Source organism: Pinus tabuliformis, chromosome J (assembly GCF_031772625.1).
Source record: "Pinus tabuliformis cultivar Carrire ecotype Pingquan chromosome J, CPIR1, whole genome shotgun sequence".
Lineage (NCBI taxonomy): Eukaryota > Viridiplantae > Streptophyta > Pinopsida > Pinales > Pinaceae > Pinus > Pinus tabuliformis.
This window is the reverse complement of record NC_142295.1, coordinates 888,259,670-888,331,758: the sequence shown is the minus strand read 5'-3', so window position 1 is coordinate 888,331,758 and position 72,089 is coordinate 888,259,670. Positions and strand designations below refer to the sequence as shown.

The window sequence follows — 72,089 nt, the reverse complement described above, 5'->3', positions numbered from 1 at the left end:
GTCTGATTAATTCAGCTAGATTAGGTATGAATATTCTTAGAAAGTTGATTTTCCCTAGGAAAGCTTGAAGTTCTTTGATATTTCTAGGGTGAGGAACTTGCAGAATGGCTTGTATTCTGTTTGGATCTATTCTAATGCCTTCTTTGGAGATGATGTGACCTAACAGTTTACCCTCTTCTAGGAAAAATAATGATTTCTTTCCATTTAGTGATATACCATATTTTCTGCAGATTAAAAACATATGTCTGAGATGATCTAGGTGTTCCTGATTTGTTTTGGAAAAGGCAGTGAGATCATCTAGGTATATGACCAGGAAATCATGAATTTCTTTAGCAAAAGCTATGTCCATGGCCCGTTGAAAATTTGCCCGTACGTTCTTCAGTCCAAATGGCATCTTTACATACTTGAAAGTTTCCCATGGAGTTGTAAAGGTAGTTTTTTCTTGATCATCAGGGTGAACTAAAATCTGGTTGAAGCCTAAAAACCCATCTAGCAGTGAAATTCTAGATGCACCTACTACCCTTTGTAAAATGTGGTCCATCTTGGGTAAGGCATAGTGGTCTTTTAAAGAGACTTTATTCAGATTTTTTAAATCGACACATAGTCTAATTTCTCCTGTTTTCTTCCTACTGGGCACTAGATTGGGTACCCATTCTGAAAATTTGATCGGTGCAATTATCCCAGCTTCATACATTCTTTTGACTTCCTTTTCAATTAGAGGGAGGAGTACAGGGTTGACCCTTCTAAGTTTTTGCTTCAAAGGTTTTTGATTTTCTTTGAGGCGTATTGTATGTTGAATTACAGAAGTATCATAGGACTTGAGATCTTCATAACTCCATGCAAAAACGTCCTGAAATTCTTTGAACAGTTCAACATATTTTAGCTTTTGGTCTAGAGGAAATGCTTTGGATAATTTTATTGTTTTAGGGTTTTGTTCAGTCCCTATGTTGTAGGCCTCAATTTCTGAAGTTAATGGCTACATTTTGGGCTTCCCTGAGATATCATTAGAGTCAAAAATGTCTTCCAGAGGAGTTAATCCTGTGGGTAAAAAATTGTCCTTTAAATAAATAACTTCAGACTCTACTTCAACAGTTTCATCAAAGTCTATTTCTTTAAGCTCTTGTAACTCTTTGTTGGTAAAGTTTGTTGGATGTAGTATTTGAGTTGTTGTTTCAGCTGAAATGTGAGTTTCAATTTTGTCTATTTGATCAGCTTCACCAACAGTGCCTGTGTCTATATTAGTGCTGGAAAATTCTTCTTTTAAAGTCAGGAAATTATTAATCTGAGTGTCATTGTCAAACACTTGCCAGTTTTTAACATTGTCAGGTACAATTGTCCTATGTTTAATTTCAGCTGTAAAATGATGATTATGCTCAAATGACAGTTTACAAGTGCTGGAAAATGTTGCCAAACTGTGAGCATGCAAATTGCGCTTCCTTGGAATTTTGGCAAACTGTGTTTCAAGAAAGGTATTGCGTATTTCCATTGCTGCCCCTCTATAAGATCTTAATCTTAGATCACTTGTGAGGAAGCTTCCTTTGATTTGTTGAATGACTAAATCAGAGTCTCCCAAGATTGATATCCTGACTGCCCCTAGGCCTTTGATCAATTTGAGTCCAAGCAAAAGGGCTTCATATTCAGCCATGTTATTTATGCATCTAAAATTCAACCTGTATGCATGTCCTTCAGCATGATCATTTTCCATATTATGTATCCAAATCCCTGCCCCTGCCCCTAGTTTATTGACTGATCCATCAAACTCTAGATACCATAGGATTTCTTGATTACAGCTAGTATCAGGAGTCTTAGAAATCTGCATACTATGGAGATTTGGACCTTCAATTTCATGGGGTTTCCCTTGTGTTCCTGTTGTATCATTAGCCATAGAAATTTCTTTAATCTGAACACTAGATTTTTCATTTATGACTTTTTCTTGTGCTGATGCTAAAACCTTGTCATTAGTTGGAGGGCAAATTTCAGCATTATATTGGATGAAGGAGTCCATATCAGAATGCATGGAATAGATGCAAAAATTTTGGGGTTTCCCCTGACTGCTGACTACATATTTCATCAAAGTTTCCCGGTACAATCTCTTTTGCTGACCAAATACTGAAATGGTAGCATAGGACATGTCCCACTGTAAATATCCCTAGAGCTTTGCACCCCAAGATCTGGACAGTAACATGCCATATTTTGGTGGGATATCAGCTACCACTACATCCATTAAAATTGTCTTGGCAGGGTTTTGAACTAGTGATACACATAAATCTTTGATCAACCCTAGACATCTGACCTGGCTAGAATCGAAAGAAAACACGTCTTTGTATGGCTTGGTAATATCTAGGTCCAACTTTTCCATCACAGATTTGGGCATTAAATTATGGGAAGCTCCAGAATTAAACATTGCATTGTGAAGTACTTTGTCATGAATATTCAGACATACATAGAAAGGAGGAACTCCTCCATCTACTGATTTTCCATTTACTTCAGTGTTAAAAATTAATTATGGTTTGTCATCAAGGACATTTACTGCATCTCTGCTTTCTAAAATTTGAATTGATCTGCTGGTTTGTTCTCTATAGACATCATGTTTAGCCAATTCGAACAATGGAATGGCTAGCTTTATTTTTCCTATTTCGATTTCAAGGTTAAAAGGTTTTTCTATTTGGATTTTTGCATTTCAGGCAGCAAGATTTTCTTTTCCTATTGTATTTTCTATGTTATTTTCCTTTTCGGGAGTGATGTTATGAGATGAATCTATTTCCAATTCCATTTCTGGAGGCTCTTCCATAGTTCCTTTGAGAGGAATGCAGGTTGAAGGCTATTTTCTAGGTTGTTGATTGTCTAATATATCTTCAACTATTGGATGATTTGGATTATGGATTTTTTTAGGAAAAGTTTATACAAGAGGGCTCTTAGCCTTGGCTTTGGCAGGTTGCTTAGTTTCTTTTTGCTTACTGGTTTCAGGGACATCTATCATTCTACCTTTTAGATTGTACTACTTGTGGACCTCATAGATTGTTGTATCATATCCCTCCCTAAAATCAAATGATTCACCTAATTGGGTTTGGAATTGATTAAAACTATGAGCTTCTTGGTCATCTTCAGTCAAAAAAAATTGTTGTTCACTATTGACACCCATTAAGTTAATTTGAGAGTCTTTTGTTGGCTCACTAGAAGTTGAAGCTTCAGCATAGTTTTCCTGGAACGGAGGCATGATGTTTTCGTTGGGACCAGTCTTTCCAGTATTGGGATTCTGATTTTTCCTGAAGTTTTGATTTCTTCTAGTGTTGCTCGGTTGACCATCCCAAGAGGATTTCCTCTCAATTTTTTCTACTCTATCACCCAGTCTATCCATTCCTTTAACAATTGCATCTAATTTTTGTTCAAATGTAGAAGGTTCTTCTTTGAAAGGTGTCCTCCTTTCAACTCTAACTCGAGCTCGTTTAGAAATCAGATTGGCCTCTACACTGATAGTTATATTCTGCATGTCTTCTAAGCTTGGAGGAGCTCTTTCCCTAAGCTGGTAAGCCATGTCATAATCAAATCCATCAGGGAATTTGATCAAGGCCAAGTCTGGTGGAGGTCTGAGATTCTGAGGGATAGCATTATATACATTATTAAATCTGGCACAATAATCTTAGACACTTTCTTGTGGGCCTCTTTTCAAGTTCTAATATTCTGTTAGGATGTGCAAAGGGTCCTTCTCCTTTTCCCATATGTTCAAAAGAAATTGATAAAGGGCTTCTAGATAAGAAATAGTGTTTGCGGGGAGTGTCCTAAACCAGGTCCTAACATCACCGATTAAGCTTTGGACAAAAATTTTCATTCTGACATCATCATCATCAATCTCATAATTCTCAAAATAGTCTGTCATTTTCTTGGTATGTTTTTGTGCTGTGTAAGTACCAGCACCATCAAAATAGGTAATTGCAAGGGAGAATATCAGTTTGCCATATTTGCAGAGAGAAATGTAACCACTGGAAGAATAGGGATAACAGTGGAAATATATGTTGTGGATAGGGGAGTGGAAAAGATGGCTTGAAGTGTTGATGGAGAGCTTGAAGAGGCTACAATAATGGTAGAGAGGACTGGTGCTTTTCCAGGAGTAAGCTCATATTGGAAAAGGTTCTGCTGAGGTGTGTCAAGGTGTGAACTAGCAGAATGTTCTTGAATTTCTTGGCTTCTAAGGTTCTTAGGGATCAAATTAGGATTTTCAAAGACAGGTGGGGGACTTGGATATGGATTTGATCTAGTGTAATAGATTTTCTTCTTTGGAGCTAGCTTCTGAATATATTTTTTGGTTTTTCTTGAAATATCTTGATGGAAGCTTTTGAAATATGGGATCTTTTGAATTTTCTTGAATATCTATTGGAACAAGGGGCTGATCAAGTAGTTGGGACAGTTGTTCAAAGTATTAACTAGATTGGAGATAGACTGAAGCAACTTTTATTTACTCCTGCAATTGCATAGCAAAAGCTACTTCAAAGGCTAGCTGGCCAACTTCAGGCTCCATCTGCAGCTTTAGTAAATAAACAACAGTAACAAACAATTATTTAGATCCCCAATGGAGTCGCCAATGATGTTATCACTCAGGTTGTTCCCAAAAGTTGTAAGAAAGGGAATATGGCCGAGGTAACCACAGAGCAATCTTTTAGATGCAGGTTCTAGCCAATCTGCATCCAGAGAGGATTCTCTCTTTATAATTTAGCTTTCTTTTAAGGTATATTAGGCTAGTTATGAAATACAAGGGTTTGTTTGATTTTTGGATGGTGATATTCAATAGAACAGGGGTGTAAATCTAAGAAGTTTAGTCCATTGGGCTAATGGAGTCTATGAGGATGAACTGCTAGATATGGTTTCTTTGACAGAGGGTGGCACTACAGAGCAAGCTAATCAATCATGGAACAATTTATAAGCTAGAATCAGATGGGATGGTGTCAGTGGGTGAAGGGAAATTAAGAATCCTTCATCATGTAGACAGAGGGAAAGTGGATGATTATTGCTAGGGAGTAGTTAAGAATTCGTTAGCTAATACTCAAGATTTAAGAACCAGGGGAAACATGAGCAGTTAAGAATTCCTGTTTATGCTAATTCTAAAGAAAACATTAATAATAACAAAGATTGAACACAGAGTGTGAACAAACAAATACCGAGTTATTCTTTTTCTCTATTATTTAGATCATGAAACATATATGATATAGTAAACACAAAAACTGAAAAAACAAGTAAGAGGGATTTATTGATCCATAAGATGATTCAAGAATTATGTAACAGGTCCTCTGTGACGCAGGGTAACCCCTGCAAACCCATAATCTTTAAACTTAATGTGTAGACAAAATTCATTTCACATTTATATTCCAATTTTGTTCTGAATCTGGGCAAACTCGTAATAACAACAAGGAGTTTTTTGTCAATCTCTGTTTATTTCAGACATTCAACTTCATTATCACTTGCGAAAGCTATTTCGAATGCACTGGAGCTGGGTTCAATAAACTTCTGAATCGATTCAAACAGAATCAATTACCTCAATCAAATACGTCTTAACCATATTTCATTTTATCAATCGACCTTCAAATTAATTGCTTCAAAAACAAAGGTTAATGCAGATTAAGATACCAATGATCAGTTGTTGTGATAGTACCTGTGCCCTTCATTTAAAACAGCATTTGCATGCCTTTTCTAGCAAAGTTAATATATATTTCCGCTCCACAGATCTGGTCAATCAAACGCTTAAACCAGTTCCACTAATCGATAGTTACCAATCGACACCAGCGCATATGGATTTATGTATTCTACATCTACCAACCTTCATGGTTTATTCAATATGCAATTTCCTTCTATTCAGAATCGACTTTGATTTAATTACCGTCAGCGCCCCTATGTTGACCAGACTGAATGCCAATACATATTCGATTTTGGCAATTATCAACAAACCAGATATTAAAACTGGCAATTAACTTACCTTCTCCATTATCGAACCTGACTTTGCTCCATGTCAGTGCTGCGCTCGACCTCTGCTTTGAATATCTACATTCAATGAAGATCTAACTCTTCTACCTGCGCGCTTCCATAATCAAACAATTCATAGTTTCCAGCTTCACATAAATATCGCCCTTGAGTTCTGATTCCTCAGATCAATCATTCATCCACGCATTCTGGTCTTGATTTAACTCGCTTCAATGTTGACTTATGCAAATGCCTCTGCGCCCAATCTTTCGCTATGACAACTCATATAAACTCTGATTTTATCCAGAAGCCGAATACCAACAAAATGGAATTCCTCCACTCGGTTTGCAACAACACTTCTCAACAACACTTCTCTGCTCTCATGATCAGATAAATTATGCGGATACAACGATTTCCCGATGCCAAGTGATATGAAACACCTCCGATCCGATCTGATAGATTATCGGACCTGATGTATTATACAAATCAATTGATATGGGTTTCAATCTACTCAAAGGTTCCACTAAGCGGATTCTGTCGATTTCCTGTTTTGATGACTTTACAGTTCACAATTTCGACGATGGAAGGTTTATCTTAACCACAAGAATTCATACAATTTAAATAAGAACACACAAACTACCATCATTTCAAACAATTTTGCAGAAACGAACAATGTCCAAACTTCACAATTCATTGTATAATGATGCATGCAATATTTATTAAAATCACAATAAACAACAGAACAACTCTCGGCCTTTGGCCCAATTACACAGTAAAAATTACCCCTGCCAACAGATACAGTTCACCCACACTCTGAGCTTACGATCCACACAAAACCTATTCTAATCTACCTGATCTATTTTTCCTTTGAAGCTCATTAATCTATAAAAATTGAATTGAACCAACTTGGGTTCAAATCCCTTTAATCACTCAACAAAGTCCTCAAATATCTCAAAAAAATCCTAAAACCACTCTTGAATCCCTAAGGATCCTCTCTCACCCAAAATTAATGAAACTAATCTCTAAATTAATATTTAGAAAAATCTCTCATCCCTTTACATCCTCAACTGACCAAATTCTCTCATATGAAAATATAATTTAATCACTCAAAAGCCTATTAATATTTACATAAATTTAATATTTTCTCAAAAACATGAGACCCCTTAGTTCTAATAAATACAAAGTATTTAATATTTTCTCAAAAACATGAGACCCCTTAGTTTTAATAAATACAAAGTATTTTTCTGAGTCTATGATCCTGCATCAGACTCCCAAGGTAGAAAATGATCATGATCTCCAGATCATGCGTTTTAAATCTTTGTCCGCCTGGATCCCACATTTTGTTTTGCAAGTTATCACCAATTTCCGTTTTCGTATGTTGCTTTTCTCCAGGTCTCCATAGCTTATGCTGTCTTGCTCCACTCGCTACCTTTCACAATCTGTCTCTCTCTTCATTTTGTTGCTGCTGCTTCTTCTCTTTCTTGCTGATGTCTTCCTCTGAGACATTTGCAACATGATTCTTCTGATTAATTCGATTTCTTTGTCAAATAAATCTTCAAACTGCTAATTTTTTGCTACTTGCTGAGCTAAGACAACTTGCTCAGTTCTTACTCCTATGCTTGTTTCCGTTCTTACCACCACCCAATCATCCATGCCCTCTTGTCTTCTACAACGGAAAACTTCTTCTCTGTTTTCTCCTATCAACAACTTACTGGACTGGTACATTGTGTACTCTTTTCTGCTATCTTCATCTCTCTGCATCTGCAATTCCCAATTCTGAAATTGAGATTCTTCCTATACTGAATTCTGATCATTCAGCATCCTTTCCAGCAACATAACGTCCTCATCCCATGGATTTGAAATTTCCACAGAATTTTCTTCTTCCTTCATTTGACTGCTCAGCTGAGTCAAATGTTCCTCAGCACCTGCAACAATACCTGCATTCACAAAACACTTGTTAAAATAAAAATCATAAGGCATCAGTGCCTTACTTCCCTCTTCCAGCACCTCAGTATGTTGTTCTAAATTTTCCATCTCAATCAACACATCAGTATGCTGATCCTCTCTTCCCAAAGAATCCTCTAAAGAATTCTCAAGACTATCAATTAGTCCTCCTCTCACACCATCTGTCTCCATGATGTCTTTCTTCTCTTGTTCACTATACTAAACTCTTTCTTCTGCTGCAATCTCACTGTCATATTCTGAATTTACCAGCAAATATTCCAACAATGCAATTTCTCTGTGGCATTGCTGAAGCATTTCATCATCACTTATAGCCCCTGCATTCACACACAAACTTTCAGTTTGAAAATCACAAAGTTCAATAGTCTCAACTGTTGGTTTATATACCAGCTCTTCACGCTGATCCTCTTCTTCATTCACAAGAACTTCTTCCCGTGCTGTAATAGTTTCAAGTACAAACGCATCGCTGCTTTCTTCTTCCTATTATTTATCTCCTGAAAGAGTCTTTTCCATACTTGTGACAGCTTCACAAGATTGTGCATCCTCCTCAGTAAAACCTGTAATCACATCACAATTGTCAGCTATAAAAACACAAGATTTTACATCATCCAGTTGATCTGGATCTGCCCAATAACTCAAGAAATAATCAAAGATCTCCTCCTCCCTTTCACCAATGGAAACCTCCACTTTCAACTCAGCTGCTCCAAGTTGCGTACACCCCAACTGTACATCCATCATCTGCTCGAGTTTCTTCAGCTCCTCTGTTAGCTGCATGTTTATCTATTGATCTCTTTTCTGTTGTAGTCTCTGCCACTTCACTCCCTTCCTCATATTCCAACCATGACTCAGGTGTTTTGTATTTTCCCGTAACAATTCCATCAACAACTCAAGATGAACCACGATCTCAACTTTCTCTTTCTCATACTCTTCATCAGTCCACTGCTTCAATATGCCATTTGCCTTGGCATCTTTCTCCCTCATTCTACTGTGGCCTCTTTCTGAACCTCTTCTCTCTCCTTTATGACTTTCAGTAGTCATCTCATTCGCCATGAGTTTCTCACCCATGAGTTGCACCAAGCCTCTACAACAGCAAGCTCTCCTGTTGCCACTTACCTCACCAATCCCTTCCTCCGGATCTAGTCTTTTGGTAATCACTCGTCCTCTGCTGGAACCCTTTGAGCATTTCTCCACTACTCCCTCAGGCTTCTCTCATCTGCAACTTCCAAGAACACACTTGTCCTTTTCTTTCAACCTCTGTTGAATCTTTACGTTCTGCCACATTCACCTAGAATCCCTTGTTGGACTCCTTCATCACTGCACTCTAGCTGTGATCTACTTCTTCCCACTGAGATTTCTTCACTATGCCTGTAAATCAAATTATCCAAGAATAACCTTTAAACCAGAGATAAATAATACCTGTCAGCTCACCTTTCAAGATCCTATTGATCTTGCTTCACTTCCTCAACTGCACTGCATCTCGGTGTTGCAATATTCATTAGTTCCAAAATCTAACATTCATTCATCACATGCAATTAACTCAACTTAAAAACTTGAATCTTCAAACAGAGATATTCCAGCTCTGATACCAAAAATGATGCAGGGTAACCCCTGCAAACCCAGAATCTTTAAACTTAATGTGCACACAAAATTCATTTCACATTTATATTCCAATTTTGTTCCCAATCTGGGCAAACTCGTAATAACAACATGGAGTCTTTTGTCAATCTTTGTTTATTTCAGACATTCAACTTCATTATCACTTGTGGAAGCTATTCCGAACGCACTGGAGCTGGGTTCAATAAACTTCTGAATCGATTCAAACAGAATCAATTACCTCAATCAAATACGTCTTAACCAGATTTCATTTTATCAATCGGCCTTCAAATTAATTGCTTCATAAACAAAGGTTAATGCAGATTAAGATACCAATGATCAGTTGCTGTGATAATACCTGCGCCCTTCATTTAAAACAACATTTGCATGCCTTTTCCAGCAAAGTTAATATATATTGCCGCTCCACAGATCTGGTCAATCAAACGCTTAAACCAGTTCCACTAATCGACAGTTACCAATCGACACTAGCGCATATGGATTTATGTATTCTACATCTACCAACCTTCATGGTTTATTCAATATGAAATTTCCTTCTATTCAGAATCGACTTTGATTTAATTACCGTCAGCACCCCTATGTTGACTAGACTGAATGCCAATACATATTCGATTTTGGCATTTATCAACAAACTAGATATTAAAACTTGCAATTAACTTACCTTCTCCATTATCGAACCCAACCTTGCTCCATGTCAGTGTTGTGCTCAACCTCTGCTTTGAATATCTACATTAAATAAAGATCTAACTCTTCTACCTGTGCGCTTCCATAATCAAACAATTCATAGTTTCCAGCTTCACATAAATATCGCCCTTGAGTTCTGATTCCTCAGATCAATCATTCATCCATGCATTCTGGTCTTGATTTAACTCACTTCAATGTTGACTTATGCAAATGCCTCTGCGCCCAGTCTTTCGCTATGACAACTCATATAAACTCTGATTTTATCCAGAAGCCGAATACCAACAAAATGGAATTCCTCCACTCGATTTGCAACAACACTTCTCTGCTCTCATGATGCGATAAATTATGCGGATACAACGATTTTCCGATGCCAAGTGATATGAAACACCTCCGATCCGATCTGATAGATTACCGGACCCGATGTATTATACAAATCAATTGATATGGGTTTCAATCTGCTCAAAGGTTCCACTAAGCAGATTCTGTCGATTTCCTATGTTGATGACTTTACAGTTCACAATTTCGATGATGCCAGGTTTATCTTAACCACAAGAATTCATACAATTTAAATAAGAACACACAGACTACCATCATTTCAAACAATTTCATAGAAAATAACAATGTCCAAACTTCACAATTCGTTGTATAATGATGCATGCAATATTTATTAAAATCACAATAAACAACAGAACAACTCTCGGCCTTTGGCCCAATTACATAGTAAAAATGACCCCTCTCAACCAATACAGTTCACCCGCACTCTGAGCTTACGCTACATGCAAAACCTATTCTAATCTACCTGATCTATTTTTTCCTTTGAAGCTCATTAATCTATACAAATTGAATTGAACCAATTTGGGTTCAAATCCCTTTAATCACTCAACAAAGTCCTCAAATATCTCAACAAAATCCTAAAATCACTCTTGAATCCCTAAGGATCCTCTCTCACCCAAAATTAATGAAACTAATCTCTAAATTAATATTTAGAAAAATCTCTCATCCCTTTACATCCTCAACTGACCAAATTCTCTCATATTAAAATATAATTTAATCACTAAAAAGCCTATTAATATTTACATAAATTTAATATTTTCTCAAAAACATGAGACCCCTTAGTTTTAATAAATACAAAGTATTTTTCTGAGTCTATGCTCGTGCATCACTATGCTATCAATTCCACATCCAGAGAATCTAGCAACAATGGATTCCAGTAGCTTTTGTATTCAGAAGGTTTTCAGAGTTACATTGCAGTCTAAGAAATCTATCACTAACAACCCCAAATACTTCGCTTTGGGAGGTATTTATACAAAAGTGTTTACAAAATATCTCAAAGAGATAATATTTAGTAATAACTCATTCTACCTACTTTACAGGAGAAGTGAATGATCTTGAAAATAGGGAGAAATAAAAGAAGAAGTGAATGCTGTTGTACTGGTTGCTCAGTTGGTGAGATGTGTTGACTGTAAGCTCGATGAGTCAGTTGGTGGTTGTTTTCATTGATATTCCGCACTGTTGCCTCAGCTTTCTTGGGCGTATTTAATTTTGATTTGATAGACTGCTGCCCCACATGACTCTTATCCATTCCTATTCTCCACTTTATGGTATCTGTTGTATCCTAGGTAAAAGAAAAGTTGAAACATGCCTATAGGATTTCCAACATGCTTTGCCACCACTGCTCTTCTGGTAAATTATGTCTTTGTAGCTTTCTCAAAGTCTCATCAGCGTCTATGTACTGAAATAAGTTAAGCTGGACTGTAAAAAGGTGTTTCACTTCATGCTCAATATAAAATAGATTTTCCAAGTTGTTGTAGAGAGTTTGGCCAGATGGAAGGGCCTTCTCCGTTGAAGTACTTGATGATTCATTTACTTGATCAATAGCATGTTTATTCAACTTCTGCCTGTACTCAACTTGTCTCAACATGCGTTCATTTCTTCTCAACAGACTTGACAAGCCCCTTTCATGCAAAACTACAAACCTTTCTATAAAAGAGTCTATCTCCACATGCATATCCTGGCACCTCCTTTCCAAATTCCACATCAGGGTTCTCTTGGTCAGAACTCTTTTGATTGTTAGGATGGTGCCTGTCATGTCTCTAATGTCTAGTGCTGCTATCTCCTCACTGGTCTTAGTGTTCAAAAAATGGATTAGCCTGTTGGCCTGTTCGGGCATATGTCCCAATAGAGTTCTGGCCCTTTGAATTTCCACTTGGGCTACTGCTATCAAGTCAATCTACTCATAAATATTTTGAATAGATCTCCACACATTACTAATGGATTCACTGATGTTAGGCCACAAAATACCTTTGATTTCTCCTAGAGGCTTATCTAAAGGGAGGTCCTTTTCTAATGCTTTTACCTTGTTCTCTAATGTTTTCTCCTCTCTTGTCTTTTCTGCCACAGTCATTTTGGATTTGTCATAACTCACTTCTAATTTTTCCAATTTATATTTGGCTTCTTTCAATTCTGATACTTGGAGTTTTAATTCCTCTATGGCTTTTATTAACTCCTCTGTGGTCATAGTAGTGCTTCTCTTGTTGTTGCTAAAGTACCTATGGTGATTGTTGTTGTTGCTAATGTTGGAGGGGCAGTTGTGACTATTGGAGCTACTTTAGGTGGCTGGGAGGTTGACTCGCCATGCTTCGCTCTTATTTCTTTCTCCAATGCCTGCTATGTCTCACTTAGTCTCTCATTCATTTTGATAAGCAGGTCCATCATGTCCTCCTCTACTTTTTGTTGTACAACCTCTCTAGTTTGTGGATGCATAGTAGTAGGCAACTTCAATTGTTTCCTAAGGGCAGCAATGTCATCTTCCTTTTTCTTCATTAGTGCTTTTATGCCTTTGGCATCATTGGGATCATGTCCCAGTTCAATGATAATATCTTCCAAGGACTTTATTCTGTTGTCTTTGGCTAAAGAAGATGCCTTCTCCAAATCTAGTTGGGCAGATGTGTTGTTCAATGAGTTCTGCAATTTATAAGCCAACATTGCCTTATCTGCCAATGTAGAGTAGACCATCTCTCCAGTTTGCTTATGTAGCTCAATCTGGTCCATAGGATGAATGTCTTTGGCAAGGACCTCCATATTTGTTCTAATGTAGTCAGCTGCTGACTGTGGCTGCTGCACTTTAGGCTTAAAGTGGCTCAAGATCTTTTTTCCTTCTTTAATGTCATAAGCAGACATTAACCTTTGCTCGTTGGCGGGGGTCATCTTGAAAAGCTAAATTATAAAGAGAGAGCCCTCTCTGAATGTAGATTGGCTAGAACCTGCATCTAACAGATTGGTCTGTGGTTACCTCGGCCATATTCCCTTTCTTACAACTTTTTGGAACAACCTGACTGATAACAAGTACTAAGAAGCAATTCTGCATATAGTAATGTGAGTGAAGAGAAATGAATAACCTCATCAATACAATCACTGCCATATTCATGCAATGTCCTACGAAAGATATCCATATAGACAAGGATTGATTTATTTCATCGATGAATCATGCATATATTATAACAACGACGGGAAGGAAAAGGTTATTCACTGCCTTGTCACCTTTCCGTTGGTGGAAACCATTATACAAAACTATATTTTCGAATGTGATTATGAAATTATCATACTTAAAATGGTCAGAATGTTTTCTTCACATTCTCAAACCTTTTAAATATTATTATAAATTATTCGATATTCTTATCATTGTAAACAATCTCATCTTCTTCATCCAAAGAAAAATAAGGTTGAGTTTTAACCCGTTTCTTTTATTTAAAAATAAAAATTAAATTAGGCACGATTTATTTTACTGGTTTATGTGAGTTTTGAAATGTTTGGATGACTAACTTGACGTCTGTATTATTTTTATTTTAAATTAATTAAATTAGGTATTGGGTTTTTTTGTTACTAGTTTTTTGAGTTCTGAAATAATTGTATGACCAACCTGTGGCTTGAGAATATACCCCTAGGTTGCATTTCGCCATCAAAATAACCATTTAAGCCTTTAAAATCACCTGAAGATCGCACTCGGCCCAGGCCACACCAACCCTTAGCATGGATGGATTAGAGTGCCTTAAGAGAAAACTTTTTCACTATCTATTCCGCATATTTTCTACACCCCATGAGCTTAGGTATTCATCCTTTTAGTTAATGTTCCTTAATATAATTAGGAATTACACCACATGTTGCAAAGGAAACTTCATAAGACAATAACATAGAAGAAATAAGTAAAATCTTTATGCAATTTTGTTCCTTTACTGGCTATTATCATCACAGTCCTCATAAAAATTGTCGGTACAAACTTCTTGAAAGAGAGAACAAACACTGCAGAAGATTCATTGCATTAGCTTTGTCATATTCTGTTGCCCACAAAATTATTAACTCCCAGGTATGTCAAACCTCTTCTACATCTCAATCCTCCAAAATCCATCGTAACTAAGCCAATAGATGCAAATAATTATCCAAATGATACCAATACCTTTGAGGATGTTCTCATTATCAATATTCACAAGAACCAAGGTGAACCCTATAAGTAGCTTTTAAAAATTGTTAATTTACTATAGAGAGCGAATGGAATTGTACCAATGCTATCATGTTTTTCTTATTGTTTTCACAAGGACAAAATGCTCATGCTCTATCTACTATATATTATTGTGGTGTTATCTACCTCCAATCATATATCTTATTACCATATATTTTGTATTCGCACATTTGCCTGTGGTTCATAAAGAATACTGTATAGACCTTTTCCAATGGAGTATCTAGAACTAGTTCTTCAAGGTAAATTAACATTAAGAAAAATTTTTGGAAATGAAGATGGCTTTTGATAGTCTGCAGTAAAAATTGTATACTTGACATTCTAATGCAGGTTCCTTAGGCAAATTTTTCAAAATATGGGTATCCATTAGAATATATTTTTCATTCTTATTAAGATAGACATTAGTTCAAATCGAACCTCAAAAAACTATAAACAACTAGAGTGAAATGTTTTGTTAGATACTTAGTGTTGAAAATAAAAATACCATATATCCAACGGTAACCTTAAGAATGCGATATTTTTAATTAATAGAAAACTAAAGTGTTGTAAATATCATCAAAGGAATATTACATTAATTTGGGGTATGGACAATATCTCCTAGAGACAACTTCATAACCCTGCCGAAATACCAAAACTGACAATAATGCTCAAACAAGTAACTGCAGTTATGTACGTTGAAAACAAACAAATCTCCAATACAATACAAATTTGATGGAATATAAGACGAGAAACAACTTTTAGTTTTTTTTTTTAATACAGAACACATTTATGAAGTTAAAATATTTTCTAGAAAACATTCAATGTGCTCCATGAAATGAACAAGAATCACGTGCAGTGGAGAAGAAGCTTTTGATCTATTTCATCTCTTTTTGAATTGGCTGAATCTTGCATTAAAAGTTAGACAATGCAGATGCAACCCTCCATAAATACAATCTATATATAAATTCAGGATTATTTAGTGAAGAATATCAGAATCTCTAAAATCTAAAAGAATTTTGATTTCCACCCAATGGATAGTTCACAAAGAGGAAAAAAGAGCATATAAAGTCTGAAAGTGAAATGAAAATTAGACATGGGATATTTTAAAGTTTCCATAGGCAAGCAATAATACGTTTAACATGCTTGAAATTTAAAATAAGTCATCAAGAAACAAACATTGAAAATGTGAAATAATATAATATTGAAACACCAGGTAGACAAAGGAAAAACTACGTAAAATCAAATAACATGGATATAACTCCCTTTGAATCTTGAGCTTTGCATCATAAGTTTTGGTTTTAATGTTTGATGTAACCAAGATATAGAATAGTGTGTCTGCATTCATTGATCCAATTGGACTAGTATAAAGTTATCTAGTAATATGTGTCTAGTTAGCTACATTTCGAATTTAATTTTTTTGTGATCAACTCCCATGAGGATTCACCAATTTTGAGAACATGACACTTTTGTTTGCATCTTCTAAATAATAATCACTTCGACCAACACATTTGTCAATAATGCTTGTATCAAAGGCTCATGCTTTGGGAAGTGCAAAGGAACATCTCTGATATGATTTCTACTATTGCCATCAGGATAATTTTTTAGATTGTTTCCTCAAGTTGAAATTCATATTTCAAGCTCCATAGAACATCTCCCATGATAGGCTTGTCAATTTCCTACTCTTCCAAACACTTTTCAGCAGACTCCTAAATTTTTTTTAGAGAACGAGGGTTGATGGTCCCAATAAGGTGAGGATCAATGATCTTTTCTAGCATGCCTTTTTTTCGAGTGCAATGTGCACTCTACTATATTTACTTGTTCTCTGGGAAGAAAAATATTAAGAGTTTTCATTTCACACAAGACCTTCTGTAATGTTACTCCAAAAGGATACACGTCAAATTTATCTGTCAATTGTCTCTTTCCAAAGTATTCAGGATCAAGTTACCCAAAAATACCTTTCACTGCAGTACTTACATGAGTATGATCAAAGGAGGGCTTAGTATTTGAAAGTCCAAAGTCTTCCACCTTTGCTACAAAATTCTCATTGAAAAAAATATTAGTGGTCCTCACATCTCTATGAATGATACCTTGAGCTACCCTAGTATGTGGGTAACGAATCCTTGGCTGCTCCTATACATACCTCAAGCCTTTGTTTCCATTACAATGGAGGAATATTTGATCCATAGAAATGACTTCAAACAGTCCTATTAGCCATTTATTCATATACTAGAATCATATTAGAATTTTCCTCACAATAACCAATCAGAGATACAAGATGGCGATGGCAATGGAAACGCTTTCATAACATCATAATTTATGTCTAGAATTTAGTGAGCCCTTCTTCAGATCTTGGATTACATCACTTTACAACCACTTTAGTACCATCTTCTAGATTTCCATGATAAACCTTACCAAAGCCACCAACATGAAGTTGAATCATGAAGCAGACAAGCTATCAAAAGCTGAAGTGGAAATGGACAAAGGATCTTCAAATTTTGTTGAAATGACTCTAGAAGGCTACTTTGATATTGGAAGGTGTTGGGATAATATGAATTATACATGATGACATTGTCTTGGATATACATGTTACTTCTTGAGTTTACTTTTCAATTACTTTTTAAAGACCATTAAATGAGATGAATGAAATTTTGATATGTGCGATCCAGTTCCACTATGAAGCAACATTATAATTTTAGGCATAGATTTAGAAAGTGTTCTAAGACCAAAACTTTAGGTTTTAACCCCATACAGAAATTACCTACATATGAATTCTAAAACATAGAAAATAAACAACGTGAGAGCATAACACATAAAACACATATACACAGAGATTTTCCCCTAGATCCCAAAACAAGGACTACCAACTTGATTTTTCATTATGTTCCTTTCAATGTTATAATACATATTTATACATGCTGAAGAATCCAATACCATGGATCGAAAACCATTGCGTCCAAAACCATGGACCAAAAACTATTTCGTGCAAAACCATATGTGAAAAACATGCACAAAACCATAGGTAGGTCCGCCCAACCTAATATAGGGTCCAAAAAACAAAATTTTGGGGAGGTTAGCTACACTCCTCAAACTCCCTATGAACCCCCCGCTATGCAATCAGTGCAATGAAGGGGGGGCTCGTCCTCCCCTCTACCCCCCAGTTAACTACGTGGGATAGTCATGGAAAGAATATAACACAACCCAACATTCCCCGACTTGTTATTTTCTTTCCATAGGGGGCCATAAGAGAGCTTAGTCATTTATCCAGCCCAGCAACGCCCATTGTTTGTCTACACCAAGAGAACTTCTCAGAACTCACAAATTTTGTCAATGCATCTAGAATATTCTTCAAAGTGTCCGCCTTTATCAGCAACATCTTTTTGTCTTGTATCATATCCCTCACAAAGTGATACTGAACATCAATGTGTTTTGTATTTGAATGATATGCAAGGTTCTTTACGGAAAAAATTGCACTTTGGTTGTCACAGTATATCCTTATAGCTCCCTGTACTAACCCCATACTTGAACACAATCTCTACAACCAAACTGATTCCTTGCTTGCATGAGCGGTTGCCATGTATTCTGCCTCTGTAGTTGATAGTGCCACTACATATTGTTTCATACTCATCCAACTGACTACACATCCAAATAGCTTAAACACATACCCACTTGTAGATCTTCTCTGATCTAGATCTCCAGCCCAGTCTGCATCAACAAAGCCATGAATATCCAACACCTTGTCCAATCCTGGTCTTCCTTGGTGGCACAAACCATAATCACTAGTGCCACGCAAATAACTGAAAACTTGCTTCATTGTTGTCCAGTGCTCCTTCCCTGGTTTTGACATAAACCTACTCAATACTTGCACTGCATGTGAAATGTCTGGTCTAGTACATTCCATTTCATACATCAGGCTACCGACTACACTTGCATATGGAACATGAGACATGTCCTTTTCTTCTTCTTGCATCTTGGGACACTGTTTAGCAGATAACCTCACACCTACAGGAATAGGAACATTCACCAGTTTATTATCCTAAATATTAAACCTTTACAGTATTTTCTCAACATACTTCCTCTGGTTTAACTAGAGCTTCCTCCTTTCCCGGTTTTTTTTAATTTCCATGCCCAAAATATAGTTTGAGGCACTAAGATCTTTCATGTCGAATTTGGAGGACAATTGGGTCTTCAAATATTGGATAATTTCTTTGTCATTTCCAACCAGCAACATATCATCCACATAAAAGACCAGATAAATAACATGGTCACCAATTAATTTAAAATACACACAGTGATCTACTTTGCCTCTGGTGAAGCCAAGTCCTCGTATAAATGTAACAAATTTCTGATACCACATCCTTGGTGACTATTTTAACCCATATAGAGACTTCTTTAACTTGCATACCATTTCTTTCTTACCCTTCACCACAAAACCTTCAGGTTGCTTTTTGTAGATCTCCTTTTCCAAATCCCCATGAAGAAATGTTGTCCTCACATCCATCTGTTCTACCTCAAAATAAAAAGCAGCAACAACAGATAAAACTAATCTAATAGAAGCTACCTTGGCAACAGGAGAACAAATATAACTAGAATCAATTCCTGCCACCTGGGAATAACCTTTTGCTACTGACCGAGCTTTGTATTTATCCAGGTTTCCTTCTTCATTTTTCTTCTTCTTGAACACCGATTTGCTGCCAATGGGTTTCCTTCCAACTGGAAAATCCACTAGATCCCAAGCCTCATTTTTGTGCAAATATGCCATTTCATCAACCATGGCCTCTTTCTAGAGTTTTCCATCCTCTGAATCTATGGCTTCCTTCATAGTTCTAGGATCATCATCAGTAACAGATAAAACAAAATTTGAACAGAAAGTAGATGGACTATACCTTTCTGGCTGCCTTCTTTCTCGAACTACTCTTCTCACACCCAGAGTTTGTGGCTCTTCGTCTTCTGATTCCTCCTCTGATGTAGAGTTTGATTCTTCCTCCTTAATCTCAAACTCTATCTTCTCAGGTTCTTATGGTTGGACTTCATGTTTAATAACATCTTTCACCTCTCTGAACACCACATCTCGACTGTACATAACCTTCCTTGTTATTGGGTTCCAAAGCTTATAACCCTTTAAACCATCCTTATACCCAATAAAGATGTACTTTTCAAATTTACTATCCAATTTGGTTCTTTTATGCTTTGGAACATGTACATATGCATCACATCCAAATATCCTCAGATGTTGACCAAGTAACATGCTGTCTCCACTGCCTCTGCCCAGAATTCCTATCCTAACCTGACACCACTGAGCATGCTTCTTGCGCTTTTCATCAACGTCTTGTTCATTCTTTCTGCAACTTCATTTTTCTCAGGTGTGTATGGAGTATTCTTCTACCATGCTATACCACACTTCTTACAAAATTCTTCAAATTTCTTACTGCAAAACTCTCCATCATTATCTGTCCTTAACACCTTTATCTTCTTCTCTCCTTGGTTCTCCACTAGAGTGTTAAATTCTTTAAACCTGTCAAAGACTTCAGATATATTCTTAAGGAAATATATCCATGTATTCCTTGAGAATTCATCTATAAATGATACATAGTACACAGACTTACCCAGTGATTGAACCTTCACTTGTCCAAACACATAACTATGCACAAGCTCTAATATCTGTTTCGCCCTGTTACCACCAGAGGGCAAGCTCACCCAATTCTGCTTCCCATATACATAATTTTCACAGAAATCGAAATCCAGAAAGATATTACTCATACCTTCTACCATACCTTTACCATGAAGTATTCGAAGGCCCTTCTCTCCAATATGTCCAAGCCTTTGATGCGACAACATGGTCTTCTCTCTAGAGACCACTATATTTTTTGCTCCAATTTCAGGAACCACAGAACTATTGCACCCATCAACAATAGTGCTACCTTGCAGCTTGTTTAGAGTTCCAATTCCAACTTCCTGCATCAATACCAGTGCTCCCCGAACCATCTTGCAGGTATCCTTCTCGAACGGTGTTTTTACACCTACATCATCATGCTTGCTTACAAAAATTAGATTTCTGGCCAATGCAAGAATATGCAAAACACCTGGAAGTGTTCTTACCCTTCCACCTTGCAACTTCAACTTTACTTTTCCCCGACCAATGATTCCAGCCTTCCTATCATCCCCCAACAAGACATCACCACCACCATATTTCTCATACTCCTAAAGCCACTCACTATGGGGAGTGAAGTGAAAGGATGCACTCGAGTCAATCAACCATGCCTCATGATCTACATGTGTACTTGAAGAAGCCAAGTACACATCCCCACCTTCATCTGAGGTGTTTTTTGCCTCTGCAAAAGGAGCATCATCAGATCTCTTTCCTTTATTAGGAGCTGTATATTTACAGTGCCTTTTGTAGTGCCCTTCCTTTCTGCATTTCCAGCAAACCACCTTTATATGTTTTCCTGAAGATTTAGATCTCCCTCTAGATTTATATCTCCCAATCAATGACTTTTTTATTTTTATTTTTTTCTGTTCTAGGACCATCCTCATACATACAAGGCATCACCATTCTGGGTCTCCATATTTTTCCATCTCATCTCCTCTGTCAGCAAGGATGATACTATTTCATCAAACTGCAAGGCATTTGCATTGCTACCTGTTGCAATAACCATACTATCCCACGAATCTGGTAGAGAACACAACAAACTGATGCACTTACCTTCATCTGAAATTTTAATATCAACAAATAATAATTAACTTACCATAATATTAAATGCATTTAGATGCTCTGTCATCGAGTCTCCATCTTTCATCCTCAGGCTATACAAGTTTTTCCATAAGAACAATTTACTCACCAGAGACTTAGATTGGTACAAAGACCCTAATTTGTACCACAAAGCCTTCGCCGTAGCTTCCTCTTATACATTCAACAATACTAAATCTAAGACACACAATCGTATTGTGCTCTTTTCCATCTAATCCAACTTCTTCCATTCTTCATCAAACACTCCCATTGGTTTAGTACTTGGATCTATCGCAATCCACTAATCTTTATCCACCAGTAGATCCTCCATCTTGAGTTTCCACAACTCAAAACTCTAACCATTAATTTTCTCGATCTCCATCTTTCCACTGCTCGCCATCTTCTTTCACCACCAGAATCGATCTCGTAGATCTCACATTGAACAGGGTCTACCACAGGCCCAACCAAAAACCCTCAGCAACAAAGGCGTCCCCTTGAATCCAAAATAGCTCTGATACCAAATGTAGGTTTTAACCCCGTACAACTATTACCTACATACGAATTATAAATCAAAAAAAATAAAAGATCGAGAGAATAACACATAAAACACATATACACAAAGATTTTCCCCCGGATCCCAAAATCGGGACTACTAGCTTGATTATTCATTATGTTCCTTTCAATGTTATGATACATATTTATACATGCCAAAGCATCCAATACCATGGACCAAAAACCATTGCCTCCAAAACCATGGATCGAAAACCATCGCATCCAAAACCATGTGCGAAAAACATGCACAAAACCATAGGTAGGTCCGCCCAACCTAATATAGGTTCCAAAAAACAAAATATTAAGGGGGTTACTTGCACCCCTCAAACCCCTTGTGACCTCCCCCCCGCTACGCAATCGATGCAACGAATGGGGGGCTCCACCCCCTTCTAACCCCCTGGTTAACTACGTGGGCTAGTCATGGAAAGAATATAGCACAACCCAACATAACAGTAAACTTCCTAGTGTTTACAATGTGACTAATAAATAATTTAATCAAAATGCATGTTGGAATTATGGGTACTTTAGAATGGAACGAAACAATTTCATTTTAGGCATAGTTACTGAAAGTGCTCTATGACCAAAACATATTTTTTAATGTTTGTGTTATGCCTGCAATCAAGTAATAGGTATTTTAGGAATACTTTGGACTTGAAATGTAGCATATTCTCAATCATTCTAACATTTTGTTTCAATAAATCAAATGAAAAAATATAGTTCCTAAAAAGTTAAACCTTGTTCTATAACGTTATGTTCTTATTTTTGTTTTTCTACCTATAAAAGTAGAAGGAAATCATGCTAAATAAATACACAAAACAACAACAATGTTGTTTCACCAACCCTAGCCTGTACCAAAAGAAGAAGATATTAGGAATAAATATTTAAATCATGCATATAAGAAATCATAGCCCAAGTAATTCCATTAACACTTGTGCAGTTGTTTGGATTTTACATAAGTTTAGGCTAGACCATGTTAAGTATTAGGTTGATCATAACAATTACTTGTGACGACTCATTTCACTCCCCATCGCTTCACGCAGTAACCTTGGTGTAAGATATGTAGTAGATCTTGAGGTGAAATTGGAGAGCCTTGGACCATATTTATCCCCCAATATTCCATTAGCTATCATAGTACCTTTATCTCCAAGGTTGAATTCCCCTTCTTGGGAGTCTTTCTCAGCCTATGGTGGTTCAAGTATCATGACTCCAAAACAACACAAGATTAACATGGAGTGAAATTTATGAAAGTGAAAACTCTAATCTGAAATTAAGCTTGATACCTTTTATAAACATTAACATCAGAACCATAGATCTTGAAAAACATTTATAGAGAAAAGTCTTAACAAGCATTTATAGAGCAAAGTTTGTTGACACTTAGTATTATATATGGAATCTGGATGCCCTTCTAATGAGTCAGAAGTTAAACCATATCTATTTTATTATTTATAGTTTGTATTGTAGATTTCTCATAATAAGTAATTATTATGGACATTAAAGATTGTGAATTTGATCTCTCTGAAGGGATTCTCATAAGCTACATTTGAACATAGTTATGGAAAACATATTCTGGTAGGGAAAAGTTCCTATCAACAAAATGTCCAATCTAAGAAAACACAACTCAGATAATGAGTAATTGTGTTGTAGTGTATTTTAGGAATGTAGTTCACACTATTGTCAATTGGAGTTACCTTTGGTGCTTGAGTAGAATGGTTGTTATGTTCCTCACCCAGGTTCAAATCCCCACATGTGACATGATGAACTGTAATGTCTTCATAAATATTGTTGTTGATGAGCTATAATGCCTTCATAAATATTGTTGTGATTTAGTCATACCTATTCATATTGTTGCATTGGATTCAAGCCTTGTGAGCTATTAAGTGAGTATACATGTTGACTGGCCTAGGATCAACAACCTCACTCTAGGCCTAGGGTTAAGAGGGAAGCTGATTTCTTTCCTTGGGAAAGGTATGTTTTCTAAACTGTAAATAATTTTCCTAGGAATATCAGATTTATGTTTTTTATATAATAGTGTACAACTTCCAGTATTCTCAACAACTGATTTTCATGGAAGTACATACTAACTGCATTTTCCTACTAGTATGCAAAAATATTGTCGTATGTAAATAAGCTTTGGCATGCTTTATTCACATCCATTCCATAATCAATTTCACGAAAAAGCTTCTATTTTATCACCCATGATTTTCCCAAACACTAATCAAATAATTTTCCCAGAAATATCAAAAAAAGGTTGGAGAAGCTATGGATTTCAACATAGAAAAAAAAATAACCTACCTCTAGAGATGAAATTGTGAAAAAGATATCTTCTATCAAAAGTTACAACTAGAATTGTTAAAAAACTATGAATTTGTCTTCAGCTCCGAACAAATTTTATCCATGTTTCCAACCGCTAAAAGTCCCTAGAACTAGTATAGAAATCCTCACACTTGACCTCTGAGAGAAAGTAAGCAATGATAAAAAGAACTTGCAATTTCAGTTTAATTATTGATAGGATAGGTTGGCCCTCTATCTTATTTTATATTATTGAATTCACTATGTGATCTATCTCCCATGCTAAAATTGCTTCCACCAAACAATTGAAAACCTCTTTCAGATACCGTAGAACTGCTAGAACTCCAAACAAATAGATGCAATTCCTTCCCATCATCACCAATATTTAGAGATATTCCATTATCTAGAATTCTGTTGGTCAACTACAAAAAATTAGGTGAAAAATGATCTCCGAAATTATTTCAATTAGAGAAACACCTACAACCAAATTGGTTGAGACCACTACCAGGCAATTGTGGTTTTTCTCTACTACTCCCATGTACCAAATCTCCCTGTATCCCATTCTACAAGGGCTGCAAATTATTGATGTATCTCTTCTATCCATCACATATTCCTCAATTACAGTTTGAATTATAGTTTCTAATCCTAATCCCACAATTAAAGTCTCTGTAATGATCCTCGTGGTAGTTTGATATTCTAGGTGTGTGGCCTTGGCAAGAATGAACGAAATTGGTATCAGAAACAGGTGGGATGTTGTTATTTCTATTTCTATTATGTGTATTTGATCATGGGGGGCTCATTTCTTGACTTGACATCAAACAAACATAATATTCTCTATCAAAGTTGGAATCCATGGGAGTCAAATTCTAGGAGGATTGAAGAGACTACATGTTATTATTATTATTATGGTTAGCAATCCTTCCAAAAGAGAAGGATTTGATGCAATTCAATGACTAAAATATCTGAGAAGTAGGAATAGAATTTCCTTGCGAGGAAGAGGATTTCCTCACTATAACATGAAGTTTTCCATCTTCACCCATCTCAACATCAGTTTGTGGAAGTTATCTTCCTTCGAGTGACATAACATCTAATCCAATATTCAAAGATCCAATGGAATTAGCAGCCCCACAAAACTGTTCAACTATGAGTATCTTGACACTTCTATATTCAAAAAATAACAAAAGCGTGTACGAGACAAGGCATTGCAAGACAAAAATCTACATAATTAGAAGCAATGAGTTCCCCCCATACATAGCCTTCAAGAGGGGTATTCCCATGACAAGAGTGCTGGGAAGAGTTGAAAACAAAAATAACATGGTAACCTAATCTAAGCTTCCTCTTATAGAAAATATTACCCACAAACCAAACATTGATAGAAGTGTAGGCCTCACCACTTAATAGATGGGAGGTTCAGATGGATATTTGCTAGTGTGTGTGGTCAACCTCTTTTTATAAAGGTTTTCTCTTACTAATACAAAATTAAAAACAGGAACAAATATCTTCCCTCAACAAGGTTGTAGGGCACTTAGATTTTCTCAAAGTGAGATGAAGGCCTGAAACAAATCACTACCAAATTCATAAATGGGTGAATATTCGTTATTCAAAAGAAGATAAGGTGTAGATACCTAACAAATTTGGGGGATTGAAAATAGTATTAAATATGGAAATATAACTACAGAATGAGAACTCAAGAATGGAGAGGATCGAAGTAACAAAAAGGTTGAGAAACTACAACTCCAACCATGGAAGGGAACTAATCATTAATTGGATGAAGTGAACTACAAATGAATAAGGATGTGGATGAAGTGATCTAACATTAATTGATGTGATAATTGTCACAAGTCATGGAAATGTCTGAGGGACCTAAGAACCAACAAGAAACAAGAATCACAACCAAAATTTTTACACATGAATGCAAGTAAATTGAATTTAAAGAGATGCATGCAATGATGAAAAATATGTGTTGGAAAGGATCTGTTCCAACAACAGAAATAAGGACATATCCATGAAACTCAAAAAATAAGAGGTACTCATATATAAACCAAGAACAAAAAACAAAAACTTTCTCAGATATTACAATTTTTAACTATATTACTAATCAATAGATACATGAGAGGACAAAACCCCAAAGATAGGGACTTAGGATTGTTGTGGGGAAAAATGCCTATGCAGGATGATCCTATCCACCTAAGGTGTGACAGTGCCTTAGCAACAAACAGAGACAGCTATTCTGGTTACTTCCTTTATGAAATGTAAAAGAAGAGAGATCAATAGACTTACCAGTGTCTTCCGTTTGTCCCTCGATCCGGTCTCTCTTCTCTTCGGGTGTTCACAGCTACTTGCCTTCTTGCTTATCCAGCTTCAACTTCCTGCAAGATCACAAGAGAACAACTACTTGCGACAAGAGAACAGCTACTTGCGACAAGAGAAGAACACTACACAAAGGCAGATATTCACATTCATAACTAATTTAGGATTAGAAATAAACTAAATACACTAATGCATTCATACATCAAAAATACACCAGCATATAGGAGAAACCAAGATAGCTTTATTGATGAATAACAAGGTTCAGGAAGAGATACAACCCAAAGGGCTCCAATCCAGCATCTCCTTCCCAGCAAATGGAATTCCTATCTTCACCCCTTCCAAAGCATTAAGCACCCAATGATTCCAATCTCAAACCAACAACAATTCTTTGCAATAACAAAATTCCAGCCTCTAGATCTCATGGAGGAGAGATCCATATATAGATGTTTGGAGAGAGGATGAGTCAGCTAGAGAACTGACTAGTGTCCTCTCCCTCTGTCAGTTCTTGAGTCGACTTGGAGGTTCTTGCTTCCACTAGGAGATTTGGAACCTCTTACTCATCACCAGTCGAATTCCTTGAGGCAAGTGTCATTTTGGAAGCTTCCTGGGTTTTGACACCTTGAGAAATGAGCCTGCCACATGTCCATTCTCGTTCAGCATAGGTAGCCAGTGTTCCAGTTGACATTCAACATAGGTAGCCAGTGTTGGCTTTGACATTCAGCGCAAACAGCTAGTGTAGCCACTGAAATGATCCTGATTTGACTTGTTTTGAGCAGTTTTTGGTGGAGAACTTCTGTGAATTGCTGTGGTTTGTTAGCCTTGTTCCTCTAGGGGTAGGAACAACATGTTTAGGGACTTTGGATCCCTTAGATTATGGACATTTCATGCTCAATGCTGTAAGGCACAAAAATGTCTATAACAGTTGCCCCCTAAAGTATGAGGCTGTTTATCGGGTGAAATGCTTTATCAGGGGATCCGAAGTTCATCCAATGCTGAGAGGAGACCTGTAATAAGATACAATACAATACATTATTTTTCATACTGCTTTCATGATCTAGCTGAGGCGGGCATTCCCATGCTCAGCTTTATAAATTCATTTCTCTGTACATAGAACAGACAATCGTCTGATGGTAGACTGATAATTTTGATGAAATTATCATCCTTTGAGTAGGATGATTATCTGCTGCAATGATGTACATGTCAATGTCTTTATTTTTCCTGAATATATATCGCAGCCCGGATGGATGAAACTAGATCCGGGGTCTTCAAACGCATTCGATCTTCACTCTAAGTACAAGTCGATCCATGTGAGAAATGTTCTGAAGTCGAACATGGAAAGACATCGCTTGATTACCGGTCAATGATGTAAACTGTTAACAAGCGCGAGAGGAATCACCGATAATGATAATGACCCTCAAGGTACTGCAGTACAATTCACGTGATGTGAATAAAGGACTTTGCGTCGAACATCACGCAAAATCTTTCGGTCGAAGGTCATTGATGTATACCTGTCACCGGAAGTGAGAAACTTGCCATTGAGGCATGCAAGCTTCAAAGTACTGAAGGGGTTGTTCCTAGATCAACTTCTTGGATAATGAGCTGATGTCGACAAGAAGCGATTCGTCAAAGGAGGGCCTTGATGAATCCCACATCAGTGACATGGAACGGAGCTAATGATTTTAATGGAGGTGAAAACGATCTGTGACATATGATTCAGGATGGCGGTCATGAAAGGATGAAGGATAATGTACGACAGTGGATGGAACATGGTTGACTTTTCTGAACGACTTCTCTTGAACATATGGCGACACTGATGCGATGGATCGGTAGCATTACCCCAAATATGGGTGGCATGGTGAGACCATGGATGTGACCGGTGAATGAAACAACCCAACCCGATTATGGTACGGAGGAAAAGTGTCATGTTCAAGAGCGACTTGCTACCATCAAAGTTTTCTTTAGTTTCTCCCAATTTTTCCCCAATCATTGCTGACCAGTACCTCTTTATTTTTGTCAAGCTTGAGGAGGATAACATATGCTTGTTCTATAACCTGCCCTTCAGGCAAGCCCATCGCTACGTTTTAATGAGCCTAGTGATAGTGAAACTCGTTCTCGTCTAAAGACAAGTTTGTCGCTATTTAATGATTTTAACGAGTCTAACGACAAGGATAACTCGGTCCCTTTCATTTTTAGAGAGTTTGAAAAGGTACATAAAGTTAACTCCAAAAGTCCTTTTTCGTCATCTAATCCCTTAAGTCCGAAAAAGTATAAAACAATACAGAAGGGATGAGTTTTCGATAGTTTTAACGAGCCGAACAAAACAAGTGCTCGATCTTTTTGTGCAATAATCCCTCAGGTCCAAAAAGATTAAAATCTAGAGTAGGGATAGCTCTTCTGGTCGCTTTAACGAGTTGGAAGGCCAAAACTCGGCAATCTTTTCATATTTTACGAGTCATTTGAAAAGAACTTAAAGAAGACTCATCTTTTGAGGAACGAGTGATAAACAGGGTTAGCAGCTGATTCCAGGTACAGGTTGGAATTTTCCAATCACGGCAGTGTCACAAGGATGGCTAGGTGTAATCACTCTTCGTAGCTGTTCCTCAAAATGGGTAAACAATCATATGGAGGTGAACGATCGGCCAAATGAAAAGTGGAGGTGACGGTGCAAACACGACCAAGGCTTTAATGGCTGATGATATTACATTCACAGTGGTTATTTACTGGGATAGTTCATTTTTTAACGAGCTTAAACGCGGGTGGAAACATTTGCTCGATCTTATGTTTATTTTTTAACGAGCATGAACTATGTGCTAAAACTGCTTGGATCTTGCGTTTATTTTTTAACGAGCATGAACTTTGTGCTAAAACTGCTCGATTACCCAGTCATAAGATAAGAGTGTCTCATTGAGATTCTATTTTTTATGGAGCTTCATCTCACAAAGCTTTGCTCCGTATCCTTTCTTTATGCAAGATAGGAAACGGCTAATCCAAAAAAAAAAAAAAATAACCGCTCTTTTCTTGCACTCCAAAAGGTTTGCATGCCCCCAGGTATAAAGTACGATTTCAAGGTTACCTCTACTTCTCTTCCTTCAAAACAATTGTTTTAAAGAGAGATACTTCACCTCTTTCAAGTTACCCAAAGATTGTCTCGTTAATCTTTCAAACAAAACACTTCCTCAGAAATGTCTAACGAAATAGACAAAGGTGAGCGACGTAGCCCGCCAACTCACATAACTTTGACAAAAGAATCTTATTCTAGAATAACCCTCTTCCTAGACGGACGGGGTACAGACTGGTCATATTCTCCCGCGGAAACCTACTCTATACCCGAAGTTTCCCTGCCGAAGCAGGCCAGGATGCATGCCCCCTGGGTTCCAGTCATATCCTCCCGGATTACTCGCGCTCATCAGGAAGATGGACCGTGGGTTGAGACACTTCTTGCATGAATAGAACATTTAGGGATGGTATATGACTATTTGCGATGCATGATCCGGGAAATGAAAGTTGGTCCACGAGCTTGACCACTCTTCCTTCATGCGGAAAACACATTTCTGTAAAGAGTGAGGAGAGTATAGCTCCCATGCAATATATATAGTCTCGTCCAAGGAGTAGGTTATAATCCAAGAGTCCTTGAACCACCATCAGGTTCATTTGAACAGTCTTCCCTTTCAATGTTATGGGCACATTGGGGAGGATCCCTAAAGGTCGACTGGTTCCTTTATCAAAGCCTGATAGATTTATCATTTTAGGCAAAAGCGCTGGTGAGCCAAGCGCTTTCCAAGCAATAGAGGAAAGGATACTCACAGATGCCCCCTCATCAATGATAGTGCCAGCCATTACTATTCTGTATATTTGAATGATAATTCTGAATGGTATGCTTGCTGGCAACCGGGGTCTGCCTAGTTGGTTCCAATCAAAGGACACAACCAGGTTGCTTGTTGGTGGGACCGAATAGACGGCCGCATATCGCTCTGACGAACTTCCTTCCTGCGATAAAGGAATGTGGGCATTGCCCTCTTGTTCATCAGAATTAGTGTTGATGAAGAGAATTTGGACGGTGTCATCTTTATTCTCCTCTGTGATGGTATCATTCGAAGATAGAGCCTCTGAAGGCAAAACCAGGTCAACTGTCGTATCAACCTTTCGAATTTCGTTAGGCATGGATCCACACGGTTCATATTCAATGATAGGTGCTTCGGCTGACCACCTGGGCGGGCCAGCCGGGTTCTCAACTAGTGAAGGACTTGGCAGGAGTTTTTGATATCCAGGAGGAAGTTGCGCTCGTAAAATCGGGCGATCTTCCAGAACTCTTTTAGCCTTGTCTAAGAAGGGACAACAGTGGATGGCGTGATCGCCTTCACACAGTTTATAGGGAAATTTAGCTTTCCCTCTCTGTACTGGGACTTCACTTTCACTAGTTGACGGTGAGCTGTCAACATGGCTATCAGAGGTCGACGCTACTGAATTGTGCAAACAGGGAGACCAGTCCCTTAGTATCCGAGGGATGCAGGGAAAATCTCTGTGGAAGTGGTCTCCCTTGCATATGACACATGGCGATTTAGGCCTGGTCAGTGCTGTGTGTGGATTTTTGTCAGACGACACTTGTTTGCCCCCAGTCACCTTTGGCTTCTTCTTCTTCTTCTCTTTCTTCTTCTTTTCCTTCTTCTCCTTAGGAACTTGGTTTTTTGTTTTACCAGTTCCGTCAAGCGAAGAGGAAGGAGGAGAGGAAGAGTTAGATGAAGTTGAAGGCTGATTGGCAACTCTGGTCTGGTCTAACTGTTGACTTGACTATTCAGGAATGGTGGTGTTCTAAACGACATTGGTTGAAAAGAGCCAGATTGGCAGGCCAATTGTCAGTCCTGGAAGCGACAATGTGGCCATGTGGGGCGCACCAACATCTCCCCAAGAGGAGAAGGGACTAGGATTTCCACCAAGGGGAATTCCTTGGTTGATGTGCTCCATTTTTTCAACCTAAATATCAACGCAGGAATAGGGGTGATTGTTCTATTTAAAATAAATTTTAACGACGCTTTAGACACAACTTGCTTTTTCAGTTTGAAAGAGTCGAGAAAAAGCTAAAGATGACTCTAGTCTCCTTCGATGTTTTAACGAGCCCGAAGTGACAAATGCTCGGATGGACTTTTTCTGTTATAGAGTCTGAAAAAGGCCAAAAGGAACTGCTCTGGAGTTCTAGGCAGAGGGTGTGCCAAACTTTTCGCAAAACCGCAGAATACTTTTTAAGGTACGGGCGGTCGATCTTCCTGAATGCTGTGTTCAGTGCATTGTGATCAGTAGGGCGGCCGACACGGCTTCCTAAGGATAAAGGTTTTATGCCTATAGGGGTCTCCCAATATATACACGACGGTACGTGGGAGCACAATCCGTACTGGCGCTATCGTCCCTCAGGAGGAATCACCCACCATCCACGAGATCGACAGTCACCAGGCTTAACGACGCCGGAACACATCTCTAGCCTAGACCTCTATGTTGTGCGTTATGTTACAAAGTGTTGTTAAGTTCATTCAATTTATTTTAGGTTGATCTTTTTAAATTTTGCCTTTCAAGGTTCACCACGAGATGTATGATACAAATTCCTAAATGCAGTCTAAAGATGATAAGCAATCTTTATATCTTTTCAACTTTGAAAATCCTAGCTACTAAGGGAAAAGAAAGACACCATCTTTTCTCAAAGAGCAATCAACACACTCTAATGCACTTTTCCTAAATCAAGCATGCAAACTATCAAATGCAAATGCACAATGCAGGTGTTTGTTTTCCGCTTTCTTAGTATTGATGCCTACAAAGAAAGCTTTTTGTACAACTTTGAATTTGCTTTTAAATGATCAATACAAACAAGTTTACTTTTTTCTAAATCAGAGAGGCTAGAAGAGATTACAACACTTAACGATTTTCGAAATGAAGACTTGTTTTGACACTCAAAAGAGACAAATTCAAACCAGTAAGCAAAAGTAAATGTATAATCAATCTGCAAACAGCCAATGAACTCTTTTCTAAGATCACAATCAACAGATCTGAATCAAGGGCCACAGGATGACTATTTCACTCATGCAAAGGAAAACTGTAAATGACGCCACAAATAAAAACACTCACAATATTTTTGTACAAAAGGAGGCGAAATGTAAGCAGAGAAAAGGAGTTATCAGACTGGTACCTATGCTGGTTACAGGCTGCAAAAATCAGAGATCAAAACAAGGCAAAACAGAGTAGAGAACCCCAGCTGCACAAGGGAAAACTGGTTCAACGCAACCTCAATATAGGGGTTTTGACATTCAGCGCAGGTAGCCTTCACGGGACCTGCGTTGAAATGCGGAATCCCTTCACTGGGTCTGCGCTGAAGGAGAAACTCTCGTTTCTCACAAGTTCTGGGTCACAGATTGCTATTTAATCAACTGTTTCAGGCCAAATAAAAGCAACAAGCAAGGTGTAATCAAAGGGATGCTTTGAAGGATACTAAGATCTATCACAAAGGATCATCAAATCATTTGTGAGTTCATTGTTCAGATCATAGACAAGTCCAGTAATTGGATCAAAGCAGCAACTGTCTACTTTGCATCCGGGATAGATGCAGTTCGATTGTTGCTGTCAAGTCTATGCAACAAACAATGATAGAAACACAAATAAAATGACTAAACAGATTTCCCCAGCGGAGTCTCCAATATGTTGCGGGGAAAAATGCCTATGCAGGATGATCCTATCCACCTAAGGTGTGACAGTGCCTTAGCAACAAACAGAGACAGCTATTCTGGTTACTTCCTTTATGAAATGTGAAAGAAGAGAGATCAATAGACTTACCGGTGTCTTCCGTTTGTCCCTCGATCTGGTCTCTCTTCTCTTTGGATGTTCACAGCTACTTGCCTTCTTGCTTATCCAGCTTCAACTTCCTACAAGATCACAAGAGAACAGCTACTTGCGACAAGAGAACAGCTACTTGCGATAAGAGAAGAACACTACACAAAGACAGATATTCACATTCATAACTAATTTAGGATTAGAAATAAACTAAATACACTAATGCATTCATACATCAAAAATACACCAGCATATAGGAGAAACCAAGATAGATTTATTGATGAATAACAAGGTTCAGGAAGAGATACAACCCAAAGGGCTCCAATCCAGCATCTCCTTCCCAGCAAATGGAATTCCTATCTTCACCCCTTCCAAAGCATTAAGCACCCAATGATTCCAATCTCAAACCAACAGCAATTCTTTGCAATAACAAAATTCCAGCCTCTAGATCTCATGGAGGAGAGATCCATATATAGATGTTTGGAGAGAGGATGAGTCAGCTAGAGATCTGACTAGTGTCTTCTCCCTCTGTCAGTTCTTGAGTCCACTTGGAGGTTCTTGCTTCCACTTGGAGATTTGGAACCTCTTACTCATCACCAGTCGAATTCCCTGAGGCAAGTGTCATTTTGGAAGCTTCCTGGGTTTTGACACCTTGAGAAATGAGCCTGCCACATGTCCATTCTCGTTCAGCGCAGGTAGCCAGTGTTCCAGTTGACATTCAATGCAGGTAGCCAGTGTTGGCTTTGACATTCAGCGCAAACAGCTAGTGTAGCCACTGAAATGATCCTGATTTGACTTGTTTTGAGAAGTTTTTGGTGGAGAACTTCTGTGAATTGCTGTGGTTTGTTAGCCTTGTTCCTCTAGGGGTAGGAACAACATGTTTAGGGACTTTGGATCCCTTAGATTATGGACATTTCATGCTCAATGCTGTAAGGCACAAAAATGTCTATAACAAGGATACAATAAGAAAAAATTTAAAGGGAACACATATAGCTTAATATTAACTCTAACGGCAACTTTAGCCCTAATGGCACTTTTATCCCTAACATCTATCCAATTGCCAAAATCTAGTAGTCTCTTGTAAACTATAGAGTTTAGATATCAGAATAATTACAAATACAAATTTTTTTTTGATGTACAAGTAACAATATCTTTGGCAGAAAGAATTTTTCTAACCTTGGAACTCACGAGGATAAAAAGAGTAGAATGCATTACTAGTCAATGAAATTTTTTTCTAACCACAATTCCATCACTTTCAACCATAAAATGCACAAATAACAAGTTGTGGATCGTCAAACTCCCAGTACTATAAGCCTCAAGGTAGATGTCAAAAAATATGATGTAGTGACATAGATGATACCTTATGTCAAATGCCCAGCTCATAATAACACTACAATTATATGCAATGATGAAGATTCTAGCTACATAAGGTGAATCCTTTATTTGTTTTATTTTTTGGACTAGACATGAATATTTTGTAACTACCATCATGTGCTGAGGGTTGTCCATGATTTGTTTGTATGCTACTTGGATCATTTCTCTCTATGTTGAGCACCCATATAAACTTGGGTTTTGAGTTCATTATTTTCCAATCCACTATCTATCAAACCAACCAATTCTATAATCCACTAATCAATACCAAAGCACACAATACATAAGCACCAAGTCGAGTAGAGAAATCCAGAAGGGAGTTTATTTGTGCATTACATGTTTGGTCTAGACTTACCTGTCTAACATGGGTTATAAGGATCTTGATACACATATGGGTTTTCTCCAACTATATGAGTATCGCTTGGTTCTACATTATCAAAACACTAAAGTCGGTTTTCCATCATTAATTAATACCCTAGGATAGGACTAGGTATCACTTTGGTTAGGCTTGAGATTCATGTCAAGCGTTATAGCTATTCCACACCCTTAAATTTGCTCATTACATGTTTCAAGGCCCATGTGATCAGGGTACTATGTCACATGGCCCTCGCCATGGCTAATGAATTGGGTATCAATGCCCTATATCTATCCTCATATGTCAACAGTGTAGAACCGCACTACCAAGCCCTAGCCCTTTTCCCTATATGCTCTCCATTCACTTGGATGCATTTCTCTGCAACCAGAGTTGAGGGCTCTACAACGAGAATGTGTGGCCTCATCTGTTATCCCTATGGCATGATTTCTCTGTCACTTCCATCTAGTACCCTGCCTACTAGCTTGGCTCTATTTTGTGTTTAAATAGTTATACCTACCCGTCCTCTTCTACATTTTCCCTTATCACCAGTGACAATGTTTCAGTGGGTGGTGACAAATCTCCTGTATATGGGCTTCATTTACACTAGGTAATTTCCTCCCTTACTTCATGGTAAATCCTATTCTCGTGAAGTGTAAAAGGAACCCTTTTGTCTTTCACATTGTTCTAAATGCCTTCCTACACAGGAATAGAGTTGAGGGCTTTCCACAGGGCTTGGCTTTCTGCTTCTATCAAACTAGTTGGTAATCTCTCTCGGCCTCTACACGTGCTCATAGGTAAGGTCTCTCGCCTCTACTTCCATGGCTAGTATGTTTACCCATTCAAGTGTTCATCTTTACTAACACAATTAGTTTTTGGTTTTTTAATTTGTTGGCTCAGGTGTAGGAATAAGAGCCTCAGTTGCGCTATCATTACATAGGTAAAATCCCCTTCCTTCCTCCTCCTATGTATTTTGGTTACACTCTCTTCTAATACCTTTTAGATTTGTCTTATAAGCGGCAATTTTTTTATCCCCTCTGCATTTGACTGTCATAGGTATATTTGCAACATTTTTATGGTCATGCAGTAATTTTTCCATAACTCAAGTGAGACCTAAAAACAACATATTACTTCGAGTTCATTTCCCTTGCCTAAATACTCCCTTCCAGGAGTGTCTTGCCACTGTTGAGGAAATGGAAAATCAAAAAGAGTTTGTCTAAGCTAGCTCTTCATCTCCCAATCCGCGACTACCTGTCATAGGAATTTGACTCTAATTTAATGGAAAATATTAAACCCTTATTCAAGGGTACCTTATTATTTATTGTGGGTGGGACCTATGGATGCCCTACTGTGTATAGCCAAAACTAGTAGTTGTAACTACTAATCAAGGGTCACTCATTTTGGACATTACATTATTGTCGACCTATGTTAAGCATTGACTTCACTCTTTTTATTGTGACTTATTTGGTCAATATTTCTACTATGTTTGAAGTCCAACATTATGTGTGAATTTAATTATCTGTTTTGCTAACATGAGTAGTTATCCAATAGTTATTCTATGTGTTGAATACTTGCAATAGGTGTGAAATTCGCTCTTCATTTTTTTAATTTGATTAATTGTTCTATAGTTATTAGATGTGATGGAGAGTTGCATTAAGTAGGAGTTTCAATCTCTGGTTTAGTCCTTCAATAATTATTAACGAGTTCTTAGATGTAAGCGTAAATCTCACTCTTAGAGTTGAATACGATTATTGCAGTAGGTCTCTTTTGGATTGGTTTTCTCGTTTGCAATAAATTTGGCCGCTACTAGCTCAAGATAAAGTTAATGGTCTAATTCACCTTCAGATACGCTACAACATGTAATGTAAAAGGAAACTTACATTTGTATGACCATAATCACAACTGTGCATATTGTTCTATAATAACTTATTTTCCTATTTATTTGGATCATGGCGTTTATCTCTATATTTGGTGCGACCTCATTTCTGGGTCTACGTTGGTCTTTAGTTTCCAACCCTCATCACTTTTAATTTTTTTCTATGTATATTGAACCACACATCACTCAATGTGATCTACAGCGAGTATATGCATGCTCAGGTTTCTATTTTTGTCATTATTTTGTAAGGTGAAATTCCGTCATTAAATTGGTATTTGGAAATTGCAATTCTTAGATGTATGTTGAATACTCAGTTACAAATGTCCTTATTTTCTATCTACTAAGTCCATTCTCCTGTACAGTCGAATGCGATTAGATCCATGTTGACATGTATGAGTTACAAACTAGAGTAGGTTTCAAATAGGGTAAGATTGTGGGTTTTCTATTAGTTCAACCTGACTCCTAATATTATCCTTTTTAACTCGCTTGTGTGATTTTGTTGGAGGTTTTCACAACTTTGCATGTCCAATCATTACTATTATAACCCATATAATTACTTCTCCTTCTGACTTACAACATTTTAGAATATAATTATTTATACCAATACAGCGAGCAATTGTTCTTACCTATCTCTTACTTCCTAGAGTACATATAAGATACTCGATTTTTTCATGCAGTAATTTACTAAACCTTTTGGTCACTCCTATTCTTAACCCCTACAACACTAGGTCCTATTCTATGGACATATACGATATACTTGGAAATCCCAACAGATTTCTAAGTTAAACATGCAAGACCATAGAAATTTGTAGGTTAGGGTTGAATAATCCCCACCAGGTATTTAATACTGCCCTTTGCACAATATAACGAAGTTGCACCTGCAACTTAATCGACATGCAAATTTTCACAAGGATGTACTATGCTAGCCTCTACCTAGTACTTTTGTGCTTTATTGTTGTAATCATGTATATATAAGAAACTATATTCTCTTAGCCAAACCATTGAAGATATTTTCATAACAATGCACTACCATTTAATTCCACAATGCAGAGATTTATCCTGATAAAAAAAAACACTAACGAAGGAATTATCATAATGAAAAATTTCCATTACTTAAAAACATGTAAAGATTATCATTAACTCAAATCCATAGTGCAATTAACAACAATAAACATATTCTCTAACCAAAAATTTAGTCTGGAAATCGTGCTTGAGACAACACTGATCCACCCAACTGTGGACCAACCTCTGATCCCCCCTCAGCTAATATATTCTTTCCTAGAATCTGTAAACCCCCCCCCCCCCGATTCCAAATAATATATTTCTTAACATTATTTCCCAACATATTTCCTTGGCAGTGTCTTGCCTTTCAAGGATCTACTCACCCTTCAGCCTAGGCTTTTTCTTTTCGTTTTTCCTCATAAAGCCTAATTTATCTCCCATAATTCTTTTCTCAGTATTTATCTTCAACTGATTATATTGATTTAAGGAATTTTTAATAAAATCTTATCCATTCCATTGGTATTCATATTTGGCAAGAATTAATTATTTTACTCTAATGTTTCTTTCCAAACAATTTCTATCTTTATTCATGAAAGAAATTTATTTAATTACATTAACTTTTCAACATAATCAGTTCATCATGGCTCATCAACCAACATTCTCACAATAGGCAATACAAAATAAAATATTTCTATAACAACAGAGGGGTATTACATTTTCCCCCTATCAAAAATAACATCGTTGGTGATGTTTATTATTCCTTAAATTTTACTGGAATAGGGTTGGGTACAAGTTGCCTCCTCATGTGTAAATTTATTCCACTACACCTTAACTTGAATGTTGACTCAATTCGGGAGCACAGTTTCCCTCTGATCCAAAATGCAAAGTGGCTCAGGAAGGAAGTCTCCTTCAGGTTCCACTTGTATCAAATACCAATCAATAACATGAAAATTATCATGAACATACTTTTTTAACGAAGACACATGAAATAAATTGTGAACTCTAATATGGTTGGGTAAAGCCAGTTTATAAGCCACTAGGCCTACTCTATCTAGGATTTCAAAAGCCCCACAAAATTGTGGTGAGAAATTTTCACAATTTCTTATGCATAGAGTACTCTTCTTGGTCTTTACTGGTAAATACACATGGTCTCCAATGTTAAATTATTTATGCACTCTCTTTTTGTCTGCATAACTTTTCTGTCGATCTTGTGTTGTTTTAATATTCTACCTGATTTTCTGCACTATCTGTTCCATTTCCTGCAAATCATCTAGCCCCAATATCATCTTATCTTTTGGTTGGCTCCAAATCAGGGGTGTACTATATATTATGCCATACAAAGCCTCGAAGGAACTCATTTTAATGGGAGCCTGGTAACTACTATTATATGCAAATTATACTAAATGAAGAAAGTAGTCCCACTTGGTAGGTTGATTCATAACATACATTCTTAGCATATCCTAGAGATTCTGATTAATCATTTTTGTCTGCCCATCTATCTGTGGGTGAAATGTCATACTAATACTCAATTTTGTTCCCATTCCTCTGAATAATTCCTTCCAAAACGTGGAGGTAAACTTAGCATCTCTATCCAACACTATTACCTTGGGTATTCCATGTAAAGGAACAATGTCTCTCATGAAAATACTAGCTATCTAGGCAGTCCCAAATGTAGATTGCACTGGTATAAAGTGGGTTTCTTTAGTCAACACATCTAACACCACCATGCTATAACTATGTTGGCATTTTGTCCTTCGTAATCTAGTGATAAAGTCCATTGAAATTTCTTCCCACTTCCATTAGGGTATGGGTAAAGGATCCAACAATCTGGATGCTCTACTTTTACTTGTTGATATTCTATGCACTTAGCTAGATACTCGGCCACGTCCCTCTTCATACCTAGACAAAAAAAAAAATTCCTTAATGTTGTAATCATTTTCTGGTAGTCGGGATGGCCTGCATAGGGTCTTCTATGATACTCATCTAATATTTTTCGTTCCAATGTGCTGACATTAGGAATATACAACTAAATTCGATAAGTGAGTTGTTTTTCTGAATTTTTAACATTATCTGAATTTCTTGTTTGTTGCAACTTTTGCTAAATTTCTAAATATTGAGCATCTTCTTGTATTGAATTATTCACCTCCTCTAGAAAATTTGTTCTTACACCACTAAGATCTATCCCTAACACAACTTGAGCATGCCTAATTAGATCATCAACTATTTTTTTTTTCCTTCTCTTTTGTGTGTCCTATTTCAAAGTCAAAATCACTGAGGAATTCCAACCATATCACTTTCCTCACATTTAAGTAAGCTTGGCTAAAAAATATTTGAGACTGATTTGATTAGTCACCCATGAAAATTTCTTTCCAAGTAGATGGTGTCTCCACACTTTCAGTGCATGCATCACTGCTCCCAATTCTAAATCATACATTGCATAGTTCTTCTCATGTACTTTGAACTTCCTATACCCATAAGCTATTACAGCAATATCCTACACAAATACTCCTCCAAGGCCCTCCAAATAGGAATTTGTACATAAAGTTAATTCTTTACTTGGATATCCAGATTTTAGTATAAGAGTTGTGGTTAACAATTATTTCTTCTTAGCAAAACTTTCTTGTTATTTGGTTGTCCAATCAAAATTCACACCCTTATTTTACAAGGAGGTGATAGGATAAGCCAATATTGAGAAGGCTTCTACATACCTTAGATAATATCCCACAATTCCCATGGTCAAATGAAATATGGATACATCCTTTGGTGTTGTCCAATTCATGACAGCCTCAATCTTTTTATGATCCACTGATAATTCTTCCTTGGAAATAACATGTCCCAAGTATTGTACTCAGTCTTTGTAAAACTGACATTTGCTGAGTTTTACATATAGTTGATGCCCCCTTAATGTATGTAATACCAGCCTCAAATATTCTTTCTACACCTCATTGTTTGAATACACTAGAATATCATCAATGAACACTGGTACGAACTTATCAAGGTAAGGGTGAATTATAATATTCATCAATAAAATTAAAGTTGTTGGTGTGTTTGTGAGACCCAAAGGTAGCAAAACAAACTTATAATGGTCGTATCTGGTTATAAAGGTTGTTTTCTGGATATCTTCATTCTTTATGTGCAGCTGATGGTAACTAATTCTTATATAATTTTTTGATAAAAAATTTTCTTCTCTCACCTGATCAAACATATCATCGATTCAAGGCAATGGGAACTTGTCTTTTATTGTTAATTTATTCAAATAACGATAATCAATGCACATTCTAAATGTGCCATATTTTTCCTTTAGGAAAAGTATAGGTCCCCCCCATGGTGAGGTATTGGGTCTGATATAGCCCTTGTTTAAGGGCTCCTGTAATTCCATTTTCACTTCTAACAGTTCCAATGTGATCATTCGATACAAGGCTCTAGACAAAAGAATGGCACCCAGTACTAAATCAATGGTAAAATATATGTCCTTATGTGTGGGTAACCCCAAAATTTCTTCTGGAAATTCCTTAATGACTGGTAGAGTATTCAAATTTATTTTTTCTGTTGTCTAATCACTAGTTTCCACGTATACTATATACAACTGACATCCTTTTCTTGCACTTTTTCTCACCTATAATGTTGAAATTTGTCGAACTGATACTGATTTTTTCTTTCCTGTGATTAGTCACGTGTGTCCATTTAGATGAACACAACTAACCATTTTCTCTAGAATATTTATAACAACTCCTTCCTTTCCAACCAGTCCATGTGTATCGATACATCATAAGACCCTAAGGGAAGAATAGTTAAATATGTTGTTTTAGGATAACCATTTATATTAAGGAGACACTTTTTTGTTCGACTGGTTACTTTTCTTTTGGTACCAGTTTCCAACTGTACCAACCACACACTCTTGAATTTTTCAAATTTTAGATTACATTTTTCAACAATTTTGGGGCTGATGTAACTTAAGCTAGATCCACGATCAATTAAGACAAACACAATTTGGTTTAGTATATTACCTTCAATATCCATCATAGTAGATTAATGCTCTTCTTGTCTTTCTTCCAATGTTTCACAAATTATAGGAATATTTCAGGCAATGTCATTCGTGGTCATTGCCTCTTGAACTACCTGAATGTTCTGGACAGACCTAGGACTATGCGAACAATCCCTTAGCTAGTGTGGATCGCCATAGCTCCAACATTTAAATGGTTCCCTTTCCTTTATGTTGCTATTTTTCCTACTATTCAAACCTATGGTTTTCGGGCCAGTATATGACTGTGCAGGTGGAAGTGTGTTCCCTTTGTTAAACTTCTTACTTTGATGATCCTTACCAAAATTCTTGAGGTAGTAAGGTTTTTATATTTTTACGCTCCTTCCAACCTTGGTAATCTCTTTGTTCTTCAACGATTTACCACCCTCATTTCTATTTTTGAATTGTTGATAACATAATCTAGCGTTCATGACCACTTCATCCATATATTTTGGGTTATCAAACTTAATTATCTCCTTATACGAGGCTAGAAAAAAATTTCAGAATTGTTGTACTTTGGCGTTCGCCTCTTTAAGGCAGGGCACATACCGTAGAAATTTTGTAAAATTAGCTATAAACTCATCGATGGTTAGCTTCCCAGCAGTAATTCATGAAATTCATTGGTCATGTCATCATAATAATGCTCACTGAGATACTGTGACTTCAACTGTTTCTGGAATTCCTCCCAAGAGATTGTCTTTTCTTCTAGCAGTTCCACACTTTTCACCTCTTCCCACCAATGAATAGCTTTACCCTACAACCAATAAGTATCCACACTTACCTTTAGATTACTGTTGTACTCATACACCTAGAAATATTTTATCATGTTCAGCAACCACACCTCCGCATCCTCCTCCCTTTCCCCATCAAAATTAGGCGGTTTGATCTTCCTAAACTCCCATGTAACTCCATCTTCTTCTCTCCTTTCCGTACTTTTGGAAAATTACGAGCTAATTCTTCTCCACTTTCATATTTTTCAGATTCTCTCCTGCTCTTCTTCTGGTTTATCCCTTTTGGATGTATACTTTTATGGCTACAAATTTCAGTCCATCCTTTAATCAACATTTCCTGTTCCTCACTAGATTTTAATAACGCTCATTACTACTTTGGAGCTATTCTAATTCTGGTTGCATATTTCTTACTATATCCATGAGTTGAGATGGTACTGAAGTGCTACCTTCACCCAACGCCACATACAAATCCTCCCCACTAGTGATAGATGAAGAAGAGTTCTCAATTATTCTACAACAATCTGCTTCAATTCAACACTCTACAAAACATACCAATTACTATTAGTAAGTTACATTTACTTCTACTACCTCTTATTCTATAATTATGGTGGTGCCTTTTCATTAAGACTAGTGTGATAACTAGCACTCTGATATCATTTTTCAAATGCCCAACTCACAATAACACTACAATTATACTCAATTCCCAAGCTTCTGACTACATAAGGTGCCTCGTTTATTTTTTTTTGAAAACTAGACATGCATATTTTGTAACTATCATCATGTGATGAGGGTTGTAAATTCCTTTTTTGTAAGATAATTAAATCATTACTCATTATGTCGAGTGGCCACCTAAACTTTTATTTCGAGTCCATTCGTTTCCAACCCACTATCTATCAAACCAAGCAATTCTATAGTCCACAAATCAATACCAAAGTGCACCATACATAAGCACCAAGTAGAGTAGATAAATCCAGAAGGGATTTTATTTTTTCATTACATGTTTTAGCTAGACTTACATGCCTATGTTAGGTGATAAGGATCTTGATACACATATGGGTTTTCTCCAAATATATAGTATCACTTAGTTGTAGGTTATCGAAACACTAAATTATGTTCTCCATCATTAATTAATACCCTATCTTAGGACTAGGTATCACTATGTCTAGGTTCGTGATTCATGTCAAGTGCTACATGTTTTCCAAACTCTCCAATTTTCTCGTTACACATTTCAAGACCCATGTGATCGGGGTACTATGTCACATTTCCCTTGCTATGGTCGAGGCACTGGCCATCAACAACCTAGATCTCTCCTCAGACATCAAGGGTGTAGAACCCTGCTATAAAACCCTAGTATTTTTCCATGTTCACTCTCCATTCACTTGGTTTTGTTTCTATGCCACCAGATTCAAAGGCTCTGCAACGAGAATGTGTGGCTTGTTTGATATCCCCACGACATGCTTTCTCTCTTGCTGCCATCCACTACCCTGCCAACTAACTTGGGTCTATTTTTTTATTAAAGTGGTTATACCCACCGTCCTCTTCTGCATTCGTCCTTATCATCGACGACGAAGTTTCAGTGGAACCTATGTGTGCCCTACTCATTATGGCCAGAAATGGTACCTATAAATACTAATAGAAGGTCACTCTTCTTGGACATTACATTATTTTCAACTTGTTTTAAGCACGAACTTTGCAATCAGTATTGTGACTTGGAATGTTTGGTCAATATTTATGCTATGATTGAAGTCCGACATTATGTGTGAATTTCATTATTTGTTTTGTTAACATGAGTAATTATTAAATAGTTATTCTATGTGTTGAAGACTTGCAATACGCGTTACATTCACTCTTTCATTTGTTAAATTGAGTAATTTTCTATAGTTCTTACATGTGATGAAGAGTTGCATTAAGCATGGGTTAATTTGATTATTTTTTCTATAGTTATTATATGTGATGAAGATTATCATTAAGTGTGGGTTTCACTCTATATTTTAGTCCTTGAGTAAATATTAACTAGTTGTTCGATGTAAGCATAAACCTCGCTCTCGTAGTTGAATGCGATTACTGCACTAGATCTCCATTGGATTGGTTTTCTCATTTGCAATCATTTTGGCCGCTATTGGATTAAGCTAAAATTAATGGTTTAATTCACCTTCGGAGAGATTGCAGCATGTAATGTAAAAGGAAAGTTATAGTTCTATGACCATAGTCACAATTGTGCATCTTGTTCTACAATAATTTCTTCTCTTATTTAGTTTGATCATGGCATGTGTGTCTGGCGTGACCTCATTTATGGGTCTGCGTTGGTCTTTATTTTACAACCCTCATTGCTTCTAACGTTGTTTATGTATATTGATCCAAACATCACTCAATGTAATCTACAACCAATATATACATGCTCAGTTTTTTGTGTTTGTCATTATTCTGTAAGGTGAAATTCGATCATTAAATTGGTATTTGGAGATTTCAATTCTTATACGTATGGTGAATACTTAGTTATGAATGTTACCCTTCTTTTATGTTTTGTATGTCCATTCTCATGTACAATCGAATGAGATGGCATCCATGTTGACACGTATCAGTTACCAACTATAGTAGGTTTCAAATAGGGTAAAATTGTGGGTTTACTATTAATTCAACTTGATTTCTCATATTATTCTTTTTAAATTGCTTGTACGATGTTGTTGGAGGTTTTCGCAACCCTACATGTCCAATCTTTACTATTCTAACCCATCTAATTACTTCTCCTTCTGACTTACAACATTCTAGAATATAATTGTTTATAATAATACTCCAACAACTATTCTTACCTATCTGTTACTTCATGGAGTACTTGTAAGATACTCAATTTGTGCATGTAGAAGCTTACTAAACTTCTAGGTCCCTCCTATTCTTAACCCCTGCAACACTAGGTCCTATTATATGGACATATCACAACAAAATTTACCTTTTTGACATCAACAATACAACGATATACTAAGAAATCCAACCAAGTTACTAGGCTAAACATGCAAGGACACAAAAAAATTTTAGGTTAGGGTTGAATAATCCTTATCAGGTGTTAAATTGTACCCTTTTCATAATTGAATTACGAAGTTGCACCTGCAACTTAATTGATGCAAGTATTCACAAGGATCTACTATGCTAGCCTCTACCCTAGTACTTTTCACCTTTATTATTGTAATTATGTATGTATAAGACTTTGTATTCTCTAGAAAAACCACTAAAAATATTCTCATAATACTGCATTACCATTTAATTCCATATTGAAGATATTTATCCTCATAAATAAAAAACTAAGGAAGGAATTCTCATAACAAAAAATTGTCATTACTTCTAAATATGTAAATATTATGATTAACTCAAATCCATAGTGCAATTAACAACATGTTGATGCCTCGAAAATCGCTGCAACAACATTGGGGATAACCACCCGGTCCGGACCTTAGTACAGCTCCTTTTCCGTTTGGAATAGTGGCTCCGACTGGGGATAACGGGACCAGTTTCCAAAAAGTGGATAAACGAGATGAATGGATGATTTATAAACTAAGCTAGCGGTAAGCGAATAACTAAATTATTAATAAGAATACAAGAACTATAACCTATCCCGGGAATCTATTGAACTTTTAAGTGCAGCGTTTCATGGTCTGTGTCTAAAGACAAGCATATAGATGACTCCATCTAACAGACATAGATATTAATTCATTCAATATTACTGTGCCTAAATAGTTAAGCCCAGTGATTACAACGATATTACCACAGTCATCATTTATATTATTGACATATACATGATTAAAAGGAAAGCATATCATAAAACATCCAATAGTGGTATGAATGTAGATCTGCTGTTACAGCGCATGCATATCGTCAACAATAGCAAGGATAATCAAATAACAATTCACATAAGAGGAATGAATTCAGACATAGATAGAAATACCATATGAGCTACTTTGACACTCCCCATATCAATCGCTACTTGTAATTCTTTCTCCAACGCAGAAACATTCTCAACAAAGACAATAGTGCACAATTGCATAAAAAGCCTCCTTGTTGAATTAAGAACAACTGGTCCAGTTTCATAAAAGAATATTGACTGAAGCACAATAGTGCAAACCTTAGTCTTTAAGTCTCGTACAAAACTTTACGACCTTTTCCAAAACAATGAAAGGGTCTATAAATACTAAATTAATCTAAATATCTATTAAACTGAAATGCAACTAAATCGGCATCAATAAATTTTGATCCTATTTTTTCAGCGATCTGGCAATCGGCGGCATGACACATCAGGTAGGCTGCTTGCCTTTAAATCTAAGCTGACTTATCGCAAGCATTGGCTCTACTTCAGGAGGTTTGTTGAGGCGCGAACTGAGCTAGGCGGCATAGGTGGCATCCTGAATATCGGGAATTATATACCCGATCACATCTGTTAGGCACTTAAGGGCGGCTCTCTGTGTATGCGGCTTTACCAGGAAGAGCCAATATGCTTCCATAGTTAAACTATTAATCCCAGTGATTAATCTCCCCTTTTCCTCTAAATCAAGATAGCATGATTGCTCCAATGTGTTTGTTGTTGTCAACTTTCCTGGTGTACATTGGGAAATCATATTTGATAAGTAGAGAGTGTTGTTGACTAGTTCAACCAAATTACTAGAAGTTGATTTACATCTTGAAGCTGCCCTTTCTGCTTTCATCATCTGAGAGTGCCTTTCTGTGAAAAGTATATCTTTATATGTTTCTGAAATCTTGGGCAAATTTTCTGCTCTCCCTTGATCAGAATCTTTCCAGTCAAGAAATGCAGTTATGATCTCTTCGGCCTGATCTAATTCATTTCTGGCGTTTTCTACCTGCTGATTTATGGATGTCGTTAATTCACAGAGTGGCTCTGCCTAAGCGATTTGTTGACACAGAAGCCTAATTTGAGATATTAATGCAGTGTTTATTTGTAATGCTTCTGCTCTGAACTCAGCCACTTGTGGAGCGTCCTTTATCTTTTCGAGCTGCGATGACAATTGAGCGATTTTCTCATCCTTTGTTTTCATCATTTGCTCGTTTGCTACCCTTAATTGTGCTAATGCCTCTGATAATTCCTTTTGTTTCTAGATTGCGCTTTGGTCGACCCTTTGCTTTTCTGCCTGCAATTGTTGAGTTAGTTGACTGTTCACTTGCTGTTGTGTCAACAATTCCTGCTCTGCCTTCTATTTTGTCTCATCCAATTCTGCCTGTAATGCAAAAATTTCTTGATCCTTGGTTTTCAGTAGAAGACTTACCTCTGATGCCTTATCGATTGTCACTGCCGAATAGGCTCCCGCATACTGCGACAGTTTTGTCAGGTCATCGGAGGGGTCGAATTCCTCCTTCCAAACCACGCTGCCCATAACAGTTTGTTCTGGGAAAAGGGGAGGATGATCAATCTTCCTTCTTTTCCTTTGTCGTTTTACCACTGCTTTGTGCCTTGGGCTATAGAAAACATCCAGGGGAGGAATATCTTCTACCTGGAGAATGATTTGGTCGAAGGGTTCTTTTGGTATTACCTCAACATCCTTGGAAATGGGTGGGCCGTTGGTTCCACTTAGAACCTGAGGTGAAGTAATGTCCTGTGTATCGTTTGTCTTGGAGATGTCTGTATCCTTGGAACATTCCAACCCACTGATGATAGAGTCAAATTTCTTCCACTCCTGGAGCAATTTAGGGTCAATATGAGTATCTATATTGACATCAATGGTGGTTTGTTTTTCCTTTTCAGCTTGGGACTCCTTCCGCACCTTTTCCTGCTCTCTCTTCTGCTGTTCCTCTTGTTCTTTCTTTTGCCTTTCCTCTTGCTCTTTATTTTGCTGTTCCTCTTTCTCTTTCCTCTGTTTCTCCTCCTGTGCTCTCTTTTGCCTTTCTTCTTTTTCTTTTCTCTGCCTTTCCTCATGTTCCTTCTTATGATCCTTTGTTACAACCGGAGGTTCCTTTGACTGTCGCCGACCAGGCTCGCTTGATGATGTCGTCGAGGTTGTTGCTAGTAAATCTAGAGGCAGATTTTGCAACCTCTGTTCTCTAAGCTTATTAAACTCAGTCAACCCTTCATCATTATATTTCATTCGAGCAAATTCCTTAGCCTGACCTATTGATTCGGCTGAAACGAATAGGTCGTCAAACATATCTTCTTTGTGCTCAAATTTTGTCAATTTGGCCTGTTCTAGTGCATTGTAGGCAACTTTCTTTGGATCATATGGCCTATTTGGGATAGTCACGAGAGTTAAGGATTGAATCTTTGTGGCTTCCTTTTCTGCATGTTTGAGATCATGCAGAGTATAGACACCACACCTCAAGGGAAAAGAGGGCCAGCCCCTCTTCTTTTCTTTCTTGAGAGTCTGTGTAACACTCTCAGCCGTAATCTGATAAGCGATTTCTCTTGCTAGCAGTTTATCTGGTATGTACAAAGGGAGAACATGTGGGTTTGCTTGGCTGCCGAAAACTCTTATGTAGGTAAATCTCTCCTCTCCAAACCAACTCCCTACCGCTGTTATATCAAACGAAACTTGATAGGAAATCTTGGGAATGGGTTTATCAAAAATAGAATAATGAATAGGCACCATAAAGCCATTGCACATTTGGTACAGATGGTGCTTGTAAGAGGACTTCCATAATTTCTGATGGTATATGTGGATAGCCGTGGGATCTTGTGGCATCCACCTCCAGCTGAGCACGGGAAATTCAGAATTGAAACATAATGTATCTAAAATATATGCACTGTAATAGAATGGGGGAATTTTCCTTTCAGAGACAGCAGTCTGATTTCGAAAATCAAGCACAGCTTGTGCTAATTTGTCAGAAAGGATAGTGGCCCAATCCATGATTATACTGTTGCATGCTGCTTCCATTAGAGGAACCATTTCTATGGTAAAATTAGCAGAGTCATGCAATCCCCATAATCTACACATCATTATTCCAGCATGGCAATAAGGAGAAGCCAGACAATCAACCGAGTACTTACCGGAAGATTCGTGTTTGTGCTTGGCTGGATTTTGTCTCCAATCCCGGATGGGTTCGGATTCAACTTCATTTCCATTTGCGAATTTCTCCAGGAATGCCTTATTATATATCTTCTCTGGCTCGGGCAAATGATACATTTGCCTTAGATCATCCGCCCTGAACGATCCGAAGATTCTTCCGTCTCTAGTGCTGAAAATTCTATCCAAGATTGGGATTTCTTGAATCGCCCACCGCACTACGTCTGTGTATGGGAGGATTTGCTCCCTGGCCGCTATTCTGTGTAGGAAAGAGTCGGCTAAATCCTTGAGAGTACATTCAGACTTCCGAGTAGGATCCACAGTAGATTCAACTATTTTCCTTGTTGGTTCTTCGGCTTCAATCAGGTTGTAGGTGCCTTGCCAAGTAACTCTGACGAGACCTGTACATGTAGTATCATATATCAAGCCCTTCTTTTTGTCCACGAGAGCTTGTCCTGCAACTGGTGTAGCGGAAGTGCCTGTGGTCTTCTTGGATTTCTTCCCCATCTTGCTTGAGCTTTCTCCTTTGGATGAATTCTGCACAGAGGTGCAAATATACGTAACACAGAGAAATAGCAATGAAAACTTGCAAGTGATGAGAAATATTGAGAAATGCGTAATAAGGGATTAGCTTTAAAAATGGGCGCAAACACAATCCATAGGAGGATCTTACAATTACATTAAATGGCCGTTTAAGACCTGCCACCCCTTAAATGCTCATTATACCATTATTCGGCCAAATGGCCCATTTAAGCGTGCTGTGGACGTTTTGGCGGTTGAGCGCGGGTGAATGATTGCTTAAAAGATCAAGCTTTAAATATGAATGAATCATGATATCCCTCCATTTAACGTCTTTTTTGAAATCCGTGCTATATCGTAATCGGGCGTCGGGAACACTTAAATCCTTACGTTGACAATTTTGAAATCCCGATCGCCGATAGCGAAATCGCATCGCATCGGGGGTGAAAGGGTTGGGTTGTTTTAAGACTGTGTAAAGAATACCGCCGATGGCCGATCGCTGATTGTGCATCGCGTCGGAGCTAATGGCATGGGGCGCTTTAAAATGTGCATGGAGTATTGCCGATAGCCGATAGCGATATCGCATCGGTGGAGACCAATGTGCCACTTATTTGTGTTTTCTATGCCATTGCGATATGCGATCTTGCGATCGCTTTATCGCAATGATAAAAGATTGTTTTATTTGACCAAAAATGGGTTTCTAAAAGGTTTTATATAATTTCTTCATTTGGTTTGCGGACCTTTTTCAAATAATGAAGTATTGATACCAACTAACTTCTAAATGGACCCATTTCATATGATGATTTAGTAAATAAATATGATATGAAATGGGGGGTTGTTGTAGGGCACAAAAATTGGTGATTCACTGGAAGAACCAGTTATCTGTGGAAAGCATAAAAAATACTTAAACTTTTTTCACAATAGAGTTCTAATCAAAGGGGAAGATTCTAATATAACTAGGTATATATGCATTCCGAATAAAATGAAACTATTTTGCTAACTTCCTTTCTTTTTCAAGAAAATAAATACATTCTAAGTTTTAAATAGGCCTTTATTGGTTTATAATGATAAAACAGAAAACCTTTCCAAATTAGCTTTTAAAGTGAACTCCTCTGTCATAGGTAGAGCCTCTGCTGCCAGCAAACGTTCATAGTTTCGACAGGGATACCTTTTAACCATGCTATTGTCCATTGTTCCATCCAATTAAGAGTGTGATTAACAGAATGAATTCAAAACATGTTTTCATATTTTGTATTTCATTTCCTTTTTCTGTTATTGATAAGATAAAAAGCCATTGTCCTGGTTTGGTGGCCAGCTATTGACAATGCCATTCACTGGTAATAATCTAACCGAACAAGCTAGCTCATGATGAGACCCCTTGTCTTATAATTTCAAGCCATTACCCTGTTTTGGTATGCAGTATTGGTAATGTCGGTTAAACTATTTCCCTATGAACATGGTAAGCAGGCTTGTAATAAGACCTCTTATCTTTAATATCAGATATTTTAGAATTACACTCTGAGTAATCATAAACTTTAGTGAATGGGATGAACAATCTTCTCCTTAAGAGTAAATGGATGACAGGGTAAGAGTTGAAGATGCTGAAATTGGATTGGCTTCTATCTTGATATTGATAACCTTTTGAGACCAATTTGAAAACAGAGAATGATTTACAATACTTTTAAACTTTGAAAGGAGTTCACAAAACTTGAACTGTAGTTTCAGAATACAATGATACCTAATTTCCTAGAAATTATCCCTTTTGGTTAAGAGTTCTATTATTTTAAAAGCAAATATTGTTGTACTTCTGTAGATCAAATTTTCAAACACAACAAAGGTCAATAGTAGATACCTTACAACATTATTTTCTGCAAATCCTACAAACTACAAAAATCTATCAAACTAGAAGGAGAAGGGGTTACCTCCTCAATTAAAGAATTTCTTCAAGATAAGGCCATTAACAGGGAGAGAATCTCTCAACCCTGATAAGTCTTGCAATATAAAGGTCGAATGGCCTATCTTTTCATAGATCTGAAACGGTCCAAGCCACATCTTCTGGAACTTGGTATGTTTACCCTTGTCCTCATGGGCTTTCTCCCATTTCAGAACTAAATCACCGACTTGGAATTGTTTTAAACCGGATGAAACTGAATCAAAAGCTGCCTTGATGACTTGCTGATGTTTGGCATGAATAACCCTGGCTTTTTCTCTTTCCTCTTCTAATTTTAGAATTTGGTCATGTCTAAGCTGAATAGAAGAGGAAGGGCTTTCCTCAATGAACTGCACTAGGGCTAAAGAAGGAAGAACAAGATTTGTGGCTAGTACTGCTTCTTTTCCATACACAAGATTGAATAGAGAAGATCCTATAGAAGCTTTCTGTGTTATCCTATCAGCCCATAATGCAAACACTAAAGATTTGTGCCAGTTTTTATGATTTTGTTCGATAGTTCGCTTAATGATTTTGATTAGATTTTTATTAGTAGACTCTGCTAAACCATTACCCTGGGGATAGTAATTAGCAGAATATTTTAATTTAAATCCTCTTTTAATAGCGAAATCAAACATAGCATTCCCTGAAAAGTAAGATGCATTATAAAAAACAAGAGCATTTGGGACACCAAACCTGGTAATGATGAATTGATCTATGAATTCAATGATTACTTCAGAATTTGATGTCTTTAAAGGGATTGCCTCAACCCACTTAGTAAAATAATCGGTAGCGGTAAGGATATACTTATGCTGTTTGGAAGATGATGGAGTAATCTCCCCAATGATGTCCAATCCCCATTGCTCAAATGGTTGTTCAATGTTGACTGGTTGCAGAGGGAAAGCTGATTTACGTTGTCTTCCACTAGAAGTTTGACAATTGAGGCATTTCCTTACATACTCGTGGGCATCTTTAAACAGAGTAGGCCAATAGTAACCAGCATGAATAATTTTGTGAGCTGTTGTATCAGCTCCAAAATGTCCTCCCGCTGGTCCATCATGTAACTCCTGCAAAACCTTTTGTGCTTCAGTTTTCTCAAGGCATCTCAATAAGATGGAATCATAATTCTGCTTAAAAAGCACATCATCAATAATTGTAAAATTCTTTGCTTTCAACCTAATGGCCCTTTTGTTCTTGTAAGATAGGTTTGGAGGTGCATAACCATTCTTTAAATAAAAGATTAAATCTGCATATTGAGATTCAGAATCAGTAACACTTATCTGATTGATTTCTTCAGTTTGCTCTGTATCGCTTGATTCTGGAATGTTGGATGCTCCTACCAATATCCTGCAAAAACCTTGGCCCCTAACAATCTTTGCTGGCCTAATTTCTAAGTCATACTCTTGAAGCGCTGTGACACAATTTGCCCTTTTTTCACCCAGTTCTTTTTGGATTAATAGTTGCCTAACTGTTGGGAAAGGAACTATAACTTTTGTGTGAGTTTTCAAAAGGAAGGGTCTATAATGCTTGACTGATTTAAATACAGCAAAGGCTTGTTTTTCTACATCAGAGTAATTCAATTCAGCACCCTGAAGATTTGAGCTAAAAAATGAAATGGGTGCTCCCAATTGTGATCATTTAGTTGCGTGAGTACTGCAGCATAAGACAAGTTGGATGCGATGGTATACAATGTAAAATGATTAGAAAAATTTGGAGTATTTAAGGCTGGGGCGTTGATTATTGATTGCTTGATTAGATCAAAAGCTTCTTTTTCTGCTAATCCCCACTTAAAGACTGAACTTTTCTTAATCATTGTTTGAAGTGGCAAAATAATTTGAGAAAAATCTGGGACAAATCTTTTAACAAAATTGATCTGGCCTAAAAATGACTGCATCGATTTTTTATTGTGTGGGAAAGGGATTTCATAGATTTCTTTGATCCGATCAGGATCAATATAAATGCCATCTTTGGATACAATAAAACCCAAGAGCTTTCCTTGATCAAGAGCAAAGAAAGACTTTTTAGGGTTAAGAGAAATACCATATCTTTTGCAACGCTGAAAGATTTGATTTAGATCATGCAAATGATTATACCTCTCCTTAGAGAATACAGTAATATCGTCTAGATAGACGACTACTGTTCTATTAATCAACCCTCTAAAATCTATATCCATAGCTCTTTGGAACGTCGCTCCTGCATTTATAAGTCCGAAAGGCATTTTCTGATACGCATATGTTCCCCATTTCGTCCTGAATGTGGTTTTAAGCTGGTCATCAGGATGAACCAGAACTTGGTTATATCCTGAGAAACCATCAAGAAAGGACATCAATTCAGAGCCTGCTACTGATTGGAGTATTTGCTCCATAGTAGGCAATGGGAAATTGTCTTTCAAGCTCGCTTTGTTCAAATTTCTGAAATCAATACAAATTCGAATGTCGCCAGTTTTCTTTCTGACTGGCACCATATTAGAGACCCAGTTTGAGTGTCGGACAGGAAAAATAATCTTGGATTTCAAGAGTTTGTTAAGTTCTGATTTTATCTGGCTCTCCAAATTTGGATGTCTTTTTCTTAACTTCTGCTGAATCGGTTTCTGATCGGGAAGCATGGGAATGGTATGCTGGATAATGGATGTATCATAAGTCTTCAAATCATCATATTTCCAAGCAAAAACCTATTTATTTTTCCTTAATAGTTTAATAAATGCCTCCTTCTCTTCCAAGGAAAGTCCTAATCCTAAATTAATATTTTGAGGAGCATGCTCAGTACCTAGATTTATCAATTCAAACCTAAGGGTAGAACTTTGGAGCTTTGCATTAACTACAGGTTTAAACCTGTCTTTGATATCATAAAGATCTTCGAGCTTTACCACTGGCTTAGGAATTGAATTTTCCTGAGGTGTTTCTTTCATTTGTAGATCATGGTCATTTTCCTCAATAATTTGATCGTCATAGGACTTTTCAGAAGTTAGAAATTGTAAAATATCCTCATCATGGTTGAATACTCTCCAATTAGTGACATTGTCAGGAATTGAAGGCCTAAAAAGCAATTCTACAGAAAATCTATCTAGGCTGTATTCTTCAGAAGGTAGAAGCTTGGAAGCTACATTGGCTAGGAGATCGGCTGCCGAGTTTTGAGACCTGGGGATGGAGGAAATGTTGAATGAGGAAAAGTGTGAAGTAAGTTCTTGTACTAGCGATTGATAGTGCTTGAGGTCATTTGAAAGACAATGGATTGCATTCCTCACCTGTTTAACAATAATTTCAGAATCACCGAATACTTTCAAATATTTCACTTTAAGACCGATCACTTTATACAGTCCCTAGACTAAGGCTTCATATTCCGCTGTATTGTTAGTGCATTCAAATTCCAGCCTACAGGACAACATTGTCTTTTCTCCTTGTGGACTAACCAAAATGCAACCTGCTCCTGAGCCCTCATTGGACTTAGAGCCATCAAAATATAAAGACCAAAATAAAGAGGTATTAACAAACGTATTTACAGTTTTCTCAGCATCATTGAAACATCTAGACTTATTAGTTTGTGAAAAATTTTCAATCTGAGATGCAAAATGATTGACTGAAAAAGGAGATGGTTGGGCAACAAAGTTGCCAAAGAATAACTCTGATGAATAATTCCCCAAAATGTTGTTGTTGAACGCTACGGGTTCGTTTTCTTGCTCAAATTCAGTCACTGTATGGGTCATATGTTTCTCTCGATCGATCCTTATTTGATTTGGCTTGCCCTTGTAGGGAAGCCACATATGTGACCAATCAGTGGATATATACCCATGCAATTTTTCGGACCAATCCCTACTCAGAATTAAACCGTAAAATTCAGGTATATCGGCTATTAGGATGTCAATCCTTTGTACTACTCTGGGATCAGCAGACAACCTGATAGTTACGGAATTAATTTCTCCCACAACCTGCACTTTGGTCCTATCCAACTATACAATATGAATAGCAGACTTCTGGGGTTCAATGTTCAGTTTAGAGCAAACTGAAGCTGGCATTATGTTAGATGATGCCCCTGAGTCAATTAAACAGTTGTGCAGGTTTCTGTTGTAAATCTCATAAGTTAGCAGGAAGGGTGGAGTATGAGAATTTGATCTATCTCCAATTAGAACTGAATCGGTATCTTCAACCATACCTGGAGGAGGTTGGCCTGAATCATTAGCGGCTTTTGCACTGGGAAGTGGTGTAGAGGGAACAACATTCAATTCTTTAAGAAGTAATTTCTGTTGATGCTTTAATTTACTAAGCTCAAACATAGTAATGTTTGCTTTAGTTTTCTTCATGTCATCAACAATGTTATACTCCATTGAATCGGATACGACTAATGTTTTGGATGTTGAAGGAGTATTAGAAGTTGAAGGCTGGTTTTGGGGAATTGCTGCAGGTGATTTCTTTGCTGGTATTTTTTCTTTGGTTGTAGTGGCACCTGCACTCCTCTTCTTTGATGATACCTGAACAGGTTCAGAAGTACTTTTGCTCCTAGTAGTGACCGGGAACGCCTCTTCTTCATTATCAGTATCGGAGTTGGGGAGTATAAAATCCCACATTCCATGACATTCTACTACTTCTTCTTCATCATCAGTCGGTGTGATTGTTTCCTCTTCCTCTTCTTCTTCTTGCTCTGAGTCTGCATTAGATATGACATTTGGGGGCTTTGATTCATTTTTCTTATAAGTCCTAAAGGGTCTTTTGGTTGAGGTTTCGGCCACTTGTTTCTTTATTTCAACCATTTCATTTGATAAGGTTTTTAGGACTTTTTGTAAACCCTCCATGTCGTATGGGTCTTTTGGGGTTTTCTTTCTTGAGTCATCTTTGAAAGAGACTTTTTTGGCTTTTCTATCTTCCAGAGAAGCTTTCTTCTCTAGAGCATTGATGCACTTTTCCACAGCAAGTGCTTCTCTCATGTTTTCGGCTAAGGTAGGTTTCCCAGCCCTGTCTACAAAAATGGCTATATTGGCAGGTAGGGCGGTGATATACCATTCGCTTCGAATTTGTTCACTTGGTTTGGAAGCTGTAGGGATTTTGTTCAGGAGTTTATTGAAGCGAGCATTAAATTCCTTAATTGGTTCCCTATGATCTATTCTCATATTGGAGAGATCGTTTATTAAAGTTGCCAAAGACCTATCATCTCCATATTTGGTAAGAAACTGCTCTTGGAAAGTGTTCCAACTGGTAATGGAACCAAAGGGTAAAGAGAAATACCAGGATCCTGCTGATCCTTGCAAGCTGTAAGGGAAAAGTCTAACAACAACATCTTGTTCTGTTACTCCTTTCAAGTTGACAGCTAACATGAAGTTATTGATGTGTTCCTCAGCCTGGGTTCCATCATCTGGATTAAACTTGGGTAGCCATTTTTCAGGATAATCTGGCAATGGATGCAATGGCGCAGGCATATTGACTGCACCAGGTCTGGTCCATGGATCTGCCATTGTAATAGCAATAGTGATTGATACTATTGTTGGAATTCCAGATGTGTGGGAAGGAAATAATGCTGAGGAGTGGGCAGGTTGGGATGTTGAAGTTTCTAATCCCTGGTGAACAACAATATGTAATGGGGGAGTGGATGGTTGACTTTGCAGAGGGGAAGATGCAATGGAGGATATGGATGAAAGCTCTTCACTGTCAGATCCTTCAGTATTTTTCTTCGCCTTTTTCCTTTTGGGTAAAGGGAACGCAGTGGGTTCAATACCGAGCTTTTCGCTCTGATGTCTGGTGAGAGGGTGAGGTAAATTGAACTGGGAAGTCACACTGCTTTGTGATACCTCAGATTTCTGTGGTGAAATCGAGAAGCTCTGAAGTTTGTGGATAAGAGACTGGATTTCAGGTGATTCAAGACTTAATTGTTCTGGAGTATGATGGGTTTGAGCAGTGGTAGTTGATTCCTCTTCTTCTTGTTTGGATACTGGAGAACCAGCATGCGAATGAGAAGTCCGAGGGGATTTGGAGGGAGAATTACTCTTAGAATGGCTTGCAGATTTAGGTTTATGTGCCATTCACAGTTGAGGCCCTCCTTCTAGCGCCAAAAATATTGATGCCTCGAAAATCGCTGCAACAACATCGGGGATAACCACCCGGTCCGGACCTTAGTACAACTCCTTTTCTGTTTGGAATAGTGGCTCCGACTGGGGATAATGGGACCAGTTTCCCAAAAGTGGATAAACGGGATGAATGGATGATTTATAAACTAAGCTAGCGGTAAGCGAATAACTAAATTATTAATAAGAATACAAGAACTATAACCTATCCCGGGAATCTATTGAACTTTTAAGTGCAGCGTTTGATGGTCTGTGTCTAAAGATAGGCATATAGATGACTCCATCTAAGAGACATAGATATTAATTCATTCAAGATTTCTGTGCCTAAATAGTTAAGCCCAGCGATTACAGCGATATTACTACACTCATCATTTATATTATTGACATATACATGATTAAAAGGAAAGCATATCATAAAACATCCAATAGTGGTATGAATGTAGATCTGCTGTTACAGCGCATGCATATAGTCAACAATAGCAAGGATAATCAAATAAAAATTCACATAACAGGAATGAATTCAGACATAGATAGAAATACCATATGAGCTGCTTTGACACTCCCGATATCAATCGCTACTTGTAATTCTTTCTCCAACGCAGAAACATTCTCAACAAAGACAATAGTGCACAATTGCATAAAAAGCCTCCTTGTTGAATTAAGAACAACTGGTCCAGTTTCATAAAAGAATATTGACTGAAGCACAATAGTGCAAACTTCAGTCTTTAAGTCTGGTACAAAACTTTACGACCTTTTCCAAAACAATGAAAGTGTCTATAAATACTAAATTAATCTAAATATCTATTAAACCGAAATGCAACTAAATCAGCATCAATAAATTTTGATCCTATTTTTCTCAGCGATCTGGCAATCGGCGGCATGATTCATCAGGTAGGCTGCTTGCCTTTAAATCTGAGCTGACTTATCGCAAGCATTGGCTCTACTTTAGGAGGTTTGTTCAGGCGCGAACTGAGCTGGGCGGCATAGGTGGCATCCTGAATTTCGAGAATTATATACCCGATCGCATCTGTTAGGCACTTAAGGGTGGCTCTCTGTGTACGCGGCTTTACCAGGAAGAGCCAATATGCTTCCATAGTTAAACTATTAATCCCAGTGATTAATCTCCCCTTTTCCTCTAAATCAGGATAACATGATTGCTCCAATGTGTTTGTTGTTGTCAACTTTCCTGGTGTACATTGGGAAATCATATTTGATAAGTAGAGAGTGTTGTTGACTAGTTCAACCAAATTGCTGGAAGTTGATTTACATCTTGAAGCTGCCCTTTCTGCTTCCATCATCTGAGAGTGCCATTCTGTGAAAATTATATCTTTATATGTTTCTGAAATCTTGGGAAAATTTGCTGCTCTCCCTTGATCAGAACCTTGCCAGTCAAGAAATGCAGTTATGATCTCTTCGGCCTGATCTAATTCATTTCTGGCCTTTTCTACCTGTTGATTTATGGATGTCGTTAATTCACAGAGTGGCTCTGCCTGAGCGATTTTTTGACACAAAAGCCTAATTTGAGATATGAATGTAGTGTTTATTTGTAATGCTTCTGCTCTGAACTCAGCCACTTGTGGAGCGTCGTTTATCTTTTCGAGCTGCGATGACAATTGAGCGATTTGCTCATCCTTTTTTTTCATCATTTGCTCGTTTGCTGCCCTTAATTGTGCTAATGCCTATGATAATTCCTTTTGTTTCTGGATCGCGCTTTGTTCGACCCTTTGATTTTCTACCTGCAATTGTTGAGTTAGTTGACTGTTCACTTGCTGTTGTGTCAACAATTGCTGCTCTGCCTGCTCTGCCTTCTGTTTTGTCTCAGCCAATTCTGCCTGTAATGCGAAAATTTCTTGATCCTTGGTTTTCAGTAGAAGACTTACCTGTGATGCCTTATCGATTGTCGCTGCCGAATAGGCTCCCGCATACTGCGACAGTTTTGTCAGGTCATCGGAGGGGTCGAATTCCTCCTTCCAAACCACACTACCCGTAACAGTTTGTTCTGGGAAAAGGGGAGGTTGATCAATCTTCCTTCTTTTCCTTTGTTGTTTTACCACTGCTTTGTGCCTCGGGCTGTAGAAAACATCCAGGGGAGGAATATCTTCTACCTGGAGAATGATTTGGTCGGAGGGGTCTTTCGGTATTACCTCAACATTCTTGGAAATGGGTGGGCCGTTGGTTCCACTTAGAACCTGAGGTAAAGTGATGTCCTGTGTATCGTTTGTCTTGGAGATGTCTGTATCCTTGGAACATTCAAACCCACTATGATAGAGTCAAATTGCTTCCACTCCTGGAGCAATTTAGGGTCAATATGAGTATCTATATTGACATCAATGGTGTTTTGTTTTTCCTTTTCAGCTTGGGACTCCTTCCGCACCTTTTCCTGCTCTCTCTTCTGTTGTTCCTCTTGTTCTTTCTTTTGCCTTTCCTCTTGCTCTTTCTTTTGCTGTTCCTCTTTCTCTTTCCTCTGTTTCTCCTCCTGTGCTCTCTTCTGCCTTTCTTCTTTTTCTTTTCTCTTCCTTTCCTCTTGTTCCTTCTTATGATCCTTTGTTACAACCGGAGGTTCCTTTGACTGTTGCCGACTAGGCTCGCTTGATGATGTCGCCGGGGTTGTTGCTAGTAAATCTAGAGGTAGAGTTTGCAACCTCTGTTCTCTAAGCTTATTAAACTCAGTCAACCCTTCATCATTATATTTCATTCGAGCAAATTCTTTAGCCTGACCTATTGATTCGGCTGAAACGAATAGGTCGTCAAACATATCTTCTTTGTGCTCAAATTTTGTCAATTTGGCCTGTTCTGGTGCATTGTAGGCAACTTTCTTTGGATCATATGGCCTATTTGGGATAGTCGCCAGAGTTAAGGATTGAATCTTTGTGGCTTCCTTTTCTGCATGTTTGAGATCATGTAGAGTATAGACACCACACCTCAAGGGAAAAGAGGGCCAGCCCCTCTTCTTTTCTTTCTTGAGAGTCTGTGTAACACTCTCAACCGTAATCTGATAAGCGATTTCTCTTGCTAGCAGTTTATCTGGTATGTACAAAGGGAGAACATGTGGGTTGGCTTGGCTGCCAAAAAATATTATGTAGGTAAATCTCTCCTCTCCAAACCAACTCACTACCACTGTTATATCAAACGAAGCTTGATAGGAAATCTTGGGAATGGGTTTATCAAAAATAGAATAATGAATAGGCACCATAAAGCCATTGCAGATTTGGTACAGATGGTGCTTGTAAGAGGACTTCCATAATTTTTGATGGTATATGTGGATAGTCGTGGGATATTGTGGCGTCCACCTCCAGCCGAGCATGGGAAATTCAGAATTGAAACATAATGTATCTAAAATATATGCACTGTAATAGAATGGGAGAATTTTCCTTTCAGAGACGACAGTCTGATTTCTAAAATCAAGCACAGCTTGTGCTAATTTGTCAGAAAGGATGGTGGCCCAATCCATGATTATACTGTTGCATGCTACTTCCATTAGAGGAACCATTTCTATGGTAAAATTAGCAGAGTCATGCAATCCCGATAATCTACACATCATTATTCCAGCATAGCAATAAGGAGAAGCGAGAGAATCAACCGAGTACTTACTGGAAGATTCGTGTTTGTGCTTGGCCGGATTTTGTCTCCAATCCTGGATGGGTTCGGATTCAACTTCATTTTCATTTGCGAATTTCTCCAGGAACGCCTTATTATATATCTTCTCTGGCTCGGGCAAATGATACATTTGCCTTAGATCATCCGCCCTGAACGATCTGAAGATTCTTCCGTCTCTAGTGCTGAAAGTTCTATCCAAGATTGGGATTTCTTGAATCGCCCACCGCACTACGTCTGTGTATGGGAGGATTTGCTCCCTGGCCGCTATTCTGTGTAGGAAAGAGTCGGCTAAATCCTTGAGAGTACATTCAGACTTCCGAGTAGGATCCACAGTAGCTTCGACTATTGTCCTTATTGGTTCTTCTGCTTCAATCAGGTTGTAGGTGCCTTGCCAAGTAACTCTAACGAGACCTGTACATGTAGTATCAGATATCAAGCCCTTCTTTTTGTCCACGAGAGCTTGTCCTGCAGCTGGTGTAGCGGAAGCGCCTATGGTCTTCTTGGATTTCTTCCCCATCTTGCTTGAGCTTTCTCCTTTGGATGAATTCTGCACAGAGGCGCAAATATACGTAACACAGAGAAATAGCAATGAAAACTTGCAAGTGATGAGAAATATTGAGAAATGTGTAATAAGGGATTAGCTTTAAAAATGGGCGCAGACACAATCCATGGGAGGATCTTACAATTACATTAAATGGCTGTTTAAGACCTGCCACCCCTTAAATGCTCATTATACCATTATTCGGCCGAATGGCCCGTTTAAGCGTGTTGTGGACGTTTTGGCGGTTGAGCGCGGGTGAATGATTGCTTAAAAGATCAAGCTTTAAATATGAATGAATCATGATATCCCTCCATTTAACGACTTTTTTGAAATCCGCGCTATATCGTAATCGGGTGTCAGGAACACTTAAATCCTTACGTTGACAATTTTGAAATCCCGATCGCCGATAGCGAAATCGCATCGCATCGGGGGTGAAAGGGTTGGGGTGTTTTAAGACTGTGTAAAGATTACCGCCGATGGCCGATCGCCGATTGCGCATCGCGTCGGGGCTAATGGCATGGGGCGCTTTAAAATGTGCATGGAGTATTGCCGATAGCCGATAGCGATATCGCATCGACGGAGACCAATGTGCCACTTATTTGTGTTTTCTATGCCATTGCGATATGCGATCTTGCGATCGCTTTATCGCAATGATAAAAGATTGTTTTATTTGACCAAAAATGGGTTTTTAAAAGGTTTTATATAATGTCTTCATTTGGTTTGCGGACCTTTTTCAAATAATGAAGTATTGATACCAACTAACTTCTAAAGGGACCCATTTCATATGATGATTTAGTAAATAAATATGATATGAAATGGGGGGTTGTTATAGGGCACAACACAACAGTAAACATATTCTCTAACCAACAATTTATTTTGGAAATCATGCCTGAGACAAGACGTTATCCACCCAATCTTGGACCAACCGCTAACCCCCGCCCCCGAGCTAAGATGTTATTACCAAGAATTTGTAACCCCCCTGATTCCAAATAATGTCCCTTTTAACATTATTTCCCACCATATTTCCTTGGTGGCATCCCACCCTTCAGGGATCTGCTCACCCTACAACCTAAGATTTTTCTTTTTGTTTTTCCTCATAAAGCCTTCTTTTCTCTCTCGTGGTGATTTTATCAGTATTTATCTTCAACTAAATATATTTATTTAAGGAATTTTTAATCAAATATGATCCATAATGCATCTCATTTTTTTACTCCAATTTTTCTTTCCACATAATTTTTAGCCTTATTCATCAAATTCATGTATTTAATTACATCAATTGTCCTCATAATCAGTTCATCATGGCTCATCATCCAACATAATAACAATAGCATATACAAAATAAAATGTTTCTATTACAGTGGAGCGGTATTACACCTTATGAAAACTATAAAAGCTTGATAGCTTGATTACTTTAAAAAGACATATGGAAAAGTATCAAATTTTTTAAGTTGTGGAAGATAGGAAATAAAAACTCAATAAAAGTAAATATCATAGATTAACAATAGAAGCACATAAGTTCAGACTCTATGTTGGGCTTAACTCAGAAGGGACTTTATGTTAATCTTCACACCAATCCATTTGCAATTGGTATATAGACTTAGCAAGAGAACATATGAATAAACAAGAAAAACATTATCGAATCAATGATGCGGTGATCGTGTTTTTTACAAAAAGATTGATTTCCCAGAGGGAAATATGATAAATTAAAAATGAATAAATTTGGCCTTCATGAAATTTTAGAAAACTTTGGAAAGAATGTCCATCCTCTGGATCTACCAAGAGCATTGGTTGTGTCTTATATTTTCAACACTTTTCATCTTTATAATTATAATTAAGAAGAGAAAATAGATCGTATTGCACATTAATTGCCAAGTTAGGTGGTATATTTACCTAAAAACCCACGAACCATTTTAGATTATGCTCTGCTACTCTTTCCCCTGCTTCTCTTGATATTGTCGCCCAAAGCCTCACATAACCACTCAAAACCCTGTCATGACAAGATAGGTTGCATTAGTTAATGATACTTGAGATTTTAGATTGTTGTCTAAGTAAATGATTGAAAAAAAAATGGGCTTGATGTTACTTGAAGCTTAGATTTTTATTTAATAATTCTATCAGACGAACCAATTGGATTCACATTTCAAGATGAGCATATCGATAGCTTTGTGAAAGTTGATGCAATTTCCTAACCAATCGGACCAATAAAGCCCAAAAAATTCCCAACGCTTAGTCATATTTCAGTGTGAAATTCAAGAAACTAACTAAAAGAAATGAAGAACTATGTGTGGCATAGTATTATAACTAACCAGTAAACCATATGAGATTCAACCGATAATATAGGGATTCGTTACCTCTCAAACTGTCTGGGGTAACTACCTTATTTTTTAGCTTACTTGATGTTGAGGATCATTGGGGGTTGAGCCACCTTGCACCATGTCTCATGCCATAGATATACTTCAGTTGCCTTGAGACTTGTGGCTTGAGATTCCACACCTGGGATACACATGTAGATTTTATACTTTGACATATTTCATTCTGATGGTTTCATTAGTGTAAACTTACAAAGTCTCATTACACTAAGTACTAAAAAAAAATATTTTAAGTATCTCACCTTCAGTCTATTACATTGTAGCTATTCATGGCTTTTTCTTTCTCACGTAGGGGACTGCACATAATGGCATGGATAAGAGTTCTTCTCAAAGGAAATTCCTTACGACATAATTAAAACTTTAAAGTAATGATAATTATTTGATTTAAATTTATGAAACTAAATTAATTTGATATAAATAATTTTTTATTTAATGTTTAAATAATTTTCATTAAAAATTATTTATTTTCATTAAATTTAATATCTTCTTTATTTTTTATTCAATTTTAATGATTTTGAATAGTTTGAATGAGGTTAATATTTAAAAATCTGTATTCAATTTCTTTTTCTTAAATTACATGTTCAAATCTAGATGAAATAGAGTTAATATATCTTTATAAAATTTAATACTCAGATTGTTGCATAGAGGTGGATTCCCTTTCTCACAAATAAAAGAGTTTGATATAAAAAAAAATTGTCTAACTTTATTATGACCTCAAAGTTTTGTTTTTATTATTATTATTGTGGTAATATTTTTTATTGTTTTTTATTAAATTTATTATTTTCTAAATTTTGGATACAACTTTATAAACTTTCTATAATTTGAATGTGTCTACTTATTAAAAATATGTATTTTCTCTTAATAGATTACAGGTTCAAATTCAAATAAAATAAAGTATAAATTGAAACTGAAGTAAGATAGAGTATGTACATTTTCTTTAAACTTTAATAATGAAATTCCTACTTTAATTAGGTCTCTTATCCTATAAACAAAAAGATAACAAAAAGATATTGTATATCAACTAATGTAATATTTAACCTAATTGTAACTTTAAAATTATATTATTATAATATAAAATAATTTTTTAATTTACATTAAATTTAATATCTTTAGAATTTCAACATTAAAATTAATTATTTGTTTTATATATATATAGATAGATATAGATATAGATATATATAACTTCAATCAAATGTGAACAATAATTTAAATTTAGATATTCCTCTTGATTTTAATGGCTAAAATTATAATATTATATATATATAATTAATTATAATTTTAAATTTAATAAAAATAATTTAATTATATAATTTTTATATTATAAAAAGGTTATTTATATTTATATATATATATATATATATATATATATATATATATAATATATATATAATAATAATTAAAAATATAATTATAATATAATTAATTTTTAAAATTTTAATAAATAAAATATAGTATGAGATAATTATTTAGTTTTTTATTATAAAATGATATTTATCAATATTTATTAATTATTTAATATATATAATTACACTCCATTATTGATTAATTAATTTAATAATTAATTAATTAATGTGAAAAACTTGAAACAATATCACTATTATTATATAAACACACAATTTTATTTTCAGTGTATTTTATTTATTTAAACATTATATAAACGAAATGATAAAGGTTTTCAACTATGAATTATTATATTCACGTTGTAAAGTTACAGATTCCTATACTAAACTCTATGTTTATGGTCTTCGCATCATGTGTTTCTAGCGTTGATGAATTAATGAAACGACAATATGTAGAAAGAGGTCCAGATTTGGCTCGCTGTTGTTATTTGTGTTCACGTTCTTAATCTTATAGACTAAGTTCTTAATCTTATAGACTAAGTTATATAATGATGTTGTTAGACCAAACAATGCGCAGTGGAAATAAAAAATAAACATAAACATACAAACACAGCACATACAAAATCACAAAATCATAACACAAAGATTTTAACGTGGTTTACCCAACCAATCTGGGCTACATCCATCAGAATAGAGGCATCGGAAATCTTATTATTCAACAGGTGATTACAACAATTTAATTCTTCACACATACTCTCATCTCACCCTATTTTCTCTACACACACACACAATCCTCTACAGGATTGCATTTCTTATAGCTAGAATATAAAACTGAATCATAAATTCCCTCACAACAAATATAGGATGTATTAAATCCTCCTCAAAAAACACTGGAGCTAATATAGCAACTAATCCTATTGTTGTCACATACATGAGATTTTTCCAAAATTAATTAAACAGAAAATCTCAACAATCTCCACCTTGACAAAAATTAGCCTGATACCCTGTTCATTTATTATTTTTATTTTCTCTACAAGCCAAGAGAAGCCAGACACCAACGTAGCTTCTCTAACAAAACTGGTTTCGTGAACATGTCTGCACAGTTTTCCTTCGTATGCACTTTTTCAAGAGACACCCTTTTCAGTGATAAGTTGTCTTACAAAATGGTACTTGATAGGTATATGCTTAGATTTACTATGATAGGCCGGATTCTTAGCCAAATGAATTGCAGTTTGACTATCACAAAATAACTTGATGTTGTCCTGTAACCTACCAAACTCACCAATCAAACCTTTCAACCAAGCCACTTCTTTGCAAGCATGCAAAGTAGCTATGTATTCTGCTTCAGTAGTGTATAATGCAACAATATTCTGTAGCTTTGACATCCAGCTAATAGCTCCACCTGCAGGAGTAAAGACATACCCCGAAGTTGACCTTCTCTTATCCAAATCACCTGCAAAATTGGAATCAACATATCCACAAACAAATTCACTACTTCTCTTATAGGTGATACAATAATCACTTGTGCCTCTCAAATACCGAAGCACCCATTTCACTACTGACCAGTGTTTTTTTCTTGGATTTGCCATATACCTGCTGACAACCCCAACCGCATGTGAAATATCTGGTCGAGTACAAACCATCAAATACATTAAACAACCTACTACATTGGCATATGGAATTCGAGACATATATTCCTTTTCTTCATTTGTATTAGGACATAAACTTGAAGAAAGCTTAAAATGGGAAGCTAAAGGGACTGAAACAGGCTTCACATTGTTCATACCAAACATCAAGAGTATTTTCTCAATATACTTCTGTTGTGATAGCCACAACTTACCATTGCTCCTGTCTCTGAAAATCTCCATGCCCAAAATTTGTCTTGCTTCTCCTAGATCTTTCATATCAAATGTCCTAGCCATCTGAGCCTTTAACCTGTTGATCTCTGTTATGTTTTTGCTTGCTAAAAGCATATCGTCAACATATAACACTAAGATAATGAACATTCGATTACTTAATTTCTTAAAGTAAACACAATGATCATATTCACTTCTTATATAATTTTGACTCAACATGAAAGAATCAAATTTCTTGCTCCATTGTCGAGGCGGTTGCTTTAGACCATACAATGATTTCTTGAGCCTGCAGACAAATTTCTTGTTGCGATCTTGAACAAACCCTTCCGGTTGTTCCATGTAAATCTCCTCATCTAAATCTCCATGTAAAAATGCAGTTTTAACATCTAGTTGTTGTAACTCTAAATCAAGTAAGGCAACTAAAGCTAATACAATTCGAATTGAAACAATTTTTACAGCTAGTGAAAATATCTCATGAAAATCAATGCCTGCTTTCTGAGAAAAACCTTTCGTGACCAGCCTTGCTTTGTAGCTGTCCTTTGAACCATCAACACCCCTTTTGAATTTGTACACCCATTTACATCCCACAGTTTTTCTGTCTTTAGGAGTTATACAAGATCCCATGTGTCATTCTTGTCTAATGCCATCATCGCGTCCTTCATAGCTTCTTTCCACTTTTCACTTTTAGAACCTTCTACAGCTTCCTGATAGCACAAAGGTTCATCATCATTAGCGGTTAAAGCAACTGAAGTAACATAATCATCATACCTTCTAGGAGGACGTTTGATTCTCGTGGACAATTTGCTGATTATTATCTGTAGGAACTTCTTCATGATCTGCATCTGAAACATGTTCACGATCTACATATGAAACTTGTTCATGATCTACATCTGAAACTTGTTCATGACTATCATCTGAACCATGTTCATCTTGATCATCATCAGTATTTGAACTGGGTTCAAACTGAATGTGTTGAAGCTTAGATACATTATCCTGTTTCAATTTATCATCTACATCTGAATTTTCAAGTGAGGATTCATTAAATTTAACATCTCTATTAATGATGATCTTGTGAGTATTAGGATCCCACAATCTGTATCCCTTAGTCCCATCACCATATCCAACAGAGGTATATCTTTTTGATTTAGGATCTAATTTAGAACGTTGATGTTTTGGAACTAGAGCATATGCATCACAACCAAAAACTTTCAGTTTAGAATAATCACAAGGATGACCTTTCCATACCTCTTGAGGAATTTTGCATCCTATTGCAGTTGATGGTGATCGATTTATCAAATAGCAAGTTGTAGCAACCGCTTCTATCCACAATTCCTTCTACAAATTGGTGTTACTCAGCATACTTCTTGCTCTCTCTAAAAGAGTCCTGTTCATGCGTTCAACAACTCCATTTTGCTGAGGAGTATACACAGTGGTTTTATTTCTTTCGATCCCAGCTTCCTTGCAATAATTACCAAATTCTTTTGAAGTAAACTCACCACCATTGTCAGTTCTTAGACATTTAATAGTTCTTCCAGTGATGTTTTCAACTAATGCTCTAAACTGTTTGAAAACTATAAACATATGAGACTTCTTCTTTAACATGTAGACCGACACTTTTCTAGAGAAATCATCAATAAAAGATACAAAATATGATGAACCTCCATATGAGGTTGTAGGAGATGGACCCCAAACATCAGAATGGATATAATCAAGGATTCCCTTACTAGTATGTTTTCCAGTTTTAAACTTCTGCTAGCTTTGTTTCCCAAACAGACAATGTTTGCAGAAATCTAACTGATTAGACTTTAAATTAGGAAGTAACTTACGATCAGATAAAATCTTTAATCCTCTTTCGCTCATATGGCCCAACGTTTCATGCCATAAACGAATAGAATTACTGTCGCTTTCAGACACTGTAGAAACATGATCTGACTCTGTTCTTCCTTCTAACTGAAAAAGATTTACAACCTTCTTTGCTTTCATTACTAGTAAAATTCCTTTATAAACTTTCATTACTCCACCTTGAATAAAGGTTTTATATCCATTAGTGTCTGGTACTCCTAACGAAATGAGGTTTTTCCTTCGTTCAGGTACATGTCTTACATCAATTAAAATTTTATTTGTCCCATCAAACATTTTAAGCTGAATGGTTCCAATTCCCACAATGTTACATGTGACATCATTTCCCATGTAAACTACTCCATCATTGATTGGTTTATAAGTTTTAAACCTTTCCCTATGAATACACATGTGATTTGATGCACCAGAATCTAATAGCCAATGTTGATCATGACTAGACAAATCAACTGATAACACTTCATCACTCATACCTGTCTTGGATGCCGAACCTGTATTTGTCGTGTTTGCTTCTTTCTTCTCTGTTGAAGAGTCTTCTTTGGATGCTTGTTGTCTCTTCCAACAGTCCTTCTTCAAATGTCCCAATTTGCCACAAAACCAGCACTTTACCTTACTCTTCTTCCCTTTCTATTTTGAACGTGAGTCGTTGTGCTTACCGAAGCATCTTTCTCTAGAACGACCTCTAGCCATCATTGCTTCTGATGTAGAGGTTTCGGAATTTGACCTCTTCCTTGTCTCTTCGGACAACAAAGCTCCAACAACATCATCAAATTCAAGGGTTTCTGATATACATAGACTTATAGAAGTAACAAAACGATCCCATGACTCGGGCAACGAGCATAATAAAGTTATAGCTTTATCCTCTAATTCAAATTTATCTTCTATACTTCCTAATTGCACCAGGAGAGTATTAAAGACATTCAAATGATCAGTAATATTTGTACCTTCCTTCATGCACAGGCTGTACAATTGTCGCTTTAGAAGAATCCTATTGGTTAAGGATTTTGTCATGTACAGCTTCTCAAGCTTTGTCCACAAACCAGCAGCAGTTTTCTCTGACACGATGTTAAACAAAACATCATCCGCCAAACACAGTCGAATACCGCTCAGAGCTCTTCCATCCAATTCATTCCATTCATCATCTGTCATAGTGTAAGGCTGTTTGGATTTTCCCAACATTACCTTCGCCATGCCTCGTTGCACAAGTAGATCATGCATCTTCACTTTCCAGATTTCGAAGTTATTTTTGCCATTGAACTTCTCAATCTCAAAACGAGCACTTTGAGTTTTTGCCATGTTGTAACAAACAGAATCTCCAATTCCAAATTAAAAAATGCCTTTTCTTTATACTATAAAATGCCTCTGTCGTACCGTGTAATTACAATTTGAAAACAGAACAAAAAATTGCAGGTTTACCAAAAGGAAAAACTGCCTGGCACTCCTCGACAGCGGAAAACCCGCGCCTGAAACAAAAATAAATTGCCTGGCACTCTCGATGGTGGAAGACCCGCGCCTGAAACAAAATCCATGCAAGGCAGGAAATTGGCATGATTAACCCTTTCGTTTCCATGCCAATAGCCCTTTCTGGCGTGTTGGCGCGCTGGCGCGACTCTTACTGAATAAACCGCGCCAGCCCCTTCTTTAGCTAAAAATTGGCGCTGTTGTTCCAGCCAAAACTGCACCAATTAAAAAAGCTTCACTTTTTTTGTCTCTGTCACGCATACCAGCTCCACAACCAGAGTCATGTAGGTTATGGGCCCTCCATGCTTCCGCTGTGCCGCTCTGATACCAATTGTTAGACCAAACAATGCACAGCGGAAATAAAAAATAAACATAAACATACATACACAGCACATACAAAATCACAAAACCATAACACAAAGATTTTAGCGTGGTTCACCCAACCAATCTGGGCTACATCCACCAGAACAGAGGCATCGACAATCTTATTATTCAACAGGGGATTACAACAATTTTAATTCTTCACACATACTCTCAGCTCACCCTATTTTCTCTACACACACACAATCCTCTACGGGATTACATTTCTTATAGCTGGAGTATAAAACTGAATCATAAATTCCCTCACAACAAATATAGGATGCATTAAATCCTCCTCAAAAAATACTAGAGCTAATATAGCAACTAATCCTATTGTTGTCACATACATGAGATTTTTTCCAAAATTAATTAAACAGAAAATCTCAACAGATGTTGGATATCTTATTAACATGGTTGCATATCAAGAAAGCGAATACTTCCAATGTAGTTATGAAGGTCGCAATTATTATGGTTAATGGAGT

General features: G+C 36.9%; 1 pseudogene; it reads right to left on the bottom strand.

Moving 5' to 3' along the window:
* Positions 1 to 22,841: 22,841 nt before the first annotated feature.
* LOC149229531 (auxin efflux carrier component 1-like) lies at positions 22,842 to 71,531 on the bottom strand (annotated as a pseudogene).
* Positions 71,532 to 72,089: the final 558 nt, after the last annotated feature.